Consider the following 68107-nt stretch of genomic DNA (forward strand, 5'->3'; position numbering starts at 1 on the left):
GTGGCCCCCATTGCCTGCACTGACTGCCTCTTCCATACTCCGCAGTGGCTTGATATAGTAAATGCCAGCAGGAGTTTGCAGGGGTGAGTGAAAGTTACGGAGTTACTCAGCTGCACTAATGAAGACTGCTGCCGCCTGCATTGACACATCACATCCCAGAACAGCCACGAGCCACAGAACATCAGGATAGGTACATAAGGGGTGTTGAGGGGAAGTGATTGGTATATGTAATATATGAGGCGTGGGGTAGGGATGGCCATCGTTGCTATTGCCATCGATGGTTGCCATCGATGGCAATTCTGCAACAGGCCATCGATAGTGCTAAACTATGCAATGGATGACCATCGATATTTTTACATATCGATGGTCATCCATTGTGTTTGATTGATCGGCCTGTGGGCCAATCAAAACACGGGGGCGGGGCTTCGCAGGTGTCAGGGGGCGGAGCTATGCTCAGTGTCCCGGCACTTTGAAAAAAAAAAAAGCAAAACATCGTTTTGCTGTTCCATCGATGGAGGGAAACCATCTGGTTCTCCCCCATCGATGGCAAAAGTATTCGACAACGGCCATGAACCATCAATGATTTCGAATCATCGATGGTCGATGGCCATCCCTAGCGTGGGGTGGTTATAGGTATAGAGTATATAAAGCACTATGGTGTGTTCCATAAAGTGTGATGGGTAACGCTTCTCTTTTCTGAGACCATGCCCATTTTTGCAGCACGACTTCGCCGCGCAAGGGTCGCGCCTCCTTCAGGTGGGTCTGTGGGCTCAAAATGCCAGGGCCAATTTCTGGTCCCAGTCCTGCCCTGGCAATGCGCGTTCTCATGCATTGATATCGCCAGCTCAGATCTTTTTTTGCATGCAGGTACAATCTAGTAGTTAATTGATGGTGTTTGCAAAGCGCTCAGAGAAGGGGAGGGGTGAACCCTTAGTGGCCTGCACCTGTAGGTGTGAGTCCTGATCCCCCTTTTTTTGTAGAATTCTGGTAAAGGTTTGGGGGGTGCTAGTGCTCTGGGGTTAGGGTGATGAGAATGTAATGTCCAAAAGTGTAATGTCCAAATGTCACTGGGAATGTAGTCTGTGGCTGGGAGGGTGTTGGGGAAGCTGTCCAAACTGCTTCACTGTAGTTGGTCGTGTAGAGCAGGGGTTCCCAAACTTTTTGGAATCATGGCACCCCGAAGCATCAGAATTATTTTGCGGCACCCCTAGGCTACAGGTTTCTCATTGAGAAAGTTAAAAACAAATATTAAGTTAAATATATTGTGTTTATATCTCATCCTTAGGATCAGTAATGTGGTAATAGACAGTATTCACTTCTGTTTGTGCACAATTTGACTATAATGTTAGACATAAATAACTTGAATTGATCCTGGACCACCAACCCAGGGCACCCCTGCAAGTCCTCCAAGGCACCCCAGGGTGCCACGGCACACAGTTTGGGAACCCCTGGTGTAGAGTGTGATGTCCCACGAGGAGGGGTGCTCGGCTCAGGGGGGCTTGCGGCTGGGAGTTCTGCAGTGTGGTTCCCTTGCTTCTCAGTTGGTGTGTCCGTACTTCAAGTGTAAGGGCATGTGTCAGAATAAGTCAAGGTGAGATGTAAAACGTTGTAGTAACTTACCCTTAGGTATTGCAGGTTCGGCGTGGCCTCCTTGCCTGGAATGATCCATGATTGGAAGTAAGGTGGCAGGAGGGGTGGGTAGGTCTTCAGTCAATTATTATCACCCACCCCTCCTGCCACCTTACTTCCAATCATGGATCATTCCAGACAAGGAGTGCAAGCTGAACGTGCAATACCTAAGTTACCACAACGTTTTACATCTCTCCCTGACTTATTCTGACACATGCCCTTACACTTGAGGTACGGACACCCCAACTCAAAAGCAAGGGAACCACACTGCAGAACACCTAGCCTACAGTTATTGCTCCCAGCCACAGACTGTGTAGTCTGGTAGTTAGATCGCTTAGCACAGATCACTTAGCACACATTGCTATGTGTGTGTGGGCAGTCTAAACACCTCAAGGGAAATTGCCTACCCTAAATCGCTTACCACACATAGTTAATCACAAATCTCAACCTGTGTATGAGCCTTAAGCTGGGTACACATCTATACAATCCCTATTTCTGGCAACCGTTCGGCCGACCGTACTCCCGTTGGACCGTCCACAAACAACAGCCGATACGCGCGTACACACCTGTACAATTTTACTTGCGATGTCTGATGTACTTCCGTCCAAACAGTCGCAAGAAAAAGATTGTACCACCGTACACACTGTCTCGATTTGGGCTATTGACACGTCACATGTGACCAAAATTATCATAATGGGCTGGGTTAGGGTATACCTATTAAAAAAAAAAATCGGCGTGGGGTCCCCCCCACAGCCGTAACCAGCACCAGGCTGAAAGAGCCGGGGCTGGTATTAAAAAATCAGGAAACCCGACATATAGACTTTAAGAAAGTCGGCTCCTGATTGGCCAGAAATCATTTTGAGCAGAGACACAGAGGAAGAAGGATCTCTGCGTCTCTAGTATACAGCGGAGCAGAGCGGGTACCAGCAGCCGGGAGCAGCGTGTCTTGAAGTGAAGATGCCGGGTTGGACGCCAGAGGACAGGTGAGTAGGATTTGCTTCCCCAGGTACCCCTTTGGATTACTATGGATCCAGGACCCCGGACTCTTCAGCCCCAGACCCGGTCCAGCCCCGGAAACAAGCCACCGGACCGGACCCTGGGACCTACCTACGGGATCAAGATAGGTAAGTATCAGTGTGTTTGTGTAATGTATGTATTAAACTTTTATTTTTCTAAAGTGTCAGTGTGTATTTATTTAACTATTTTTTTTTCTGTGGAACTACAAATGCCAGCGGGCCCTTTAATGCCCTGCATGCTGGGACTTGTGGTTCTCCAAGTCCCAGCATGCGGGGGAGGCTTGCTGGGACTCATAGTTCCACAGGAAAAAACAATAGTTTTTATTCTATTTTTTTTTACACAATGATCAGCCCGGTGGCCACCGCACAGGGCCACCGGGGACAGCACCAGGCTTCAGCCTGGTCAGGTAAGTCCTGGAGGGGGGGGACCCCCTTATTGGGGGGGGTCCCCACTCCCCCAGGACCCCTGACCAGGCTGACCGGTCAGAGGGCTGAATGCTTTGGCCGGGGGGACTTGTATAAAAAGTCTCCCCCCGGCTGTGGCATTACCCTGCTGGCTGGTTTGGCCTGGGGTTGGTTCTTAAAATACGGGGGAGCTCTGGTCATTTTGTCCCCTGTATTTTGGGAACCAGCCCCGGACCTGGAGCCTGGGGCTGGTTTTAAAAAATCAGCGAAGCCCTATTTGTCGGGTTTCCTGATTTTTTAATACCAGCCCCGGCTCTTTCAGCCTGGTGCTGGTTACGGCTGTGGGGGGGACCCCACGCCGTTTTTTTTTTTTTTAGTCAAAGCTGGAACGCTCACATGGGCGTTCCAGCTTTGGCAGTATAGTCGCAAGGACGGCAGCATATCGGTCGAACGTGCGTACACACTGCACTTTTGTACCGACATGAGGCCGTCCTGTCGGATGAAAATTAAACAGCAAAGAACCGTCGACCGACCGAGTACGGACAGTCAAGACAGTTTTTTGCCGTTTATCGCTCGTACGGGACAGCTTACACACATATACAATTGAACGGCTGTCCGACCCAGAACGAAAGAATGGCCCGACAATTGTATATATGTGTACTCAGCTTTAGAGCCAGATTCTCTAAGCTTCAAAAGTGATAAAATGAAGAGTGATAAGCAGCCAGCCAATCAGCTCCTACCTGCCATGTCACAGACTGTGTTTGAAAAATGTCAGGCAGGAGCTGATTGGCTGGCTGTTTATCACTCTCCATTTTATCACTTTTGAAGTTTAGAGAATCTGGCCCTTAATGCTTTAAATATCTACAATTGTCTACCCCTGTAAATGAATGACCTGCCACGTGCGAAAAAGGTGGGGATGGCCTCCCACTGCTACTACAGTAATCCTAACACCTGTTCATTAATTCTAGTGTATATATCACAATGGGATTATAAAAATCCTGTTTGTGTGCAATAGCATACCTTATCCATATTCTGCCACTCTCCCTTAGCCAGTCTATCTCATATCTAACAGGTCTTGTATTGCCTTATGCCGAATTCTTTCTCTTTATGGGCGAGATGTACTAAAGGGAAAATGCGGTAAAACCCCCGTTTTACTGCATTTTCCTATGTACTATTACCCGGCCGCACCGTTATCGCAGGGCAGGGTATCGCCACCTTTGGGTGGCGATACCCTATAGAAGCCTATGGGCTTCTTTTCGCCGCCCGCCGTGTCACTGCAACCCCGCCGCCTCGCTCACCCCCCCTTTCCCCCCTCCCTTGGGCTTACCTTCTTGCAGGTCCTCCTGGACCCCGGAAGGTAAGCCCTTCCTCCCCCTAGCAACGCAGCCGGACGTCCTTCCGGCTGCAGGGGGGAGGAGGAGGCGCCGGGGACAGCCTTCTTAGCTGTCCCCGGCGTGTAGGCAGCAGAAGCCGGCTGGGAGGTGACGGAGACCCCCTGCAGACCAGAGTACAGGTATCGCGGGGGGGCTCCGTTACCGCACCGCGATGCCAGCCGCATATGTTAGTACATATGCGCTGGCATCGCGGTGGGGGGGGCGCGAAGGGCGGTGATGTATTTTAATACATCCCGCCCTATGTCTTGTAATTTTGTCAGCAATTGCATCTGTGTTCTCTGTATTCTACACAAACTATCTCCCTCTCTCTCCTGCATTACAAGGTTGTATAATTAGTGTACACATTTAATTAAATTTCTTGCTGCTGATTATGGTAATGGGGAGGGGTGGAGGAACAACTGACAGCATTATCATGTTAGGCAAACTCAACATTTTCAGCAACAAATGTTAATATTTGGAAGAAGGTATGGAACTACAGTGTGTCATGATTCGTAACAATCCAGTTTGATTTTTCAGTATCATTATTCTTTATTTATTTGTAGAGATATTTATTACGCTTTAACCTTAACTTGATGTTTAATACATGGTCATACAAATCATTTGTATATTGCACTAAGTACTTATCACATGCTGATATACTGTATATACAGATATTTTTATAGTTGCATTCCTTGTGGCAAAAGAGTTCATAAGGCATAATATATTGCATGAGGAAAATATGCCACCCTCCTACTATTATCTTTATGCATACTACCAGGAGGTGCACAGATATAGAGGATATACAGTACAGAAGGGACACAGTAAGGGAAAAGCTACCTGCAGGAGGTCACAGATTGTTCTTTGATACTCAGCTAGTGTAGGTAAAAGGTTTGATCATCCACCACTGCCAGCTGGGAGTGGCAGGTTGTAAAAGGGGAAATTGAGTTGGAGGAGTTACTGTATCTCCCTGAATTATGGTGGCTGTGTCTCACTGTCCCAATCATAATGGGTGACGGTAGGGGTGTGTAGCCACACTCCAGCAAAGCATCCGTTTATCTTGTGTTGGCAATCGGGTCCCTACTCGACGGTACTATCTTCCCAGTGATATTCAGGAAAATAGAGCATGGGTGCAAAATCTCTGGCACAGTGAGATCTACCTGAAGATGACACTTGGAAGGTGGCGCCATAGAAGAGGAGGATCCCATGACCTGGCATAAAGTTAGTATTGTGTGCAGTGCAAATCCCCCTTGGACCCAAGGGCCTAGGTGTACCGCATCTTGAACCCAATATAAATGTCTATGGGTGGTACCCATTATGTACATCTGCCATTAATGCAAGAAGACATAAAAGGTTATTGGAGGGGAACATAGTGCAGCCTAGAGCATGAAGAGTTCTAAGCAAGCTCTTCTGTGGGGGGTGCACAACAGTCAGGATTCAGACGGTTAGATCCCGATAGCCGGACCACCATACCACACCCCTTGTGTTGTGACCACTTCCCCAGTAACACATGCTGTCCAAAATCACGGATCTGAAATATACCTCCTAATATTAGGTCAGTAGCTCACAGCTACCATAGGCTTTGTGGCAGTGAATGTTCATCTGCTCTTTTCAAATTCATCACAAATACATGTCAACAGCAACATAAACCATCCCTACAAATGGATTGCAGTACCAAAGTGCACATAACTGTCACAGAAGTTGGCAGATAGTAATAAATATATATATGAAAATATATAATACTCGTAAAGGAAAACAAAATATGAAGAAAAGGTGCAAATAACTAATATACCTCAATCACCTTCCTTTTTAAAAAGCTGCAGCAGTTATTGCAAAGCATTTATGTAATAAACTAAGATCCAATGTGACCTGCAGCTTGCGAATCTCATTTTAGTAAGACACATTGGTTATAACAAAACATTCTCAATGGGAAGACACACAAGATAGGTTATAAAATGAAACAAATCACTGCCAAATGGTAAGAGTACAGGTATGCAGTACAGACCATGTATTTAAATGTATAGGAAAATGGTATATAAAATAATAGAAGGAATTATAGAAGTAGTTATATGGTATAAAAGGAAAATACAGGTTATATGAAGTTTAGGAGCAGCCTTCAGGAGAGCACAGGCACTGAGATAGGTGATTAATCCTCAAAGTTGATGTGGATGGACAATCATGAACAACACTGGGAGCTGAAGTACTAAAGATTCATAACCAGACATGCTTGCACCCCACAAAGAATTGGGGCCTGGTATTTTTATTGGCGCCCATGCAAAATAATTTTTTTTTGCTAGTAATAGAAGCTAATTAAAGACAGAGGTTATATGGAGTAATAGAAGGAGATGGTTATACCCAGTACTGGAGATGATGTAATTGGAGATCATATGGAGTAAAAAAGAAAGAAGACAAATAGGAGGAATTAAATGCAGGGTTATAAGTAGTAATAGGAGATATTATTGGGAGAAGTTATATGGAGTAAAATAAGTTGTAGGGTAAAGTTATAGTGAAAAGAATTAGGCACAGGTTTATATTCAGTAATGGAGGTAATATAAGGACTGCATATATAGAGAGACTAGTAAGTTAGTCTGTGCTATATATATAATATACGGTAGAGACTTATAGGGAGAGGCTATGTGAGGTTATAGAAGTTTTAGGGAAGGTTATATATATAGGTTATATATATAATAGAGGAAATATAGGGAGATGTTCTATAAACTAAAAAAATAGCTATATAGAGTACTAAAAGAACATACAAAAAAGCAGCACTAGAGATGCATAAGTATATATATATATATATATATATATATATATATATATATATATATATGGATTGTCTTTACAATAAAAATAAATTATTATCATCAATTCGCATGTGCTGTATCATAAAATAATGACTTAAAATCACATCACACCCTATAATGATCTTATAAAACCTATGATAAAGCTGCTTGTGGGGATGCAGCGAAAGGCCTTGCACCTGTGCTCTTGGAATAGCATTATTGTAGCCTGAACCAGCCCCGGACCCCAATTCCATCCTTCACCTTTGGAGAACAAGAACTTCCATCTAAAGGCAAACAGCATTCATTCGGATTGGGAACACCATCCACCATCTCCAACTCCCTTTAGTGGTACATACTGGATCCAACTCTCTCTGAGGATCTAAAATGCTGGATTTGGACTCTATTGCCATTGATGGCAAAAATTCTCATCATTTGACTTGGCCTTCAGAACTGCCAATCGATCAGTTAAAGGGTCAATTTAGGAACAGACTGCACTGTTTTATAAGAGCATTATTGGGTGAAATGTGATTTTAAGTGGTTATTTTATGATAGAGCATGTACAATTGATGTTAATAACTTATATTTATTGTAAAGACAATCCACTTGATCATCTAAATATATTTTCCATGCCCCTCTAGCATTGTTTTTTTGTATATGTGCCTTTGGTTGTACAGGGTTGACTACCCTGATTTTCGAGCAGCTGCTTGGACAGGCAGCTCCAGTTCAGCTCTTCCCAAACCCCCCCCCCCCCCAAGAGGGACATTTTGATAGTGAAAGATTATATAAGAAGGGGTTTGCTCAGTCTCTCCAAATGGTGCATGCAGGGGTAGGCTAGTAAAAATAAATTGTTCTACTGTAAATTACTGCAGATCAGTTGGAGACCAATGCACTGGGGGAATTGGGAAGAAGGTGACCGGGATTGTGCATCCTGAGATATAGGGGGTTATTCTGGTTCACTCCTAATGGCAAAATCCTTCTCAAATGGACAAAAACATGTGCACTGCAGGTGGGGTAGATTTTACTTGTGCAGAGAGAGTTAGATTGAAACAAAATACTGTAACTCACCCAAATCTAATTCTAGGCACATTTTACATCTGACCCCCTGCAGTGCACATGGTTTTGTCCATTTGAGAAGGAATTTGCCAGAAGGAGTGAACCAGAATAACCCCCATAGTTTCTGACTTTCCTTATGAGCGGAATTGCTCTACCTTTAAGGAGAGGTATTATGGAGTAATATAAGGCATTACAAAGAGCTATTATATGGTGTTAAAGGTAGAGTTATTAAGAAACAATGCACACAAATAATAAGAAGAGCTTAAAGAATATGAACATTAATACTAGGTAACAGAACTACGAATACATACAAAAAATGTACCAATCAGAGGAACAACATTTGTATAAAAAATGTGTTAAAAATGTGCTGACTAAATATTTAAACAAACAAATCATATGTTTCCCATAGGCATCTTAGCTGGTTGGTTTCTTGAGGATACGTCATATTACACAAATAAACTTAAATACGGACAAAATAGATATTGTTAAAATTGATGCCTCATAATCATTATTCATTTCCTTAATTTAATTTCAATTACACCTGATATATTTATTACTAATAACCTAATTATACCCTGACTATAACATTTTGATGCATTTTTTGGCACCTAAAACATATATTATTAATTTGGTTGATCTCTATAGTGTGCCTTTGCCAAAAAGGCAATATTATCACAACTCCAAAAGCTGGATTCAAGTCTACATCATGGTTTGTGCTTGTTCTATCCCTATCACCATAAAACATAGGGCTTAATTCAGCAGGGATCGCTAAATAGAGAATGCGCAGTTGCCTACAATCAAAAAGACACTAAGACAAAAGAATGACCCCCCATGCAAAATTGTGAACGTATCTCCAAATAGCGATGCATTCCCAGATCCATTCACAACAACCAAAGAGTTTTTATTCCATCTGTGCTAAGGCTTCCACTGATCTGCTAAAGTAACAGGCTGGCAGTGTTCATTGCTGAAATCAGAGGCCAAACCTAAAAATACCTGGTCACACCTGCGTTGCCATAAACAAACCTAGAAAATGCCATGTTTCCACCTCTAGATGCTGGCTTCCTGTCAATCCAACTGCGACTGCTATGTGTGCGGATATTTATTTGCAATATGCATGCGTGCAATACAACTACTGCACATGCGCAGTCATTTCATAATCAACTGGACTACAAGTTCTCTAACTAGCGATCCATAGAGGCCCATAGTAATAATTTGCTCTGTGTGCTTGTATTACTTTAGTACTGTGGAATCAAGGTTATAACTAGGAGTGTGCTGTCCATGCCATTACTCAGTGCACAGTTCCCTTGGGGCAGAACCACTGTCTGGCTAGCAATTTGCTTGGAATGGCACTTTGCAGCAAGTATTGCTGCCCATAGCAACCAATCAGATTCTATAATCTTCTAGAAGGTGCTAAATAAATAAGTAGAATCTGATTGGTTACTATTGGCAACATTCCATCTTCAATAGCACTCCTAGCTTAGTAAATTGACCACACAGTGAGAGGGAGAGGCGGCACAGGGCGCACTGAAACTCTGTTATCGCATTGGGAGTAATGTTTTAATGCTTAATTGAACATTGTAATTGACAACTACAATCAGCATTGCAATAGTATACAACAATGAGGCAATCTAAAATAATAAAGGAAATCAGGAAGTCTACACAAAAATAATAATTAAAGAAAAATGAGGTATTATGCTGTATTTTATAATGTGCTATTTTGCCTATGTCTATAAAAACATTCTACAAAAAAATGAAATAAAGATCTGTTGTATTGATGAAGAATTTAAGGTCCATACATGGTGTATGGTGCATGATGAAGGGGAAAATAGCTGGGCTGAAAACCGCTCAGTACATACACACAGCATTTTCCCCCTGCCCAGCCATTTTCCCCGGGGGGAAGACGGCTTTCTATAGCAGGATGCTATGGAAAGCCATTCCCTCTATCGCTCATCGGCTGGCAATACCAGCTGATGAGCGTCCGCCAGCAGCAATGATGCGAGAGCGCACAGTAGCGCTCACCGCTCATGGCGGCCCCATACACACTGGGCGGCTTTCATGCTGAAAGTTGCTCAGTGTGTATGAGTCTTTATAGAAATATATAGATTTGATATTTGCCTCTCTGTAAATGTGTTATCACTGAACAATGTTAAGTATATACAATAGTGAGTTCTCTGTATCTCTCCTTACAACTCGCTACACCATGCCAGCATTTGTGGATGGTGTAGAACACTGCCATTGAGCAGCGACCATTACTGGTTTGGGTGCTTAGCATGTTAAATCACCTAATTAACATGCTAATCAGCTAAACCACCACGATTTAGATATTTTTTTTTCTTTCAAAATCACTTTTCCAGTGTGGGTCCCAAGCTTTTTAAATGTAACTGAAACTCTTTAAGTAGGCAAGATTTAGCAAACACAGCTATTTGTTTTCATTTTGTTACCTACTGTAAGATAATGGATTTTTAGACCCTTAGTGCAAAATGCAGATAAAACCCTAAACGTTTACAGTACAAACATTGGGGGTTATTCAGACCTGACTACAAAGCTGCTTTTTTGACAAATGGATAAAAGCATGTGCACTGCAGGTGGAGCAAATACAACAAGTGCAAAGATAGTAAAGACCCCCTACACTAGTCCGATTTGGCCAATTTTCACCCAATTCCAATGGATTGGGATGAGAATTTGGGTAAAAAGTGACCAAATCCAAAGTGTTTGATATCCAATCCGATGCACAGTCCAGTGCAAATTGGATCGGTCAGACCTGCTGCACGTCTAACCTCCGATATGGCCCCCTCCCAGCAGTGAGGAACAGCATCACATGCAATATGTAACATGTGATGTATTGCATGTGATCCTGTTCCTCGCTGCTGGTAGGGGGCCATATCGGAGGTTGGACGTGCAGCAGGTCTGACCGATCCAATTTGCACTGAACTGTGCATCGGATTGGATGTCAAATACTTTGGATTTGGTCACTTTTTACCCAAATTCTCGTCCCAATCTGTTGGAATTAGGTGAAAAAGTGGCCTTCCACCCGGGAAGGTATCGGGCGACTCAAGAGGGATCGGCTTGCCATCACTGCTACGACTTCCCACAGTAGTGTATGGCCATCTTTAGATTTGGGTTAGGTGTGTTGAAACAGCAGCCAGTATTAACCCTGCACAGATACAGTACAAAATAAGTCACCTATATCTAATAGGCCCTACACACAGAGCTATATTCAGGCATTTTCTGAGTGATTTTACATAATTTACTAAATTGCTCAGAAAATGTGTAGGATACACAGCGACCATACCGGCCTGTATCTGTTGCTGATTAATAACTTGCATGCTAGTTATAAATTGGTCGGGGCCAGTGTTGTCAACAGAGATCACTGGCCCTGACAGATCACTCAGCATACATTGGTCAACACCGTCAACATAGACACAAAAAAAGTGCACATCGTCCCCACGCATGGCTCACTATGCTTCAGGCACAGTGCCTTGCTACATTTGAGACACTATTTTATTCTCCCACCATGCCCTAGTGGATAGTAGGGCATGAAATACTGCCTGTCGGCTCAAAAAGAAAAAGCAAACCTTTGACTGTCAACCTTCCCCATGACAACCTAATGACCTTGTCGATCTAACTCCATGACAACCTTCAGTCATGTCGATCAAATGCTTGTTGACTTAGTTGTTGTAGACCTAGTGACCGTTTACCTGTAGGGTCCATATCTCTCTCTGCACGTTACCCCACTTGCTGTGCAGCATGTCCATTTGCTAAAAAGCAGCTTTGTGATCAGGACTGAATAAACCCCCCTTTGTATTAAACTGCAAATCAATGCATTGTTTTATTAAATGAGAAGTAAAATACAAAACTTGGTCTCATTTTCCCAATATGCCATATTAAATTCTTTCTAATTAGCACTTTGATCCTGATGAAATCCAGTTCCAACATGTTGCAGCAAATTGCCAGTAAAGACACACAGGGGGGGAATTCAATGTCTGTCAGAAATATCGGCACACACCTTGTCAATGCGGCCACGGATTGGCGAAAACAGATGTAAATCTAACAATTTAGTGGCCATTTTCACCTCTGCAGATTATTTTTTATAAGCCAAAACCGCACTGGCGAAAGCGGATGCTAAATTGCCAACTTCGTGGCCTTTTTCAATGAAATTTGCGATGGTCAGATTGACATAATGGGGGAAATTTACTAAGATTCTACTATACATGTGATGTTGCTATGGGCCTGTCTACAGTCTTCTAGAGGGTGCTAAATAAATAAGTAGATTCTGATTGCCCATAACAAAATCACATGTGAAGTAGAATACACATCTAAGTAAATTTCCCCCAATGGGTCAAATGTAAATTCAACCTAATATCGGCAACAAGTGACTGTCAGAGATATCAGCACTGATTCATTAATTGATGTTAATCTAACATGAGTCATGGTTGTACATTTACAAGTTTTCCTGAAAACTGTAAATTCGTTATAAATATATAATAAAATTATACTCTTATCTTCTATATATATTTTAGATAGTTTTCTTAAAGTTACGGTACTCCTCTTTTAGTAAATCTATGGACATTCTTTACAGACAAAGTATAAAATAGGAAATATGTAGTAACTCATAGCAACTAATCAGATCAAAGCTTTGATTGGTGCAAATCAGATTGTTTGTTACATGCCACTGCACAAATTCATATAGTAAATAACTATGTAATTTTAGCCATGATGTGCATCACGGCCATTATTTTACACCATAAGATTAATTATAATGTAAAATTGCTTAAATTTCGTACAGTGTTCCTCCTATTTATTAAGATGGCAGAACAATGCAAACAGACATCTGCAAGATTCTGTTGAACATAAGTGAATTATTTAATAGGAATTGTAACATCTGAGTTCAAGAATAATTTCTCACAGATATTGAATAGAAAGAAAAGACAGAGTAGTGCTATACCTAATTGTAGTACTAATGGAACAGAATATGTTTTAATCCATTTAGTCAACATAAAAACAGGAATTAAGCTAAGTGAAGTATATAACAGCTCATATAGTCAGCATGGTATCATCCTTCACAGATGAGCAATTATTATTATATTTATCTTTATTTATGTAGCCAAAATGTCCTTCCCCAATGTATATAGTGCATGTTTTGCAGGTCTCCTCACAGAGGGCCTTATTCTGATCGGTGCGGCCCGATCAGAATATGCGGCCGCAACCGTGCAGGCGAATCCCCGCCTTCCATACGGATCGCCACCTGCCGTCCGTAGAATCACAAGTAAAATAATTAGCTCAATCTGTGGATCTTTTAAAATGTGTCAGTGAGTAATGAGTACACCTGTCGGGTGACCTGCAAAACATGCACTGTGTGGGGTCCCGAGGATCAAGTTTGAGACTCCATGTCTTAGAAAAATAGACTGTGCAGGCAAAACTACAGTATATAGTCTAAATAGAATGCTATTCGATTGGGATAAAATCAGTATTGAATTGAAAGTAAATTTCACTGTGTGTACACCACTTAAAGCTGGGCACACACTAGATGACATGCGAACAATGCAATGTCATCAACGACTTCCCTTGAACTCCCGGAGAAATTATACAGTGTGTACACACTGTACAATCTTGTAAAAGATATCATTGACCACATCCAGGAGTATGCTGTTGTTACCAATATCCTCACATTGAGCTGCATGTACAGACAATGGAGGAGGACACTGATGATGTGCGGAGCGTGCATTCTCAGCGATATAGGGCCTGATTCAGATTTGGCTGAGAATTCCCAGCACAAGCAATTGTCGAATGGCCGCGCATGTGCATAGTACGCAGTGTGCTGGGTCCCCCTGCCAATGATGGCATGCCATCAGTGGCCGTTTGCAAGGTGATTGTTAGCCGTGGCCATTTGTGGGTGGCACATGCCAGAAACCACTGGCAACGCCCGGCTGTTGGGAGGGCTCCTGATGTCAGCAAAGGCCTCCATCTCCCCCCAGAGGTCTCCATCCCCCCATGGCAGCTCCGAGTAAGTCTAGACTTCCTCGGCTCTAGACTTACTCGGCTGTTGCAAACAGGGGGAAATCCATTTGATGGTGAGTGATTGCAAATGGATTTCCCCATGTGCATGGCTGCAAATGTATTCAGAGCCGTGCACAGGGGCTGGAGGGAACTCTGGCCTGGCAGCGTTTACCTGATCGCTGTGCTCCGAAGATTCTCCACCCAGCGATCAGGTCTGAATCTGGCCCATAGTGCATACACACTAGATGATTTGAACGATTTGTTGTTTGAACCATTGGAATTAGCCGAATCATTCAAAGTTCCCAGCTTAATATTTCTTACAACAACCAGTGAATGGTTCCGACTGTTGAAGGAAACAAGAGAACCCGATGAAAGAAATGGAACCTTCCAGACAGTGACCTGCTTGGAAGGGAACGCATATACTATACCTAGAGACAGCAAGCACTGTGTCACTATGCCGCTAGTAAATATTATTTTATATCTAAGTGATTTTACTATAGAGTTTACTTTTTATACTATTTATATAGTTCACTGGAGATATTTGTACCACCAGTCCTCAGTGGTGCAATGTGTTGCTCTTGTCCTTGGTGAACCATTTTTGCTCTGAAATGACTTGACAAAAATGTTATTGTGAATGTGAAGAAAGAGACCCAGCCCAATATAATGTTTAATGTCCTATGAGATAAATTAGCCCTGGCTTAATGGCAAACTACTTATATAGGTAGATGTTATGGTGACTATGACTATGATTATGGTTTTGCTATGATCTACTCCATTGGCAGACCTCCTCCTGTCTTTCCATTCTGTGCTGTTGCCGAAGATGTTGGGTACACAAACCCTTACAGCAGCAGGAAGATTGCTATTCAGAGGAGTGCCACCGTTGCTCCACAATTACTGTACATTTTACTTATTGATTGTGAACAGTGTCCAGAGCATTGTTTGTAGGTCACCCTGTAGGACTTTTGAAATCCCAGCTGTCAGGCTTCTTTTCCTTTTATAATTCACAACCCTACTCTCGTTATTTAGCTACACCCTGGAACACTCTGCATGTTCTGCAATATTGTCTTTCTTTGTATGTATTGCAAAGGCTTTTGTTCTATAGAAGTTTTTGAGGTATTAAGAAACTGCATCTTCATGCTTTAGCAATGGATTGAGCATGTTAAGTTAAACAGTAAATAACTTGTTTCTTCAAAAGTGAAGACAAATTCATATGCAATACTGGAATATATGGGTAAAGTTTAGGATAGAACAGTACGTCATACCCAACTGATAGGAAACAGCAGATTTGAACATTGGCATGTGAAGATAAGAGGTTGGAAGTTATAATAACTGCATAGTAGGATTGATCGTAAACACTGAGCCAGATTTACAAGGCTCACAGTCATTATTCTGATATAAAATGTTTTCATATTCTTCTCTCTTCCTAGGACTTGTTTAGAAGAGCCTGTAGATATTGTGCAACCACATCAGCAGAATCCCAAGGGACAACTCTAGCTTTGAAAGCTCCCTTCTGTTTCTCTTCCATCTTTCTGATCAGTTTGTGCATGGGATAATTTTTTCGTGGGAAAGCAACATCTGTGGAAGTAAATGCAGCAGTCGGGCAGAAATCATTGGCTCCATCTCCAACATATAACAGGTTTTCAAACTTCACTCCTTCTTTTGATCGTTCATTGAGATATTCAGACAGAATTTTTCTCTTGCACATGTTAGCTGGGCACTGTGAGCAACTATGTGTATGATAAGGACCTAGAGTTAAATATTCACTCTTTTCCACATTAGTAGGGTTGCTAATTATCCTGCGGAAAAGTGAATCATAACCATAGCTTCTCAAATTGCTCTCAATGCCAAACACATTAGCATCAGATACCAGGATGATCTCAAACTTATCTTGGTTCTTGGCCAAGAACCGAAAGAGAGTAGGCATTCCAGGTGAGAGTGGGATTTTTTCATAAACAGATTTGAGGTCAACCAATCTGACACCTTTATCCCCAAGATACTGAAATACCCTCTGCATGTATTGGTTGTAATAGCCATCTTTGAAGGTCTCCCGTAACCAATCAGGAAGCTCCTGGTCTGGTGCCACCTGAATCACTGAATCATCACTGTTCTCATTGACAATTGTCTCATCAAAGTCGAAAACCAGGAGGTATTTTTGAGGGGCTGCCATCTTTATCACCTACATAAGTAAATAAGATGGTCAGTTAGCTGTATGGGTTAACAATTTTGCATGCCATCCTGGCAGTTTGTTTATGAAATACACAAAAGGCACTTGTTTTTTACTTCAGGGAATAAAGCACAAGTATAAAAACAGAAAAAAATATTTTTTTGTCATACATATAATAGTTAAATAGTTAACTGTATATGGAATGTAAGCAAGGACTCAGTGAACCTTTGTTTTAGTCTTGTTTACATTATTCTTAAAAACCTTATGAGGTAATCCAATCTGGACAGAGCTATTCAATTGTTTTAGACACCCAATACTTATCGCCCCCAGATGCACCGAGCTTAGCTGTATAATTAGCTAAACCCATCTAAAGTACTGGGTACGCTTTAGAGACTGCAAATAGGGCACCCAAAAGCCTGACTTTCAGGATTTGTGCTTATCACGTCAGGAGCCCACGGCACTCACAACATTCACATCATTCAGCACAACAATTAAATAGCTCCATTGGGCGCAAAAAAAACAACTGCATTCCACCTATACACTACTACAATACCATGTTATGGTTTTTCAATTTAGCATAGTAGTCAATGTTACAAGGGGGACTGCCTAGCAGTGGCAGTAACTTCCCATTGGAAGCACTCCCTGTTAACCCTTTGAGTGCCAAGTGAATTTGTCAAAATTGGTGTGAAAATTGCCAAGCAAACATTTTTTATTCATCATAATGATCTATAATGTTTACCTTATATAGGAAATATAAACTTTTAATACACAACATTTTTTATTCAAGTGTATATAACAAATGTGAGCGACGCTGGAATTTTTAGCGGATATTTTGCACATGGCTTACAGATGTTGACACGCATTTTTTTTTGCACATCTCTCACAGATATGTTGACACTCAAAGGGTTAAGCACAGCCATACAGGAAATCCTAGGGGAGGTATTTTCTGGAAGTCCGGACCGTGATAGCAGGGTGAGTGTTTGCCATGGGAAGCCACCCCCCCTGCCATAATATCAGTAATTTCTGGCTTGTATGGGCTTCAGTCAATGGAGATCACAGAAGTCATCAGCTCTAAGCCCTGCCTCCTATTACCATTGGACTTGACCTCAACCTCCTAAGGACATCAGATTTCAATCACTGGGAGGGCGAGGCCAATGATTTGAATGGAGATCAGCCAACCCCATTGCTCAGAAAGGAAAGGAGCACCACTGATTATTATATAAGGGCATTATTATGTATTGAATATATTAGGGCTCCAAACTAAAGGTGCATACACATGGAAAGATTTGAAGCAAGATGTAGGTGTTTCCAATTGATCGTGTATCGTTCACAATGTGCGTACCCGCTGATCGTTAAGATAGGTCTATGATCCTTCCTGCATGCAGGAAGATCATAGACCAGTGATGGCTAACCTTGACACTCCAGCTGTTGTTCAACTAGACATCCCAGCATGCCCTGCATCAGTTTTAGCATGACCAAATAGTAAAACTAGCATGCTGGGACCTGTAGATCAACAAGGTTAGCCATCATAGACCAATCTTTTGTGAAGTCTTTCAAATTGTTTTGTGTGTACGCACGATGAACGTTTTGAAACCATCGGTAACAATGTTGGATCGTGTCCTGTGTGTGTGCACCTTTAGATTTAATTATATTTTATTATTGCATTAATATTTTTTATTAGTATACTTATTTCATACTGAAATGATTAATTGTTTTCAAATGGGAACAAACAATTTTTTTTTTTATGGGGGAAAAGTCTTCTGTTCTGATGTTGAAAACATTTATAGTAGCATAAAATAGTATTTGCCATAAATTACTTTTTTTGTCCTCATTAGCAAACATTCTATTAATACAATTAAACATTCATTTGTACTTCTAAAGTATTCATTAAATAATAATGCTCTCATAAAATAATCAGTAATTTTTTGTGTCCTCTTATTCAATAATGATTGCAATGATAGTCAATGCATTGGGATTCCTGATCTGTTGATTGTCCAGATAGCTCCTCCCAAACATTGATTTCACAAGGGCACTTCAAATCGCTAGTTAATATGGCAGTTTTCAGGACACAATTCAAAACACCGGCAATCAAGGTGCTATCCTATTAGCTGTGCTAAATTACCACAGCTAATGGATCCCCCTAGGGCAATCCAATAAGCAATGTGAACCAACACACATATCAGGGAATCTGCTTGAGGCATGAAAAGCAGCTCCAGGAGACCCATTTTGGGCCCAAAAACACATGGGTCTGGGAGCATATCCTGGATCCCATGTGTTGTTCAAGGATAACAAGTCAATTACCACTAGATAGTCCGATAATACTATCTATTCTATTCTAAAAAGCCTGTTATTACCACATGGTGAATTAACTCATGTAATAGGATACCGGTCTTATTAAATGTACCTCAGTGTTTGTTGAGATAATCTGTGTCTTCAAAACAGCTTTATATGGCAGTGATGTGTCACAATAAGGGGGTGTCCGATTAGTTGCAATCTTTTTTCTTGTGAAAAATAATGGCTTTTTTTCTGCATTTTTTGGCCAATGTTTTTTAATGGGCTATTTAGGTAAAGTCTGTTTTTATCATGAGAAAAATAGCCCATTTTTGTCCAATAGCGAATGGGATCCAGGATAAATTATCGGACCCATGTGTTATCATGGCTTTAACATAATTTGGCTTGATTTAAGTCAGGCATGTCCAAACTGTGGCCCTCCAGCTGTTGTGAAACTACACATTCCGGCAAGACTCTGGCAATGCATGATGGGACTTGTAGGTTCATAACAGCGGGAGGGCCATAGTTTGGACATGCCTGATTTAAGTGAACAGTGCAAGAGATACTTAGGCCATTACCCAATAATTACCACAGCTAGTGGATTCATGGGGCTATCCAATTACTCTTGATAGCTGCCAATTATCTGGGATTATGCTTTACCTGCCTCAGCCAAATACTGGCTGTATTTTTTGCGGTTTTTGGCTGATGGTCAGTATAGGGCTATCCAATCTAAGCCCTTTTTATAATGGGAAAAATGTCCCATTTAGGCCTATAACATGTGATCCAGGAGAAAGTGGATCTGTTGGCGTTGAACTTGTTGGTCTCCATATCAAGTAAAATCCTTGTGATATGGGGATGTATATAAAGAAAAAAATTGGAAATTGTGTAAGTTGTTTTTTTCCAATTTTTTTCTTTATATACATCCCCACATCACGAGGATTTTACTTGATATGGAGACCAACAAGTTCAGCGCCAACAGATCCACTTTCTGTTCTGGAATACCTTTGAGTGAGGATTACATAGTGGTCCTCCAATTGGATTTGTGGCTGCAGGGACTGGTTGCGCCTTGGGACATTTCTACACTTTTTCATTTGGAGATCCAGGAGAAGTTACTAGACCAGTGATGGCTAACCTTGACATTCCAGCTGTTGTTGAGCTACACATCCCAGCATGCCCTGTAACAGTTTTACTATTTGTACATGCTAACACTGATGCAGGGCATGCTGGGATGTCTAGTTCAACAACAGCTGGAGTGTCAAGGTTAGCCGTCACTGTACTAGACCCATGTGTTGTTGCAGTTCTAAAAGCCCTCATACACTAGTGGGACTTTTTAAAGGCTTGAAGTCGAATGCGATTTCCGTTGAACTCCCCAGCAGCTTCCCGGGTGTAAGGATCGCATATGATACAACGTAAGTAGACTTTTAGCATACAATGTATTGTATGTGATCCCATTCATGGCTGCAAGATCCGATAAATCTTTATGGCAGCCATGGCGATCTCCGGCTCCATTCCAATGTGTACAGGTCCATGCATCAGATTAAAATAGAAAGTTAAACACATACGATGTGACACTTTTCACCCGGTGTCTTGGCACGATGCATCAGAATCGCATAAAAAAGAACCCAAATTGCACTAATGTATGGGCATCTAAAGGGCTCTCTGTTAGGGATTATGCTTCAACTGCCTGAAGCATAAAAATATGTTGACAAAATGTGGTGGTCTAGTGATGACTTACCTGGTACGACAAGTTTGGCGGGTCCAGCGCTGTCTTTCAGGTCAAGCGTGATGTCAGCATGATTTCCAGTGGATCCTACATGGTTTATGGGGGTGAGTATTACAAGTTCTAATCTAATCCCCCTAGTGCCTACCCCATACCTTTGCCCCAGTGCCAAACCCTCTCTTCCAGTTTCCTATCACTAGCGCTCTCCTCCTGCATATATATTTTTTAAATCAGCTGTAAATATTCTATTGTCGACATTAGCAACTGGACTTTATATCATGTTGACATTCAGACCACATTGACACACAGAATGTCAACATAATGAATGCATACTATGCACACACTTATGCTGGAAACTAATATTCAATATGATATTCATAAAACTAACAACTCATATGTTCTAATTGTGTTTGCTATTAAAAAAAACCTGTGTTTTAGAACATCGGCAGTATACAATTCTGGCAATTGCGGTTAATAAACATTGCACAGTTTCTTGTTAATAATTGGAGTCCCAGCCAAGGCCAAATATATTACCATATTTCAAACAGTGCACCTACTGTATGGGTTTAATTTGCTAAGATGAGAGTTCTATGGAAGATGGAATATTGCCCATAGCAACAACCAATAGGATTCTGGGCCAGATGCACTAAGCTTCAAAAGTGATCTAATGGAGAGTGATAACAAACCAATCAGCACCTAGCTGACATTTTTCAAACACAGCCTGTGACATGGCAGGCAGGAGCCCTCTATATTTTATCTTCTAGAATGTGCTAAATAATTAAGAAAAATTGATTGGTTGCTAAGAAAAAAATCCCATCTTAATAGAACTCCAGTCTTAGTAAATGTACCCCTGAATATCTGTAGTATAAGGATGTATACTTTCCTGTGGTTATATACAGTATGCCCAATAAGCACAAATACATACAACAAGCAAGGTATAATAAACACTGCAAATGATGCATTTTCAACCTAAGCAGATACTTTAAATGCCAAAATGTAACAAACAGGTATCTTAACTATAAAAGGAGTTCTACATCTCCAGCATTGCAGTGCAGTCCCCTCCCCAGAAGACAGCTGTCAGCCTGGCTGGGACACACTGTGCCCATACTGCTGCCTGCAGTGCTATCTCTGTCACACTGGCTGACTATAGATGGATAGAAGAGGGTAGAGAGACTAGAGTGCTGCCCATATGATTATGAGTACAGAGAAGGAAAGAAAAGGGGTTCATAAAAGAGGAAGGTGAGAGTGTGGTTCGTACGAGATGCAGCCAGGAGCAGGGTGTGAGCAGGGATCGATGTGTCCTCTGCTTCTTTACCATCGCGCAGCCCGAGGAAGCTGAAAGCACTGGGCAGTCAGGGCAGTATTAAACATTATAGCGCCATGCTGGTCTATAGACCCAGCAGTCATTATAACATGAAAGCAAGCTCCCATCACTTACTCCATGAACATCCCATCTATAGCCACATTATCACTGGGATCAGATCCATCAATACCCTCGAAAAGCCCCCTGCTGCTGCTGCAAGTGCACGTCTGACCAATTCTCATTCATGCATCCAGCTCTTCTGCCATCACTGGCTGCTGCCCCTGTACCGTCAAATATTGGGCTATCCTCCCCAAGTATGCAGTGGTCGATCCTACACCATGTTTGCCCTCTAAACAGTTAACCCCCTGGCAACCCCAAGTGGTACCTCCCCGCTTGTGATAAGTGAAGGTCAGGACAGTGCAAGTCATATGAAGGAGAGGGGGGTCAGCACTATCTTACGCTCTTGTCTGTATGGCTCCTCACTCCTCCCGGGTTAGATGAAGACCTGTGTGCGAGTCGGTCACTCTCAGCTCGCCCGATATTTTATATGAAGATCAAGATGTGAACCGGCTGAATCGCTTCGCGTCACACGTAGATCAGCCAATAGGAGCTTGGCTGGTGATCAGAGGACGCCGCAACAGGGCGGGGCGACCAGCATCCAACAGCAACATGCCCCGCCCATTTCCATTCACAAGCTGTCATGTGGGCGGGATGTCGCTGTGACCGACGCCCACCGCACGGATATAGCCTACCCATCTTAGGTAACACGAGTCGGGCTGGGCGCTGCTCCTAGAGCTGCGGGCGGCTGCCGCTGGCGCTGATTCCGGTGTCGGTGTTGGTGGAGTTCTGTGCACAAACTGTGTATGTACTTGAGTCCTCTCTCCCTGGCTGGGCAATGGCATAACTAGTACAGTACTGACAACCATGTCACATTCTCCCTTGTGCGTAAGGGAAATACAAATAGCGGTGTGATAAGGTAGGTTACACCTATCCCGCACCAACTAACCCGTTTCAGTCTGCTATTATAATTCATTACTCTTGGACGTTTCATTATGTTTTACTATTACACAAATAATATCGCTGTAAATATTATTATTATTAGTGAAAAACTAATGTCCCTAGTGGCAGGTTCCTGAGGGATGATCAAGTTCTCTCTGCTTTTATCCGGTTTGTCAGTGCTCCTACCACTCACCCCCTCCTCTTCCTCTCAGCCCATCGCCTCCTTATCTACTATATATCATGGGACTAGAACCAGACAAGCTGCCTGCACAGTGCACACTGCATCTACTTCTCCAGCAGCTGGACAGTGACCGATAACCAAAGTGTCTTATCTTTGTTACTAGGGCTCAGCAAGGGCATCGCTCTATACATTATAGGGGTTACTTACCACCAGCGCTAAGCACTTGTAACAAGTATCTCTCAAGGCAGCAGTATATATATATAAAAAATGTATTCTTAGAATAATTTTATTCAATATTGGGTACAATATATTAGCTTAATTATCCAAATACAAAAACTAAAGTTTGTCAATACAGAAAACTATTTTCGGAATACACTTTACATATTGCGTCATTTGCAGCTGCACACTGTGAGCATTAAGAATACTGATAGCATAACTGCAATCAACATGGAGTACACATAAGGGGATGTTATTGGCATTCCGATGCTTGAGATGCCAGTGGTCAGAAGACTGACAGCGACATCCCAATGCACATAATTCTAGCACCTGCTAGGTACATATGTTAAGCACCCCCCACCCCCTAACCTCCCTATCTATCTGTGTCCAACCCTCTTTTCTCCGATTGGTTGAACTTCTCACCTATGGGGGCAGCATGCATCATCTGTATTGTACCAATCGGTGTCTAGCAGTCCCAGAGCGCTTATTGATCAATGGTTATCTTCTCACTTTTTTGGTGTGTGTACCCAAAAGAGAAAAGAAGCTAATAGTGTGATACTGTTAACATCCAACAGATTAAATATGAAGTACAAAGGAGTTTTGCTCGTACCAGAAGGTATTGTCTACTCAATTTGTAGACAATAACGCTTATTTGAGGGGAATCTGAGTTCCACATAAAGATCCAATTCTTCTCCAAAATCCCAAGTTGCAGATAAGTGCTCCAAAGGATGAGAGAAAAAAGAATTTGGTGCAATACGTTTTTAATCACAACAAATATAAAAACAGGGTGTCACAGGTGGGACTGTATCAGAGGACTCTCACCATAACAAAATGTCTACTGACAAATAAGTAGACAAAAAGCGCATGTAGATGTTACCCCAGGCGTCCCCGGAATGCTGCTCCTGTCAGGTGAGGTCCAATGGTGTCCACCTTGCGTCACAAGCCGACCGGTTTCGATTCCCAAAGAATCTTTCTCAAGGCGTGTGACTTATCATTGCTATAGTGCCGGTATAAATACCCCCTTTCAGGTAAACATAAGCATGGCCTATTTCCAGACACAGATCAACTAACCTCTAAAAACCCACCCGTTCCGTTAAAAACACATGGTAAATAAAAGAAGTCCATATCGTGATTTAAAATGTGCTTGCGCACCAGCTGAATGGAATTATAGCGTCTTTTTCAGCTCTGTATACTTCCGGTATTTCCGTCCGATACCGGAAGCGGATATGACGTTTGCGTTCCATTGACCGACTTCCGCCTTGGTTTCCGGAAGTATGTGCGTTCCACTCGACGCGTTCAATCTCTCCCTATTTGATAGGTAGTGGGAGGGCTGTTGCCTTGGGAACGCGTTCTTTCCAGTCAGTGGAATGTTGTACGATATGGTACACGTAAGTGTCCTCAGAAATAAGGGACAGATACAATGAATTAATAATTGCAATAAAAAACAGGATAAAAACAATTTGATAAAATGAGCTGATAAAAGACTAGAGACAATTAATAAAAAGAGGAATAAAAATCATAAAAACCATTTTGTCTCGAAGTCCTTATTAAGACCACTCGGTATAAGTGTCTTATAATTAAAAATTAAGGACATCTCACTCTTTGCCAATTTTTTAGTAAAATCGCCCCCTCTTACACTCGGTATGATTTTTTGCAGTACATAAAATTTTTTTATATATTTTGGATCACATTGATGGCAAACTTTGAAATGAGCTGATAAGGCATGAACTTCCAAGCCCTTACGTATATTTCTTAGATGTTCTCCAAGTCTGATTTTAAAGGGGCGAGTGGTCCTGCCAATATAAAATTTTGAACACGCACATTCAATCGCGTAAATTACGTTGGATGAATGGCATGTCACAAAATCTTTAATTCTATATGGTTTGCCATTAATAACAAGATTCTCAATCTTCATCCCAAATGAGTTAGGGATGTTTTTGCACCCCATACATTCCCCACACCTGTAGAAGCCCTTTGAAGATGTAATGGCTTTTTTGGGGGAGGCAGGGCATAGACTCTGATTGAAGATTGAGAGTCTATGCCCTGCCTCCCCCAAAAAAGCCATTACATCTTCAAAGGGCTTCTACAGGTGTGGGGAATGTATGGGGTGCAAAAACATCCCTAACTCATTTGGGATGAAGATTGAGAATCTTGTTATTAATGGCAAACCATATAGAATTAAAGATTTTGTGACATGCCATTCATCCAACGTAATTTACGCGATTGAATGTGCGTGTTCAAAATTTTATATTGGCAGGACCACTCGCCCCTTTAAAATCAGACTTGGAGAACATCTAAGAAATATACGTAAGGGCTTGGAAGTTCATGCCTTATCAGCTCATTTCAAAGTTTGCCATCAATGTGATCCAAAATATATCAAAAATTTTTATGTACTGCAAAAAATCATACCGAGTGTAAGAGGGGGCGATTTTACTAAAAAATTGGCAAAGAGTGAGATGTCCTTAATTTTTAATTATAAGACACTTATACCGAGTGGTCTTAATAAGGACTTCGAGACAAAATGGTTTTTATGATTTTTATTCCTCTTTTTATTAATTGTCTCTAGTCTTTTATCAGCTCATTTTATCAAATTGTTTTTATCCTGTTTTTTATTGCAATTATTAATTCATTGTATCTGTCCCTTATTTCTGAGGACACTTACGTGTACCATATCGTACAACATTCCACTGACTGGAAAGAACGCGTTCCCAAGGCAACAGCCCTCCCACTACCTATCAAATAGGGAGAGATTGAACGCGTCGAGTGGAACGCACATACTTCCGGAAACCAAGGCGGAAGTCGGTCAATGGAACGCAAACGTCATATCCGCTTCCGGTATCGGACGGAAATACCGGAAGTATACAGAGCTGAAAAAGACGCTATAATTCCATTCAGCTGGTGCGCAAGCACATTTTAAATCACGATATGGACTTCTTTTATTTACCATGTGTTTTTAACGGAACGGGTGGGTTTTTAGAGGTTAGTTGATCTGTGTCTGGAAATAGGCCATGCTTATGTTTACCTGAAAGGGGGTATTTATACCGGCACTATAGCAATGATAAGTCACACGCTTTGAGAAAGATTCTTTGGGAATCGAAACCGGTCGGCTTGTGACGCAAGGTGGACACCATTGGACCTCACCTGACAGGAGCAGCATTCCGGGGACGCCTGGGGTAACATCTACATGCGCTTTTTGTCTACTTATTTGTCAGTAGACATTTTGTTATGGTGAGAGTCCTCTGATACAGTCCCACCTGTGACACCCTGTTTTTATATTTGTTGTGATTAAAAACGTATTGCACCAAATTCTTTTTTCTCTCATCCTTTGGAGCACTTATCTGCAACTTGGGATTTTGGAGAAGAATTGGATCTTTATGTGGAACTCAGATTCCCCTCAAATAAGCGTTATTGTCTACAAATTGAGTAGACAATACCTTCTGGTACGAGCAAAACTCCTTTGTACTTCATATTTAATCTGTTGGATGTTAACAGTATCACACTATTAGCTTCTTTTCTCTTTTGGGTACACACACCAAAAAAGTGAGAAGATAACCATTGATCAATAAGCGCTCTGGGACTGCTAGACACCGATTGGTATTGTATGTATATGTGAAGTGGTTCTTCATTGTCTGTCAACCCTAAGCTGCTATTTGTTGGCGCACGATCTTATTGGTCTAAATTCTTATCATCTGTATTGTGCTGTAAGGACTCCAGAAAGGCCAAGGTTGAAAGTAGGATTTATGGCTCCACCTCACGCCCAAATTTGAAAGGTCGCTGGTCTAGCATTCAAAGTGCCCAACATTACTAGGCCTCAAAACCTCAGAATTCCTGCCCCTCTGAAATATGCAGATGTACGAAAGTATCTAATAATGAAACACACTCACATCAAAAAGGGGATTTTTGTAAGAACTTACCATTCGAACCCGTTTCTCTGAGTCCAGCTAACCTTGGGATGTAGGAGGGTCCGCAGGAGCCAAGGCACCTATAGCTGAAGCTTTTCCTCTGGCTGCAGGCTCCTCCCCTTCTGCATCCCCAGCATGCTCCAGTTCAGTCTTAAAAAAAGCACACTAGGATACACAACTCAGTACAATGCCCGACATCTTATATGCAGAATAATCTTACCATAACATGACACATATGCACGACATGACTTACTGAGTGTAGGGGAGGGATCGCTGTGTCACCGGACTGGGTTCAGAGAACGGGGTTTGAACGGTAAGTTCTTACAAAAATCCCCTTTTCTCTGAGTCCAGTCTGGTGACACAGCTAACCTTGGGATGTTCACGAGCCGGTATTATGGGAGGGTACCATCAGACTGCCCGTCCGAATGAAGCGTCCTCCGACGCCAACTCATCAAACCTGTAAAATTTGGTAAAGGTGTGAACAGAGGACCAAGTGGCAGCCCTGCACAACTGCTTCGCTTTAGCCCCATGACGCACAGCCCAAGAGGAAGCTACTGACCTAGTGGTATGTGCATTAATCCAAGAAGGAACAGGTCTACCCACCTTGGTATAAGCAAAGGCAATCACTGACCTAAGCCACCCGGCAATGGTCTGCTTAGAAGAAGGCCAACCTCTCTTATGCACATCATAAAGAACCAACAAAAGATCAGTTTTGCAGAAATCCTTTACCCTGTCCACGTAAATTCGCAAGGCACGAACTACGTCCAACTTTCTTAATTTGTCCCTATGTTTGGTCCCTTCAGTAGGGGAAAATACCGGGAGCACAATCTCCTGGTTCAAATGAAAGGAGGAAACCACTTTTGGCAAAAACCTATTGTTCGAAGCACAGCCCTATCCTCATGAAAAATTAAATGTGGAGATTTACAGGACAACGCTCCTAACTCCGAAACACGCCTTGCCGAAGCAATGGCTAACAAAAACGCCAGTTTCCAAGACACATACTAAAGGTCAGCTGACCTTAACGTCTCAAAAGGAGGACTCTGAAGTACAGACAGAACTAAAGATAAGTCCCATGGTGGCACCGGTTGCCTATACGGTGGTTTTAGCCTGGTAACACCCTGTAAAAATGTCTGAACCTCAAGCAGAAAAGCTATCCTTTTCTGGTAAAAGATAGATAAAGCGGACAGCTGTACTTTCAAAGACTGTAAAATCAGTCCAGATGAGAAACCATCCTGTAAGAACTCCAATAACCTGGGTACCTTGAATCTGGAGGGGTATACCCTCTGACGCTCACGCCACCTGATGTAAATCTTTCATACTCGGTGATAATTTGCATCTGAGACTGGCTTACGAGCCCTAAACATAGTCTGAATCACCGCATCAGAAAGACCTTTCTTTTTCAATAAGGTGGTCTCATAAGCCAAGCCGTCAAACTGAGACGAGCAAGGTCCTGGTGAAGAAAAGGCCCTTGTCTTAGCAGATCCTGACAAAGAGGAAGAGGCCAAGACTCCACTGATAATCTCAGAATGTCTGAGTACCACAACCTCTTGGGCCAGTTTGGTGCTATCAGAATGGTTTGCACCTGCTGAGACCTCACACTCTTCAACACCCTCGGTATCATTGGAAATGGAAGGAAAATATAAACCAGGTGAAACTGCCACTGAACCGTCATGGCATCCGCCACCCAAGCAGTTGGGTCCCTGGTCCTGGCACAGAACTTTGGAACCTGACAGTTGTTCCTGGATGCCATTAAGTCCACCTCTGGGAGCTCCCAGAGATTCACAAGTTCCTGGAATACCTCCGGATGTAAGCACCATTCCCCCTCCAGCAGATCCTTCCTGCTGAGGAAGTCTGCCTCTACATTCCGGATCCCCGGAACGAAGATAGCAGACAGAACCGGAATGTTGTTTTCTGCCCAGGTAAGGATCCGTGAGACTTCCTGCATTGCCATCCTGCTGCGAGTCCCGCCCTGATGATTCAGGTAAGCCACAGCCGTGGCATTGTCCGACTGCACTCGAACAGGAAGGCCTTTCAAACTCTCCTCGGCCTGTTGAAGAGTCTTCCAAGCTCACGAAGCTCCAATATATTTATCGGCAGTCTGGATTCTTGCTTGGACCAAAGACCCTGCAACCGATGGTGAAGAGCAACTGCCCCCCAACCCCTGAGACTGGCGTCGGTCGTTATCACCACCCAGTCCCAAGAGCGAAGGGACCGCCCCAGCTGTAACATCTCTATGTCTGTCCACCAAAGTAAAGACTCCTTTGTCTCCTGAGAGAGAATCAAACTTTCCTGTTTCATGGTCTTTGCGTTTCCTGACCAGCAAGATAGAATGTTCCATTGCAAAACTCTGGAATAAAACCTGGCATATCGAAGTGCCTCGAAAGTCGCCACCATCTTGCCCAGGAGTCTAACTCCCTGCCAAACTGTAGGCCTGTGAGCCTGCAGCAACAGTAGGACTAACTGACGGATGTCCTTTGCTTTGGATTCTGGTAGGAAAACTCTGTGTAAATGGGTGTCCAGTATTACCCCCAGAAATAATAATCTCTGAGATGGAATTAAATGGGATTTGGACATGTTTAGAACCCATCCCGTGTCCTGCAAAAACTGTGTTGCTATAGACAGGTTTTCCAACAACTTGGTCTCTGATTCTGCTTTGAACAGCAGGTCGTCTAAATAAGGGATGATCATAATCCCCTTCTGTAAGGAGCCGGTTCCGGAGCGCTCCCAGGGCCCAGGCAAGCCCCAGCAACGCTGGGGTTAAGCGATGTGCAGCGGGTGCAGTATAATGTGCACATGGGCCTGTGCAGCCAGCAACTTGCAGAGGTGCAGCATTAGTATAGAGTATAACTGGTGTGCAGTGTTGTTTACAAAATATTAAAAACATTGGTGGTCAGTGGTGTAGTTACCTTTTGCCCTGCAGCCTGAGAGCCCAGCAGCGTGCATCCAGCCTCCTCTCCAGTCATGTGCACAGGGTGGGTGGAAGACGAGGGGCCAGGAAGTGACCAGAACTCTTCAAGAATCGCACGTCGCCGTTTAGAAAAATCGCATTCAACCACACATACAATTTGAGAAATATTATGTGCAGCACATAAGACCGCAAGACGCAACATTCGAGCAGTGTGGCCGCGCATCGCGTTGAATTGTACACATTTTGTGCATACAATCATTCTATTTCTCGGCCAGATGAGGTCGAAATTGAAGGATTGTATACAATATCTCACAAGTGTATGGGCAGCATAAAAGGAGTCAGTTTGTAAATAAGTAGCAGTTGGTGAGACTATTTCTTCCTGGATCCTTTTGTATTTGCTTTTTTATCATTTGTTTTCACTACTGGGCCTTTATGAACTGATTTTCCAACTTGAAATTCAAGAATTTCAAAACATACTCATTTTCTTTGATGATATTGACCAGCCATAGATTGCTGTCTTACAATATATTGAGGTTATTATCATGGATCACAATTAGGCAATTATATTGGTGTGTGCTGCAAACCGCAGTGTATGTAACAAGCTGGGAGTTCACAAGTCTCTGACAAACATAACAAAAAAAGCGCCAAACAATAGCTATTGCACAAGCTGCATGTACATTGAGCTATCTGTACACACAATTCCTTGGGTGCATTTTAAATATCAAAATAAGAAAACAGCAAGCATAAATGAAAAATATTATATTGAGTATATATTAATAGGCAAATATTGTTAGTCATGTAATTACTGGGATAAGTATATTTTGGGCATACCCCAATAGAAAATGTAAGACATTGGCACACAAGAACAATTATACAAAGCAAACAAACAGCAAACTACTTTTTATTTACTATATTCTTACAATTTGTACACAACTACTGTTCATCATTGTTTTATAGTTTGCAAGTTGAATAAATGTATGTGTTTCAGACTACTTTTGTAAATAAATGTTATCTCTACATAGTATAAAAATAAAATCCCTTGTAGGCGTCTGTCTGTTTGCTCGCGGTAATCTCAAGAACCACTGGTCTGATATTGATACCTTTTATAGAGCATTGGTCTGATATTGAATTTTATAGAGCATTTGTTGTGAAAGGTTTAGGAGTATAAAATTTTAATCTACGACAAGAGAGCAAAGCAGTAACAATTTTAACAGAAAAGTAAAATAATAAATGGCCTCTTTCTTGGCTTAAGCTGCCTAAATCATTAAAGACATATCACAACCATGGACTTTGTTTTATACACTTTCTCCATAAACATATTATGTAAGCCCTATTTCTGATACAAAATTTCATTTTTTTTATTCATATTGTGAGAAATTATTCTTTGTCCTTAATGTGACATTAATTTAGAATATTTGATTTCTATATGTATTTTTTTTACATTCTGTTTTTCTTTACATTTCCACCCCATGGGGGGGTTACACCAGTTCTAGCTGGCATAACCCCATAGAAGCCTATGGGCTTCCCTTCACGTCCCCGGCCTCCCCGCGCGGTCTGCGCCGCCGCCACCGCCCCCCCCGACCTGTGTCTGGGCAGCCTAGTGCTGTGCATCTTGGACCAGTGACCTCCTCCCTGCACCTTTTCCGCATGCAGGGAGGAGGAGGCGGAGCCCTGGCCGAGCAGCAGCAGCTGGGTAAGGGTCTAGAGGAGGGAGGAGGGATCCGCCGCACATCGCCGGCCACAAAGCAAAGGACAGCTCTTAACACAAGAGCTGTCCTTTGCAATAATTGTCGCATATGTTAGTGCATATGAGATAATTGTTTCTGCAGTAGCCGGCGATGTGCCTGAGAGAGGGGTCACGGATGTTAGTGCATAGTATTTGCATCGGTTGCTGCACTGACATGTGTTTGAGGAGCACATTAACTAAAGTTTTAATATTGTATTACCATTATGTAAAAATATAGGTCATAGTATATTGTGTGCTAAAAAAAAAAATTACTGACCACGGAAGAAATTCATAATTGCTCCCATGCAAAGCTGGGGTGGGGCAGAATTGAACAGTAAGGCAGAGAGTGGTGGGCTGCCCTGCTGTATTCAGAGCAGGTCCGTGGCTATTTGAAATCAGAGAGTGAGAGTCAGTGAGGCCTGGGCCGAAGTTATGCCCTCTTCGTCTCAATTTCTGGATCCATACCTTCTCCATGGGGAGCCTCCCGGGCCGCTGAATTCACCCAGAGATGGGACATCCCATGGGGGCGGACAGGCTTCACAGTCCACATTAGGCCTTTCAGCCGGGGCCTGCATGCCGGGAGTATCCACTGCAGTGCAGTCCAGGACGGGATCCTCCGCTGTACCACAAGCTTCGAGAAAGGATAAAAGGTAAAGTATTGCATTAGGAGTGTAACCATATGGCAACAGTGATGGTTGGTTGTCAAATTAGTAACAGGCCCAAACTTTGTGTCTAGGCATCCTAGGATGCCGCAAGGCTCTTGCAGATGTACCTTGGGTTGGTGGTCCAGAATCAAATCAAACTATTTTTTGGCAAAGTGATAGACAGAACCAGTGCTGGTGGCTGCTGATTCTAAAATGTAGATACTTAGGAGCACAACTCCGTACACCAACACATAACTTACCCTACAGGTGACAGGGGATACGGTCATTGGGTCAACAGCATGATGGTCGACATGCAGGAAGGTTGACATGACTTAAGGTTGACAGGGTCATTAGGTCAACATTTTTTGTTTTTACTGTTTTTTTTACCCAAAATGTGCCAACAGGAGTTATTTCATGCCCTACCATCCGCTAGGGCGTGGTGGGAGAATAAAATAGTGTCCCGACCACAGTGAGGCACTGTGCACGCGAGCCATGCAAGGGGAGGTGGTGCTACGTTTCAGTGTCCATGTCGACATGACATGTGCTGACAGGCAGTATTTCATGCCCTACCATCCACTAGGGCATGGCGGGAGAATAAAATAGTTTGCTGAGCGAAGCGAGGCACCAAGCCCAAAGCATGACGAGCACAGCGAGCCATTCGAGTGGGCGCGGTGCTATATTTTAGCGTTTATGTTGAATGTGTTGACATACCGGTAAAAAAAAGTCGACTTTTTGATGTCGACTTTACCCATATCGACCTAATGACCCTGTTGACCTAAATTCATGTTGACCTTCCTGCATGTCGACCTAATGCTTGTCGACCATAATGCTGGTGACCTAATGATCCATACCCAGTGACAGGTAGGCAGAATTTAATGTTTTTCCAAATTTAGCAAAAAGGATATTTTGTCCTAGGGGCTCCATAAAAATGCAGTTACTCTAATGTGCCATGTTTCATGAAAGTTTGGGTACCACTAAGATAGGCAACAGACATTCATATATTTTATAGTATGGAAATATATATCAGGAAACCACATTCAGTTCCTCACTACAGCAACTGGTATTAAATACATGGGTTAATTACCTGTTTGTATACACAAAGGGATATCATCCTATACAGAAATTGTATCTTGCCTGAATATCAGTTGCTACAAAGTCAACCAGCTGTAGGTGTTTTCAATTAATTTTGTATGTGACACCTGAATATTTATGTCATAGTTTCAGGTACACATTTTAAAGTAGCACCAAGAATAAACCTGAACATTCATATTTTAGCAGGGTGTTTTTGTTGTATAACAGTAGATAGACAAGGGTAATATAGCATCTTATCATTTGCAGAAGTATTGAATAAGATGTGATAGATCCTTTATAACGTCAGCCCTTAGAGACAAATACCACTTTCAGACCACACTCTGGACCTGGGTTATTGCCGTGTACTTGTGTCTCCATCCTGGGTCGGGGTGCGGTGTGAAAGCGCCACTGTGAAAATTCCTGGGTCTTGCATTTCATCCCTGGTCTTGACCAGGATTGAACACGACTATAACCCGGGTTGGAGTGCAGTCTGAAATCTCCCTACCCAGGTTATTCAACACTGCATTCATCAAACGCAGCTATTGGATGATCCCTCTGTCTCCTTTTTGAGGTCAGCGGCCAGAGCCCGGAAAAACAAGCAGCACATGTCTGAGCAGAGATATAGCCTCAATTTGTTCAGATGAGGAGGTAAGGGGAATGGAAGAATTCCACAGACAAATAAAAGGAACAGTAAAAAAAAGCTTTGTATTTTGTGGTTTACAAATACATAGCGAAAAGAGAGGTTCTCCCCCTGTGCAAATATGGGTGTCTCTCAGCCCCTGCTGTTTACTTTGTGACATTATGTTTGTGAGCCTGAAAAAAGTCAATTTTTAATGACACCCATAGATTTTGCTGTAATGACCTGGGTACAGAGTGAAAGCGGCCAACCTGGGAATAAACCGGGTTAAAGTGCAGTGTAAAAGGTGTCTGACCCAAGTTGCAGCAGGGATGGACCCTTGTTCAAAATACAGGGTTGGACCCAGGTTTGCGGTCTGAAAGCAGTAAGCTAATACCAGATGTTTTGGGAGCCTTTAATTTCTGCTTTTGGCTGTTAAACCGACTGAATCAGCACAGCCAATGAGAGAATTATTTGGCTCATATTGTCTCAGGTAGGAAGAATAAAGGTAATGGGTTTTAATTAGGGTGTAACTATTTGGTAACATCGAATTCTGGATGTCAACTTGTACTAATTAGGCAATAAGACAGTGTGCCGGAGGACTCACCGGCAGGTGGGATTCTGACAGTCATTACCCTGACGTCGGAAAACCAACTGCTAAAAGCCCGACACACGGGCAGCGGCTATTCTCCCTTGTGGGGGCCCACGACCCCCATAGAGTCCCGGCAGACGTGATTCTGACATCAGGCTAATGACTATCGGAATCCCGACTGTCGGGGTGTTATACCACTCCCATAAGACATTCACATATGTTATAGTATGAAAAATACACATTGGTAAATCACTTTTAATTGCTCACTGTAGCAAATGATAATGCATAGGTACATGTGTTAATCACTTGTCTATAAGCACATAGTGGTACCATTTATACCCCTTTCAGACATTTGCAAACATTGAGTAAGTCCAGGACTATGTGCACACGCTGTAAGAATCATTTGATGTTTTTGCAAATGGATCTGCTGCTAATCACCGATCCAGCTAATTTTTAAAAGCTGTGCTAAGCACTTCATAGGCTTGCACGGTGCAGGATTTCTCTCTGGGTAGGACAAGTCGGACCCAATTCTCCTGTGAGCTGCCCGGCAGCTCCCCGGGAGGCTCACATACAATTTGGCACTTGATGAGCCAATTTTTATATGTGATAAATCGCTTGCGATTTATCACATGTACGGGGAGCTGCAGCTGGTGGTGATCCTCATCAGGGGGACGCCGGAGTGGGCAGTGGGTCCTTAGCGCTTTAACTAGCTGGCGGTGAGTGCTGACCTGGCCAGTCATTTCACAGGTATTTTAGAAATCTAATACTCGCAACTGCACTGCCCATCCCGCTGCTGATATCTGTGATCACACCGCCCGGCCAGGTCAGTTCTAGTGAAAGTGCTCAGGACCCGCTGCCCGCCCCACTGCTCCCCCGGTCAGTCAGCAAGCATATGCCTGTCAGGTGGGCAGGCATATGCATACAGGGAGGTCGGACGTGATCTTATGTGCTGACCGTCCGACCTCCCTGATCCGATCCGATGCGCACGGGACCGCGCATCGCATCAGATCAGATGTCACACACCTGCGATTTTGGGCTGATTTCACCCGGTTATCGCCCCAAAGTGCCGAAATCAGATGAAATCGTCCCAAAATCGCATAGTGTATGGGGGCCTTAACTCAGTGGGGTCGACCATAACATAGATACCAACATACTGAATCTGGGTGCTGGGGTTTGAGGAAGCAGGTACACCAAAAAAAAAAAAAAATAACTCCTTTAAGTATATTTTGCCAGTGTAGTCTTTCTCACAAGGAAGACAGCTCAAACAAGTAAAATTGAAAACACCTACTGTACATGCAATTTTTGTATAGGTTAAATTATATCCGTTTGATTAATGTATGTGATACTAGTTGCTGTAGTGAGGAACTGAGTGTAATTTTCTGATATATATTTCCATACTGTAACTTATCTGAATGTTCCCTAAGCTGGGTACAAACCTAAAGATTTATCTGTCCAATATATCTGCTGGTAATGTATGAGAGCATATGAATCCAACGTTTGCTCCCAAACACTGAGAAACAGACAATGGTCATTCAGACAATTTGGTTAAATCCATTTGATTTAACACATAATACCAATGGAAAGGTCTACAGTCAAAAAGTTGACAGTTTTTCACTTTTTTTTGTCCTGAAAGTCGACATAGACGTCGTATCAGTGTACCGCTGCGCTCGCCATGCTTCTGGCACGGAGCCTCACTGCGCTTGGCACACTATTATATTCTCCCTCCACAACACAGTGGGTGGTAGGGTATGAAATACCGCCTGTCGGCACCAGTCGCTCAAAAAAACATAACAAACAGATGATGACCTTTTGACTGTCAACCTTCCCATTGTCAACTTAATGCCTATGTCAACCTTCTGACCCTGTCGACCATATCCCAAAATAAAACATCTGGAAACTACAAAACTACTTTAATTTTGTAATTGCTCTGATCAGTTTGATTAGGGGCACATTACATTTGTACATGGCTTTTTCACACAACAAATTCCATCAATCTGCATCTGTGCAGTAATCTAGCAGCCCAGTGTCTGTAATACACTTTGGTGTTGAGACTGCATGTAAGAAGACAAGGGCTTAAAGTGGTCATGCAGAGACAGGGCCAGCGGTAGGGTTTTCTGCAAACTAGAATGCTTTTCTGTGAGCATTACTGTGGAGGTTAAAATGTTCCATCTCACTTATTCTGGTTCGTGCGGTACGGCCCGCGTGCGGCCGTACCGCCGATGTTTTCCGTCTGCACATGCGCAGAGGTCAATCTGCGCATGTGCAGGCGAATTCGCCGCACATAACGTTAGTACGCCGCAAAGGGGGCGTATAGGGGCGTGAGGGGCTTCATGCCCTCATTTCCCTATGTATACGCCCCGCGTTTCATGGGCGTTCCCATGCAAACGCGGGGCGTACGCATGGTAATGAGGCCATGACGCAACTCATGGGGGCGGAAAGCTGACGTCGCCGGATGTCAGCTTTCAGCCCCCATACAAGCTACCACACGGACGATTGTCCGTGTGGTCTCAGCTTGCGGGAGCTGCCGCGGCGTGCGGACCTGCCTTCGATGGTCGACGACCATCGAATGCAGGGGGCAGCTCCCACCATGGTGGAGGCGTACGCCTCCACCATTTTCATGCGGATCGGCAGCCGTCCGTGTACGGACGGCCGTGCCGATCCGTCTTGTAGGCGGGGATTCGTCTGGTGCGGTCGGAGCCGCATATGCGGTTTGACCGCACCAACCAGAGGTGGTGGAACTCAGTTCCACCCTGTTCCCCTTCACTTTAACCCCTGATGAAGACACACCTGTAGGTGTATCTAGGAAACAAAGAAGGTAAGGGTGCTATGACCAACCCCAGCACTTGTGTCTAGTTTAGAAGCTTTAGTAAAGTAGAGTTGCATTTTCCTCATACAGGTTATGGAAAAGTGCAGCATAAAGTATATGAGATTATTGCGGGTGTTGCTTGAGCCAGGTGCTATTTGTGTGTTTGTAGAGAAAGAGGGTGGTAGTAATTTATGACCTGGGATATATTTTAGAAAATGAGAAGCAGAAACTCTGCCACAAAGATCAAACAATGTTCTATAAAAAACATATTCTAGCCTACACAGTTCACAGAGAACCATTGATTTGAAAATGGCAGGGTGTCCTGTGGTTTGGAACAGTTTGGCAGTTAAATCCATTTAAAATTCACAGGGTTTAAATCAAAAGGAATTATTTTAGATAAATCACTAGTCTAACATTCTGCTCCTAATTATTATCCCTTTAATTATGATCCATTTGGAATAAGCGTTGTATCATATGGCACGCTTTTGTGGAAAGGAACAAAAATAGTATAGAATGTGGTTTTTATGTTGCTGTTAGTCAGAGATACAGATGGAGATCGTAGAGATGTCACTTTAAAGAATATTTCAGGGTTTGTTTGTTTTTTACATTATTTTCTTAGATAGACAAATAGAGAATAGGCTGTCAGCTTAAAAGATGTCACATCATGCAAATCTGCTTTTTGCAATAATAGAAGGAACATATGAAAAATTTCTCTGTAACCCTGTCACTTCATTCTTGTAACATGAATGTTTGTGTGCACTTGCAATTCTTTAGGTTGCTCTTGATTTTTTAACTGTCTACATCAGGCATGTCCAAAGTCCGGCCCGGGGGCCAATTGCGGCCCGTGATGTCACTTCAAGTGGCCCGCAGCCTCCAGCCAGAAGAGGGTGGCTGGAGGCTCACGTAGGACGCACAGCACAGGACTCTAGAGGTGGTACCCCGGAGAGAGTGCCTTTACCTTGCTGGCTTGCTGTCTGGATTGGTGAGGGGGTGACGGCTGCCACTGTGAGATGTTTGCCATCTTTCAGATGCTGCTGCAATTATATATCACCCTCCACCACGATCACAGTGACAGCAGTGTGTGAGGAGGGGGGAGCAGAAAAGGGGAAGCTTGCTCCCGTAATATGCGGAGCGGAGAAGGGCGGTGGCGGGAGCCCAAGCATCTGTCTCCTGCAGGGGAATATACAGTGAAGGGAGGCAGTATGTGATACATTCAGAGAAGGGTGGGCAGGCTGGGAGACATAGTGAATGGGGGCAGAGTGGGGGGCACACAGTGGATGCGTACATACAGCAAATGAGGGTCAGTTTATGGGAATATACAGTGAAAAGCGCAGGGGACATACATTGAAGGAGGGGCACGCTGGGGGACAAACAGTGAAGGAGGGGCACGATGGGGGACATACAGTGAATGGGGGCATGCTGGGGGACATACAGTGAATGGGGGCATGCTGGGGGACATACAGTGAATGGGAGCATGCTGGGGGACATACAGTGAATGGGGGCAGCCTGGGGGACACACAGAGAAAGGGGGTCAGGCAGGGGAATATACAGTAAAGGAGGGGCATGCTGGGGGATATAGAGTGAATGGGGACAGAGTGGGGGGCATACAGTAAATGGTGCAGAGTGGGGAAATACAGTGAATGGGGCAGAGTGGGGGGCATACAGTGAATGGGGCAGTGTGGGGGACATACAGTGAATTGGGCAGAGTGGGGGACATACAGTGAATGGGGCAGAGTAGGGGCATACAGTAAATGGGGAAGAGTGTGGGACATACAGTGAATGGGGGCAGGATGGGGTAAATACAGAGAAGGGGGGTCAGGCGGGGAATATACATTGAAGGGGCATGCTGGGGGACATACAGTGAGTGGGGGTACGCTGGGGGACATACAGTGAATGGGGGCACGCTGGGGGACATACAATGAATGGAGGCGGAGTGGGGGACCATTCTGATGTGATTAATGGTTCAAAGAATGTCAGGCTGAATGGTAAGCCCCCACATATTTTCACGTCACCATATCTGGCCCTCTTTGCAAAAAGTTTGGACACTCTTGGTCTACATTATGAGGTTTATTATACAGCTGTCATCCTATAAAGGTAATTTCATAGTTGCCACCCTTTCCACCTCCTCCGACTTGGGGCATGAAGGCGTGGCCAAGCAGGAGGATGTGTCATTGTTGCTCCGCCCTCTCTATACAGTGCCGTAAACCCTGGATTGTGTAGCAGGGGGTGGGACTAAGACGATGCAATTTAATGTAAATTGCATAATCAGGTCCACCCACATGTGCTTGTAAGTTGGTGGCCGGGGATGGGATGGGGGGGTATGGGTGGGTCTGATGGGATGTGGGACTTGCCCACCTTTCTGAGGAGCCAGTAGGACCACCTGTCTTTTGGTGGCCACTCAGCCATTCCTGGACGGTAGGCAATTATGGGACATGTAAAGATGGCTTTCACTATTATGCCCAATATGTACTACTGCTGCTGCTAGATGCCAATTGTACAGTTCTAGATTTGGGAGGGGGAAAACTAATAAGGCTTCTCAGCACCCTAAGCAAAACATCAACCTACTGACCCTCCCCAACCCCACACTGACACCAATCCCCACACTTTCCAGCCCCTCAAGTGAAATAGTATAGGTGGCATCTTATGGCCCATACACAGTGGCGGATTCAGGGGGGGGGGGGGAACAACCGGGCACGTGCCCCCCTGTCATTTATTTTGTAGCTGAGGACCAGGGCTTTCCAACGAGCCCAGCCCCGTGTCTCTAGCCCCCCGGGAACCGGAGATATCGCCTGGCAAACCTGTAATGCTTTTTCCCCATAGGATAATATGGGACCCGTCAATTCCGACCCCCACCCGGTTCCGACGGCTGTCCGTTCCCGCCCTGGCATCACAGAAACTTGTGGTTGATTTCATTCAATTCCAAATCGCTGGGCCTTCAATTTGATATCAGGCTGGTCGAAATCGGTCAATCCGTTCCAGAGATATTGCGTGTAAACCGATTTTTTTATTTTTTAAATGTAATTTCATGGCTATTCCTGTTCTTTGAGGGCAGATTACTCTGGAACCAAACGTTCCAGTTTCACTGGACCAAAATCATTCAAAGTCCACTCAAAAGTTCTTCAATATAATACTTGTCTCATGTAAATGGGTCAGTTGGTTCAATGAGATCTGGTTAAAGGGGGAGCGGTAGTTTTATCTCCCACTCACACCAGAAAATGCAGGGACTAGGCTGGTGTAAAAGGGGCCAACCTGGGAATGCATTTTCTGGTATGAAAAGGGTATTATTTCAAATAGCCGGGACCTGCAGTGCTCTGAATACAGCCAGGCTCTGCCACTGTCAGTGGCTATCACTTCTGCCTGGCGGCGGCTGCCCCCCATTTATCACGAGCATGTATTCCCCTTGGCAATGAGCATGTAATCCCACATGGCAACGAGCATGGAACCTCTGGCAATGAGCATGGAACCCTTGGCAATGAGCATGTAGAGAAGAAGCACTTATGTAGCATAATTTTTAATAGGCATTATGGTGTTTGGCGAAACACATAATGGACATAATGGCGTGTAACTTAACGCGTAATGGACATTATGGTGTAAATGTTTAATGCGAGCCTTTGGTGGACAATGTCCCTGTTTATGAAGTGTATTGTGAATTTTGGCTTAATCTGTGTGGCATTATGTGAATTTTGTCTCAATCCGTGTGGCATTATGTGAATTTTGGCTCAATCCATGTGGCATTATGGGAATTTTGGCTCAATCCGTGTGGCATTATGGGAATTTTTTCCCAATCCGTGTGGCATTATGTGAATTTTGACTCAATCCGTGTGGCATTATGTGAATTTTGGCTCAATCCATGTGGCATTATGTGAATTTTGGCTCAATCCGTATGGCATTTTATGCATTTGGCTCAATCCGTGTGGCATTATGTGAATTTTGACACAATCCATTTGGCATTATGTGAATTTTGGCTCAATCCGTGTGTGTTATTATGTAAATTTTGGCTCAATCCATGTGGCATTATGTGAATTTTGACACAATCCATGTGGCACTATTTGAATTTTGGCTCAATCCATGTGGCATTATGTCAATTTTGGCTCATTCCATTTGGCATCATGTGTAAGGGGCAAGTATAATGGGGTCTAGTATTTTGTTGCATAATGTGTAGAAGTTGTATATGGTGTTGACACGCCCCCTGTTGAGTGGCCACACACCCTTTTCCGGGACGCGCCTTTGGTACGCGCACAACTACATCCTTCACTTTTGTCGCCATGGTGGGCCTGTGTACTTTAAATGCCAGGGCCTATTTTTAATTCCATTCCCACCCTCTCCTGCCGCTCTCTTAGCATGTACACTGGCACCACTAACACCGCCCCTCCCCCACCCAAACCCTTTTTTATCATGGTGTCCCCCCTGTCATTTTATCCTGGATCCGCCCCTGCCCATACATACTAGGCAATTTGAGCTCAAAGGATCTCAGTTTTCGCATTTTGAGTGAGAGAGTATGGTCGGGCAGAGAGAGCTAATGCACACTCCTGCATCATCACCGGCCGCTGACATCTGTCGCTATCACTATGGCCCCTACACACAAAGAGATGTAGGGGCATTTTCTAAGCAATCTGGTGAGATTGCTTAGATAATGCCCTGAAATAGCCCCGTGTGTAGGCCCCATTAGTATTTGACCATAGACCAATTTTCCCATGGAAATAAGTTCACAAAACTGGGATCTATATGAGGCACAATCTCTCCCACTATCTGTTTGGATGGTGGAGAAGGAATGTTCGGTAAGCCTTACCGGTGCGCATTAGTTCAGAGGTTACTCAGAAGCAGCATCCCACATTAATTACCTTGGCACCCATGTCACACTGAAGAGACAGTACAGAGCACACTCCCCAGTAGCAATAAATATACAGTGCCCCATTCATTGTGTGCAGCTAAAATCCCCAAATAAAGTGGATGAAATCTTAGCCTCACCCCACAAGTACTGATTGTCCCACACAAGCTCTTGTATGGTCTCTGAATGTTGTGATGGTTAGCAATACTGCTTCACAGCAATGAGGGCATGAGTAAAATTACCACTACTGCCATAACTGTGTGGAGTTTGTATATTCTCCCTAGACTTCTGTGGTCTCCTCTCTCCATCCAAAAAATATACTGGTAGGTTTATTGACTTCACACAATAAATGAACCATGATGTGTATGTACATCTGTTTAGAGCAGACTAGATGGGCCAAGTGGTTGTTCTCTGCCATCAGATCCTATGCTTCCATCATCATGCATCAGCTGACATGGAAGAAAGGACTCTGAGACGTGTTCGTACTATTAATAATACTGTTACATATTTAATAGTGTACATCTCCTCAAGTTTCTTCCAATATTTAATAAGGACAGGGTGAACAAATAATACATCAACGTATTGTTCAACTAACCAAGAAAAGATGAGTCTTTTGGCGCACTCTAGAGGTGTTTTTTGGAAAGGCAAAATGTTAACTTCAATTTCAGTTCAACAATATACTGCACAATTATAAAATATAACCTATATTAATATTGGTAATAAAAGATTTACTTTCCTAGGTGAAATATTTAAAAGACAGAAAAAGATTGTGTAAAGTTGGAAAATAAAGTATATCATAGTTTAAAAAAATACAGTTCTCTGTTTTTGTGTTTGTACTGCTTTTAATTCTCTGCTGTATATTACGGTAGTCTTTATCTCATTTATTCACGGCTGTGATATCCTCCTCATTGTTTTGATACATTGAAAGAAATGGTAGTACTTCTTTCTATTGCAACAATTGTTGCCAGCATTAACAGTCTAAAGCAGGGGTCTTCAACCCATGGCCCGCGGGCCACGAGTGGCCCGCGGAGCTGATCTCAGTGGCCCCCTGCCCGCCATGCACAGGATTTTTTTTTTAAAGTAAAAGAAAATGCTGCCGAGGGAGGCAGTGTAATGGAGTCCCCTTGGGTGCCGCCTACCCGATTTTCCATTGGCTGCAGGCAGGGCAGAGGAGTGGATCCAGCGCGGCTGAGGGAGGAGGAGGCACGTCTAGTCACGAGCTGGGGAGTTGGGACCCGGGGGAAGCTGCGGGAGGAGGAGACGCAGCTGGCGGGAGCAGGGGACCCGGTACTGGAACTGCAGGAGGAGGTGGCACAGCTGGCGGAGGGGACCTGGCGAAACTGCAGTAGGAGGCATGGATGGTGGAAGCAGGTGAAAGCTGCAGGATGAGGAGGTACATCTGGCGGGAGCAGGGGACCTGGCAAAGCTGCAGGCATTAGTGGGGGCATTGTGTGTGGGGCATTACTGGGGGCATTGTGTGTGAGGGGCACTGCTGGGGTATTGTGTGTGAGGGGCACTGCTGGGGCATTGTGTGTGAGGGGCACTGCTGGGGCATTGTGTGAGGGGCACTGCTGGGGCATTGTGTGAGGGCCACTGCTGGGGCATTGTGTGAGGACCACTGCTGGGGCATTGTGTGAGGGCCACTGCTGGGGCATTGTGTGAGGGCCACTGCTGGAGCATTGTGTGAGGGGCACTGCTGGGGCATTGTGAGGGGCACTGCTGGGGCATTGTGTGTGAGGGGCACTGCTGGGGCATTGTGTGTGAGGGGCACTGCTGGGGCATTGTGTGTGAGGGGCACTGCTGGGGCATTGTGTGTGAGGGGCACTGCTGCGGCATTAGGTGAGGGGCACTGCTGGGGCACCATATGTATAAGCAGGAGAACTGCTGGCATTATGGTCTGTGGCATAATGGGCATCAGTGTGGGGCATAATGTGTAATGGGCATAATTTTGTGTGGATTAATGTGTAATGGGCATCACGGTGCGGCATAATGTGTAATGGGCATTATGGTGTATGACAATGTACAACAGGTATTACGGTGTGGCATAATGTCTAATGGACACTATGGTGTGATGCACAATGTGTAATGGGCATTACGGATAAACAGTGTAACAGTGTATATTGATTTAAGTAGCCTTTCATTGTTTGGGTTTGATCTGTGAGGCATACTATTTCACTGTGTGGGCCTTCATGTTTATATGACATTGTGCAGCTTTCAGTCAACTTAAGCGTGTGAGGACAAAGACCATTCCTGTGGTAACCAATGCAAAAGAGGTGTCAGGTAATTGTTTTCCTGCTAGTTCACACTCTTTATAATTAGACCACGCCCCTTATAATTAGGTCACACCTGTTTTTGGGAGCGCGCCTACGGCGCGTGCAATTTATTCAATATCAAATTATATATGGGGGGGGGGGGGGGGCACATATTTTACTGTTTGCATTGGAACCAAAATTGGCTGCTGATAACTATTAGGGTGTGTGTGTGTGGGGGGTTATGTGCTGAGTATGGGCGGCTGTGCCAACTATCTATGAAGGACTGTGCTGACGTTATAGGGGAGCTGTGATTCTATGGGGCTGTCCAAAATTCCGTAGGCGATTTTAGTGGCCCTCGGGCTTCACTGGATTTTTTTAGGTGGCCCACGCTGTCTTAAAGGTTGAAGACCCCTGGTCTAAAGCCAGGGGTTCCCAATCTTTTTTGAATCACGGCACCCTAGAGTATCAGAATTTTTTCACGGAACCCTAGGCCAAAAAAAATGTAATTAGATAGGGTTTATATGCAATTCTTAGAATCAGTTATGTGGTAAAGGGCATGATTTGCTTCTGTTTGTACACATTTTATGATTGGCAGCCACCAGCACTGGTTTTGCTCATAAATAATTAACCAATAATAATTTGAGTTGGTCCTGGACCACCAATTCAGGGCACCCCTGCAAGTGTCCCAAGGCACCCCAGGGAGCCACAGCACACAGTTTGGTAACCACTGGTCTAAAGCGAAACCCTAAAGTTGCTACTATTGTAAGAGGATCTTGTGAAGTGTATCAATCTACACGCATATTATACCCCTTTCACATCGCACTTTTAAAATGGTATATTGCCGTTTTTTTCCATTTTAAAACGTTTAAGGCTGCAGTGTGAAGGTGCCAGAGTTGATATACCGGTTAAAGTTAACCGGTATTTCAACACGGTTAAAAAGCAGAGTCCTACACGTTTTAAAGCCGTTTTTTTGGCAGTTTGAACAGCTCTATTTCAATGGCTTGAAACGTGTCCCTTGGGGGTTAAACAGGTTGAATGTTTGAATGGTATTAAATGATTTTTAAAACGGTTTTCACCTGCAATGTGAAAGGTCTCAAGGCTCAGACCCGTTTTAAAGTCCCATTTAAGAATACCGTGTCATTACCCATTTCTGCAATGTGAAAGCAGTATTAGTATACAGGAGATTCTTAGCTCACTGATATTGTACTTGTCACATTTATAATGCAATGTAAAGTTAAGTATTACACCATCTTATTTGTGCTGCTGGTAATGTTTTTATATACTATCTACAATTATAAACAAATGTCCACCAGGCAGCACTTAAACTGCTGTAGATAAATTTTTCATGTTTCCTCTATAATTTTATAAATCCTGATATTTTTTTACAAGATTATATTGTATTGCTGTACATTTCTTGATGGAATACACATGAGTCAAGCAGGAGTGTTATAGGGAACCCTGGCATTGAGAATGCCTTCAGACAGAATTCTGACATCCAAAGAGTGAGAATCCCGACAGTTTTTCCAAAAGACTGTAAACACAACCCATACCCTTCATTCCTGCAGTCTAATAACTCTTACTTTCTGCAGTCTGAAGCCATGTACACACATGGGATTATTCTGGTTGATTGGCAAGGCTGTGAATTTGCAGCCTTGCCAATCAACCAGAATTTGCAGACCTGATGGGAACACCCACATCATTCGATGGTCACTGACCATCGAATGATGTGCAAGGCACATACATATCTAAGATTGCTCAGAGCAACCTTAGATGTGCGTGTGCATTCTGAAGGACGTGGGCAGGCAGCTGACATCTCGTGATGTCAGCTGCCTTCCCCCTGCACCCATGTCATCGGCCCATTAGCATGGGAATGCCCATGAAGCTCTGGGCGTTCCCATATGCAATTGGGACAGCCTGCCGCCCCTCTCCACCCCCCGTCGGTAACACTTGGGTGCGTGCACCTGGTAAACACTGTTCGCCGTGGCCACACGGACTGGCATATGCACATGCACATAAATGACCCTGCACACCATGGATGCCCTTGCAAAGATTCTGGTCCATGCGAACAGACCAGAATAAGGGCCACAGTGTGATTTGGCCAGGCGATTTTGACTAGATAGTAAAAATTGGCTAGAAGTCAATTTTGACTAAAGGGGTGTAAACACGGACCGAATATTGCTAGTGAGCGACTTTGACTAAGCGATTTGACTAGATGCATCAGTGATTTTGGCTAATTGATTTTGACCAGTGACGTACCTATAAATTCGATTTTGGGTGGGGTTTTACTTCAAAGTGAGATCTATATTGCAGTGTAAAAATAAAGCAGTCAGTATTTACCCTGCACAGAAACAAAATAACACCCAAATCTAATTCTCTCTGCACAAGTAACATCTGTCCCACCTGCAGTGCACATGGTTTTGTCCATCTATGAAGGATTTTGTCAGAAAGAGTGAACTAGAATAAGGCCCTTAATGCCATTTACACTATAAGACACACACAGCTATCCATTCCATCCCTATCCAGTAGGGAATGGATAGAGAGAAACATGGTGATAGGGAATGTATAGAGAAAAGCACGGCAGTAGGGAGCAGAGAGAGGGAGAGAGAGATGTAGGGCGGTAGTGGTGTGGTGAGACTCAGGGCAGTGGGTAGGAGATTGTGAGATGCAGGATGGCATGGAGGGGGTAGAGAGACATAGGGTGGTAGGGAGAAGACACATAGACGTAGGGAGGGGGTAAAGAGATGCAGGGCAGGGGTAGAGAGACGCAGTGCAGCACGGCGTGGGTAGAGAGAGGTGGAATGGCACTGAGGGGGTAGAGAGATGGGTACTTGTGTATTATCACGGCGCCCATTGCATCGCATACCACTAAATACCGCGTCAAAACGGAAAACTGCATACCAAAATATCGCATCGCATGCCAGCAAATGGCATGCGATGTGATCGCATGCGATTATTAATTGTACAAGCACCCTGATGGCTGCATACAATGTTAAATGCCCCCAGAATGTTAAATGCCCCCTCATTGTCAACGCGACCCTTACTATGAATGCCAACCTGCAGCGTGGCGAGCGCAGTGAGCCCGCGAGGGGCGGCGGTACGCGTCCTCCAACCTTTTCATACCCCCACTATGCACGTCGGCGTGGAGTTGATTTTAGATAGTGTGGCAAGCGCAGCGAGCCCGAAGCGTGGCGAGCGGACACGGAATACGAGCCTGAAGCGCGGCGAGCGCACGCGGAATACATGTGAACTCATCCGGGTCCGTTCGCCATGCTTCGGGCTCGGTGGCTTGCCACACTATCTAAAATTAACTCCACGTCAATGTGGATAGTAGGGGTATGAAAAGGTCGTAGGACGCGTACCGCTGCGCTCGCCACACTTCGGGTTGGCGTTGATAGTGGGGGTGGCGTTGACAATGGGGGTGCATTTAACATTTAAAGCACCCATGAGGGTGCTTGTACAATTAAAAATCGGATGCGATGTACTAAGATGAACATCGTGGGCGCCGTGATAATACACAAGTACCAAGAGATGCAGGGTGGTAGGGAGAGGACACAGTCTTAGGGAGGGGGTAGAGATGCAAACACAGGGTCTGACAAATTACCCCCTCATGGGATGGAGCAATCTGCACTGCACTGTCACTTTATCTGTGCTGCAGAGGAGACATCACCCTCTGCAGCCAATACTCCCACCAAAATAATAAACACCAAAGGAGAGCTCACCAGTGGCCCACTTTGCGCACCTGCTCCCTCCTGGGTCAAGCTGCTGCTGGCCTGAAGGCTGTGCATGTGAGCCAAGGGCACCGGTGGCAGAACAGACTGCAGTTGGGACATAATAAACAACAGGCAGTTCATGGGTTTACCGGGTGGCTCACGGCGGGCGCCAGGAGACTGTCTGCAGCGTCAGTGCACATTGCGCCCTGTGACCCTTCGGCTCCTGGAATTTCATGCTGCTCCACCAGAGCCACTCTGCCGCCTGATGGGCACCTCACTGCCTGTCACTGCAGAAGCGCAGAGAGAGCAGCGCCTACAAGGTGCTCCACGCAGACCCCGATGACGCTTGCTCCCCCAAGCTGCCACGGGGTCTGCGACCGTATTGTTACACCACTGATTTTGACTACACTAAAATTAACATACTGGGTTTGTATTTAATTGCAGATGGCCTAGTGAATATCTCCCTCAGCAATGAATACTAGACCGCCAGCGATCTAGTCAAAATATTCTTGCCTGGCAACTCTTTTTTAATAAATGATATTATAGGGCGATTTGTCTAACCTTGACAGCCATCTTAACTAAGCAATTTTGAATATGTAGTTAAAACTGCTGAGAAGGATCACTCAGCGTGTACACCCCTTAAGCCACAGGTCTGTGTCTATTTGGCCTTTGGCCAAATCACACGTAGTCAATATCGCTTATTGCACTAAGCCAAAATTGCTTAGTCAAAATCACCAGTAGACTGCCTGTGTGTACACATCTTACAGGCATGTACACATGGTGCGATATTTGCTAGTGGACGATTTTGACCCAAGTTATATTGACTAGATGCACTGGCAATTTTGACTATGTTCACTATGATAGTCAAAATTGCCTTGCCTGCACGGTCTACTCTAGGTGAGTCTGACTTAGCAGGGCCATGCATCAGGATCGGCTGAATGTTTAAAACCATGCAATTTTGGGTAACCTTCTAGGTGATTTTAGCTATCTAATCAAAATCGCCTGCCAAAAACGCACCGTGTGTATACCTCTTAACAACTAAAGGTCCCCATATGCTATGTGATATGAGCACGATTTCACCATATTCCGGTGGATTGGGCTGTGAAATCAGCCCAAATCTCATGTGAATGACATCTGATCCATTGCACAGTTCAGTGTGCATCAGATCGTACATGCTGCGCATAAGATAAACCTGCACATAAGATAAACCTTGTGTGCAGCCATCAGTGGCACATTGTGGGTGCTTTTTAGCACCCACGATGTATTGCATCCAATACAAGGGGACGCCAAGCAGGGGTACGCAGAGAGCTGGACAAATTTGAAAAAAATAAATAAAATAAACCTATGCAAATGGGAGGCCACTAATTGGTTGAGAACGCTCTCTTAGCCAATCAGTGGCTTCCCATTCATTTGCATGTTTTTTTTTTATTCTCCTGCAGCTAAATAGGGATATTCAAAACTATGTATAAGAGGTGCATGAATCAGTCTCACCAGAACCTACTGTTACCTCGGTACAAAGTGAAAAACAACAAACAGTTAATGTTGGATAATTTTATTATATACACTTTTTCTTCTCTTTTTCACTATCCTTTATTTTATATTTCACCTTTTTAAAAAGTCTACTTAAGAGATATATTAATGCATACCAAAAAGCATGTACAGTGGCCTATTAGACCAGTCCTTCCCAAACTCGGTCCTACAGTTCAGGATTTAAGGCTATTTACACTGGAGCACAGATGGTAAAATGACTGATACTGATAACACTGTTTGACCAACAAGCATACCTGCAACAAAAATAGCATAAACTACTTACCATAGCTAAGTTTCCATATGTTAAGAAAATCCATTTTGGTGATTACACTCAATGTAAAACATTACAAACTGATGTCAAACACGTGATTTTCTGGTTACATGTTCAGGTTGAATATCCTGGAGAGGTCTTTCAGCGTATTATTTTTAGTTTAGAAGAATCTAATTAGGGTCAAAGCATCAACTGTCATTAGTCTTCAAAACTTTCTTCACAACACTTAACAGATGGCCAGCAGTAGATATATAATGCTGGGCACACACTGGAGCAATGTTAGGCCATGGGCCAAATGTAATAGGGTGAGAGTTTCAGAAAGGGAGAGATTTTGGGAGAGTTTTCCCCGGTTTTTTAAAGCAGAAATCAATTACACTGCAATACCAGGTTGATTTTGCCATGTAATTGATTGCTGCTTTAAAACACAGGGGAAAACTCTCCCCAAATCTCTCACCCTATTACATTTGGCCCCATTTGTATAATGACAAATCAGCTACATTGCTCAGTGTGAACAGGTAATTTGCACATAAGCAACGTAAGTTCATCCATCCTGCTGCACTGACAACCATACGTACGTTTCTAGCGACCTATCTTATGCAAATGAAGGACAGACCATTGCTCATTCATTCCTTCAATACATATGTATAGTGTCTATAGGCAATCAGGTAAGTCTTCCTTTAAATTGATCTCTCTCCCTCTATCCTCACTCATATCTCCAACTGTCTCTCTGCTGTCTACTCTTGGATGACACAGCGCTTTTTTAGACTTAAAATATCAAAGACTAAGCTGTCATCTTCCCACCCTCCTGCATAAAACCCGACCATCGCTTATCCTTACCTACTGTTTATGCCCACTTCTTTCCCTTCTGTGTCACCCCTGTCTGTCTATCCCTCCCCTTTAGAATGTAAGCTCTCACGAGCAGGGCCCTCTCTCCTCATGTGCCTTTCTTAGAATATATAAACCTCTGCCACCCTGATGATTGCTTCAGTGTCCTGTCCCCTGGTGCAACTATCCATATTAACCATGTACTTGTCCTAAATTGTCTTGTAATGTAATTTATTATGTGTTTTTGATTATAACTATGCTCTGTAAAGCGCTGCGTAATTTGTGAGCGCTTTATAATAAACTGTTTATAAATAAATAAATAAATTGTTCTGATTGGCCATAGCTACAGGGTATTAATAATAATTCTAATAATATTTATATAGCACTCTTTCTCTAATAGGACTCAATGCACTAAACAGAATGAACTTAGGGTGTTATTCAGAGCATTTCCCTGTTGTGCGGATTCGCAATTGGATCGATTATCGATTGACTGTGCATGCATACAGATAGTAGCATGCACGCACAAGGCCAAACAGCAACAAAAATCAGAAATTACTTTTTTCACAATCCCCTCACAATTTCATTGATGGGAAGCTGTGTGACTGGTGTCAGGAAAAACGCATAAGTGTCCAGGCGTTTTCAGAGAGGGTCTTTGACGTCCGCTCTGGCCTCGATCAGTCTTAAACGCTGGGCGCACCGCCAACCAGAGGCGTAACTAGAACTCTTTGGGTCCCATAGCAAACTTTTGCTATGGGGCCCCCCACCCCCTCATGCCGCTGGGAGACAAAAGTTATGCTGGTGGGAGATGGGTGGTCAGGAAAAGAGAAGGGATGTGAGAATAGAAGGAGAGGAGCAAGAGAGAAAGGGAGGGGAATGAGCAGGAGTGAGAGATAATGTTGGAGGGAGGGAGAGATTCTGGGAGAGACAGTGCCAGGTAGAGAGACAGTATGGGGAGAGAAAGAGGGGGGGGAATGGCGGAGAGAGGGGGGAAGGAAGGAGAGGGAGGGGAAAGGATGGAAAGAGATAGATGGGGAAAAAGAATGGAAGGAGAAAGAATAGGGGCAGAGCAATGGAGGGTAAGAATGATGTATAGGGGGAGAGAGATAGAGCTTGTTACCTCCACATCAGCGACGAGACCTCAGCGGATCTCTTCAGTGGCGTCCCCTCAGCAGCGCGGATATCTAGCTTCCAGCACTATGCCAGCAGTATTTATTTTGCGCGCCGGGGCTGGTCACCAGATAGTGACATTGAGCCCCGGCAGCGTTGGAGAGACAGGGGGGAGTCTGGGAGAGCAGAGGCTGGATTAGCCAGCTCCTCCCCTTCATTGACCAAAGGTGCTGCCAGCGAAGGGGGGAAGTGGAGGCACGGGGAAGAAAGACGGACGGGGTCACGGGACGGCGCTGTGGCTGCGGCTGCTGAGGCACAACGTGAACGTAATAAAAAAAAAGGTCTAATGGGTGCAGGGGGTGCCTGCTTAGCCCCCGGGCCCTTGGAAGGCCTGGGCCCCATAGCAGTTGCACCCCCTGCACCCTCCATAGTTACACCACTGCCGCCAACCAATTAACTACCAGAATTATCAAGTATTGTAGTTTATCAAGTTGGTACTAAAATTATTACACAGATTGTAAGTCTGTGCGGATCTTCAACCCTTTTCTTACCCACTCGATCAGTCTGTCTCAGTTAAGTTGTGGAAGGGTCAGAATTACTCACACTTGCACACACTGGGAAAATCATTTGATGGTGAGTATGAGAATGGATTTGCAGCTGGCCGGGGATCAGCAAATGTTTGCATGTCATTCGCAGGTTTGCACAGCAGTGATCAGATGTCTGAATCAGGACCATAATGTAGTACAGAAACAATACAGTACAGAAAAGCTTTTCATAATATACAGAGAGCATAGAGATACAATTAAGGAAATGCTTGAGTAAACAGGAAAGTGTTGAGTCTGTTTTTGAAGGATTCTATAGTGGAGGCCTCTTGAACTGTGCAGGGAAGCGAGCTCCATACATTCGGAGCTGCTCGACCCTGAGAGATTCTAGGTACTGTTAATAGTCCTTCATTTACAGATTACAGTAATCGATTGGGACAGCATAGAATTAAAAGCTGCTTCAGGCACCTTGGGCCCTGGTCATGGAGGGCTTTGAAAGCAGGGACGTGCAGTCAGTGCTTCCTCTGGAATTTTCTTTAAATTAATACAAAGAATATACCTATGACATATATTGTGTCATAACTATTTTCTTTATATTATTTTAGAAATTTGTGACATTTAAAATAGTTTGGGAGGCACCGATAAGTAACTAACAAAGCAGGGGTTATTGCATAACCTCTATCATTCTAGACAACTTGACGTGGGATAGTTTTGGTCCACATGTAGCAATTATGAGCATCTCTAAGTTAACAAGTGCAGACTATTGATGTGACGCTGCTCTCAAACTGATGCAGAAAGATCTATATAAAAGGAGGTTCATACTCTACATTTAACTTCAAGTAGTCTATGCCTAATTATAACACTTACTATTCTAAACTAAACAGTTTAAAAATATCTAAAAATGCCTTTTATTTCCAGACCTGTAATTTATGCATACGTGCTGTAATACAGACAGAACAAGGCCACACAAATGTTCATACAAGCAGGAAAAGTACTGAGCATGTGTTCAGGGTCTATTTTTGCTCAGTGACACCAGCAATTTAAAAAAAAAAAAAAAAAAAACAGATGATTATGTGTTTCAGTAATTCTGGGCTTGTGTTACCCAGCCATGAATTACATTTGGTTCTCATCATATGCCCTTCAAGTAAAATGTTGGAGTGAAGTTGAACAGATTATGGACATTAAAAACATGAAAATAAAAAGAAGATACCATTGTGAACATTGTGTACATTAGCCGACCTTACATTGAAATTGGAGTGTTTGGTCAAATAAGTCATAAGTCAACAGGAGTCTAGATCGACAGTCAAAAGTTTTTTGACCCGAATGTCGACACAGTCAACATGGACACAATTTTAAGTGTGCCGCATCCACTCGCATTGCTCGCTGCACTCCCAATGCTTCGGGCGCGGTGCCTCGCTATGCTTGGCACACTATTTATTCTCCCACCACACGCTAGTGGATGGTAGGGCATGAAATACCGCATGTCGGCTTAAAAAACAGTAAAAATACCCAGGTCAATCTATTGACTGTCCTAACGCATGTGTCGTCCTAGACCCATGTCAACCTAATGACTGTCGACCATTCAACCATATCCCCTTACATCAGAGTGCTAGAAATTCTTATACATATATCTTTATACAAATATGATAAGGTTCCTTTTCTAACAGGAACAATTCTAACATTAAATTATAGATTTGAGGATTCGTAATCATCTATAGCATATACCTGATGTAGAATACAGATGTGTCCTTTACAGGTGTTCCTGTGATGCACACTCATCACACTACACTGGTCGCAGCATAGCAGTGTCTGAACTAAGCGTACACTCCTCTATGCATTCACTTCAATGAGAGCTAATACCCACATGTGCCTGCCACCTATTGAAGTCTAAGCGAGCGGCTGTGAGGCGTATGCATTCAGCTATCTGTGCTATGTTCACATTGTGATCCAACTGTACTCAGCAAAATGGTACATCTGTACTTCTAGCATTGAGGTGGGGAGAACAAGATGGTTTCTGGGGTAGGGCTATGAATCCTAGCTCTGACCCCTTAAGAACCTAGAAAGCCCCACCCCAGGGTCTGGCTGGCCTGAACCCTATTGAATGGTAAAATGACCATCAATGGGTGAAACCATCGATAATTCCTTTGCAGATGGTTTCACACCATCAAGATTAACCATTGATAGTACCATTGCTGGATAATCCACCAATCACCAGCCCTTCATCAAATTAGGGGATTGAGAGGCGTATGCAGTTGCATGCACAGCTGACATTTTGTTGGCAGGGTGTTTGAAAAAAATTGCCATTGGCTCAATTGCTGTCTTGTACGCAGAAAGGGCTATGGCACACACACATGGGAACATCACAGTATTAAAGCCAGGGCTTCTAGATCTGCAAAATGATTTTAATTGGCTGACTAAACCATGACCAAAAAAGTAAATATACATCTATTATCTTCAGAAAGAAATATATTGTTGGTATAATAAAATGCGCCAATCCGATATTAGATCTTTAGACATACAAGGTCTGTCCGGAAAGTAATGAGATTTTTTGGTACTTGTTTCCTAGCACGGCCACAATCGCGGGCATCGGGTGTAATTTTTAGTGGTCTGCGACGCGACCGACGCGATGCCCCCGATTTTCCGATTGAAATGCATTGAAAAAGGTCAAAATCGCGTCGGTCGCGTCGTAGGCGGCTAAAAAAGGCTTAAATGGTCCAGACGGATGCCCCCGATTTCCCATAGGAAACAATGTTAAATGCCTCAATTTACCCGCGATGCCCCCGATTTCCCATAGGAAACAATGTTAAATGCCTCAATTTCACCAAATCATCATAGGGAACAATGGTAAATGGGCCAGAAACCCCCCCCCCAAAACACCCCTGAACAGTGAAATGTCCCCCCCAAAAGTAGTTTACGCCACCCCACGATCAACGTGAACCTGAAGTGTGGCGAGCGCAGCGAGCCCGCGAGGAGTGGTGGTACGCGTCCTCCGACCTTTTCATACGCCCACTATCCACGTCGGCGTGGAGTTGAGAATAGAAGTGTGGCGAGCGCAGCAAGCCCCGCGGATACCTTCACAGGTAAACGCGTCCCTTCGCGGGCTTCACAGGTATCCGCGTCCGTTCGCCACGCTTCGGGCTCGCCACACTATTCTATTCTCAACTCCACGCCGACGTGGATAGTGGGGGTATAAAAAGGTCGGAGGACGCGTACCGATGCGCCACGCTTCGGGTTCGCGTTGATCGTGGGGTGGCGTAAACTACTTTTGGGGGGATATTTCACTGTTCAGGGGTGTTTCTGGCCCATTTACCATTGTTCCCTATGATGATTTGGGTAAATTGAGCCATTTAACATTGTTTCCTATGGGAAATCGCGGGCACCCGATTTTTTAGTGCATGCGATGGCCGCAATGCCCCCGATTTTTACTAACGATGCCCACGATCATGATCGTTGTGGCCGTGCTAGGAAACAAGTACCGATTTTTTCACACCACGCAGAATGATTAACTCTAGCGTGAATTTGTGTATGTGTACATGCCGTAAGATGATCTAGATTGTAAGCTCCCCTGGGGCACTGATGTGAATGGTAAATTATTGTCTGTAAATAAATGCAAACTATGTGGGCACTATATAAATAATTGTAAATAATATTAGAAAAATGTTTCTATAAAACCAATTTATGCATGTTTTTATGAGTAATGTAATACATGCAATGCCAATGGTGATGCAGATAAGGATCACATGGGTCTGGTCACATGGGATCACAAAGTTGACATAAGTTGATATGCACCAGGACATTCTCAAACTGTTGACCGGTTAATGTTATCACCTGAAATGTCTGAATGTGAAATGGATTATGATGTTAAGAGTTAGGTGACACTGGGATGGTTTGAGTTAGACCAATTACAATCAGGGAGGTTAGCATGCATGTTGTTTCCAGGAAGAGCCAGGATCTACATCTGGGCACCCTCTCCTGGAGGACACGGTTCTGTTTACACCATCGCTGCACAGTGCTCTCCTTGCCCACATGCGGATTCTACATCCTGCTCTCTGCAATGATCTACTCACTCAGTTTCTCCAGCGTACTGGTCTGCTTCCTCCATGCGAGAGCTCCCTCCAATACTCAGACATGAGTGCAGTCATATTAAAAGCAATAACCTGACTGTCGCCAACCACTCTGGTTACTATCTCCAGTCAGCTGTCCAGGAACCAATTAGAGGGCATTGTTACCTATAAAGGGAGGCACCAGGCCACTCCTAATTTGCAAGTACAACATCGCTATTTAGGTGAATGCAACTCTGTGATAAACTGCAGTAGTCGCTGTTCCTCATACAGTTCAGCTATCTACCAATCAGTTGTCTACCCTCAGCCCGTATCCAATCAACGGATTGATTAGGTCTAGATCAAAAATCACATGGTCAACCTCTAACTAGATCGACACTAACAGAAGATCAATGCAAGCAAAAGGTCAACAGGAACATTTGATCCCCTTAAATTGTCACACCCTGTAAAAAAATTAATGGGGGTCTCTGGTGCTTAATCTGATGGAGCCAGATGCATCGAGTGTGCTGCTGTGAACATGGGAAATATGAAGTAAACCTCCCTCTGAGTTTTTTCATGTTCTCAATCAGTATTTCTTCTTAATCACTGGCATAAAATTAAATGTGCTGCATAATGTGAAATGTAAAACATGACCAAAACATAACTATTATAACGCAATCGTCTATCCCCTGTAAATGCTTGCATCTTTTTTCACACCAGTGTTTAACGGCTTTTCTGCAACAACAACCTACGGGGCTAATTCAGGTTGGATTTTTATAAGCCCGATGTCACAGCTCAGAACAGCGGACACCTGTGCTTGATTGACAGACAGAAGCATTGGCAGGGAGGGACCGGGGCAGATAGGGGCATGCTGTCCACATCTTCAGGAGGGGCCAGACCAAGGACTGTACTGCGAGGTGCCGCATCCTTGCTCTCACAAGTGCAAACCAGAGTAAGGTTAGATCCGGGATGGGGAACCTTTGACCCATCAGCTGTTGTTGAACTACACATCCAAGCATGCTCTGCAACAGATTTAGTATGGCCAAATAGCAAAACTATATCTGCTAAAAATGCCAGCACTCGGGGGCGTGGCCACGGCGGCAATGGAGTAACACGCTAGACGCTGTGCTCCTCCAAAGAAATCCTGTACTTAACCCTCCTGCTCTCCCCCCGGGGGTTGGGACCTACCCCTGCTGCCTGGCGATCACCCGCTGGAGCTGCTGGGCTGTCTCCTCCGGTGCCGGCTGCCTTCATCCTCTCCGGGCGCCGCTATCCCCCACCGCGTGCTGTGACCCCGGGACCTCACAGCGCAACACGCTGTTCTGCCTGCCTGAGACGAAGGGAGACGGAGACGCTGCCGGCGCTTGCCTCTGCTCCCCGTGATAGTGCTGGACGGGCACGCTGAACTGCCGCACACACCAGGTACCCTGAGCTTGCTCTCTCCCCTCCTGTTGAGACCCTGGTGCGCGGGACGGGGGACACCCCCCTCCTTCATTGCTCCTGAAGCCGCCATCTTCCCGCTCTGAGCTGCCAGCCTCCCACTGCACAGACCTCATAAGTGACACTCTCTCTCAGCCCACGATCGAAGTAAAAGGTGTGGGGTGGGCTTCACCTCCTCACCAGCAACATAGCAGGACTATTAAGGCATATACCCCATCATACAGGGCTGTGTCCATTCTGCCCTGAGCTGCATATCCAGGTCTGCTGGCTTATCTCCTTGCTATCACTTCATCCTGCGGCGGAGAGGACCTTCTATAACCTTATAAAACAGACATAGCTGATTACTGGGGCTACAGCTTACACCCTACGTTCACCTGCACCAGGCTGAGCTACCTGTGCCCCCACTTACCTCACGCTCCTTTTTACTAATCGAATGAACATGGGGAAATCCAATGCCGCTGCCAAACTGGAGAAATATACCAGGAACCCTCCTACCCCTCGCTCGGCCGAGTCGGCCGCACCGGTCCCTGACCCCTCTCTCCCGCCCCCCACGACTTTTGATACAGCTGACCCGCCATTGGACCCTATGCAAAAGGTGCTAGATGCTCTATTAGCCAGTGAAACCAGACTCACTGACAAGATTGCTCAAGTTCAATTTGACCTTTCCACATTCCGTCAAGACCTACAGCGGGTGCGCGAGAGGGTTGGAGAGGTTGAGACCCGCGTCTCCACAATTGAGGACAATCTTACTCCTATTGAACGCCGCACGACCACTCTGGAATCGCAGATGGATGAGGTCCAAAAGAAACTCACCGACATGGAGGGGCGTCTGCGACGCAATAACGTCCGCCTTGTTGGCCTCCCCGAGAGGGAGGAGGGCTCCTCCCCTGAAAGGTTTCTCGAAAAATGGCTTGTGGAGTCATTTGGCCTAGAGGAGTTCTCCTCTCACTTTGCTGTGGAGCGTGCTCACCGGGTCCCCATGCGCCCACTACCTCCTGGTGCCCCACCTCGCACCCTCATAGCACGGTTTCTCCACTACCAAGATAGAGATGCAGTTCTACGCCTGGCACGCACAAAGGGGCCACTTACATGGAAAGGCTCCAACATCTCTGTATTTCCCGATTTCGCAATGGGAGTCCAGAAAGACAGGGCCCAGTTTATCCCAATCAAACGGCGCCTGCGGGAGCTACAAATCCCATATGCTATGTTATTCCCTTCAAAACTGAGAGTTGTGGCGGATGGTGTGACAAAGTTTTTTCAGACCCCCAAGGAGGCGGCTGTCTGGCTGGACCGCCAGAGACCTGCTAGGCATGCTTTGGACAATGACTGATCCCCGTCGGCCCTCTGAGGTTGAGTATACCTCTATCCTCCTCGCCATGTTTCTTTTACTCTTACTGAATCACCAAATGTTATGCTGTTTCTAGCTAATGCGGATTATGCTTACTGTATGTCATCCAGCATGTGATTTGTGGGATAGATGTTATTGATCCTTACGATCATTTGTCGGGCTTCAGGCAACACCTCCGCGTTGCCCCTAAATACATATATCTGTTATTTGCTGATTATATATACTAATATGCAGGGGCTCTACACTGGGCTGGTTCCCTCCCCCCGGGTGGAGATCGATATAATTTAAACCACCTTGGAGGGGCTCCAATTGCTGAGTTGTCATTACATTTCTGGCCCCCATATGGGTTTTTTGTGATGTTTTCCTTTTTTTTTCTTTTTCTTTTTTTTTTTCTTCTCTTTTTCTATGGATAGTAACTAGCAGCTAGTCCTATACTGGCTGATCTTTGTTCCCAATTCTGGGATGTTTAGCTTTCGTTCGGGAATTAGGCATATCTCGGGTTGGGTGGGGTATGCGGGGTGGGTTTGGGTGGTTACGGGTTTTGATGTTTTTTTGTTTTCTTTAATGATATATGATGCTCTTGATGTATTTGTTTCATCGCTAATCCCTCCCTGGTATTGTGTTTGGGTGAGATGGTCGGTGATGGGCCTTGTGTTCACAAATTCCCTACTCCCCACGGATTATGGCTAGACTTAGTTTTCTCAGTTGGAACGTTCGTGGACTGAATGACAAGCTTAAGCGCTCCCTAGTGCTTGGCCAAATTAAGAAATATTCTCCTGACATAGTCTGTCTGAGTGAAACACACTTAACGGGTACAAAAGTCCTAGCACTCAAAAAAACTTGGGTGGGATGGGCTTACCACTCCACGTATACCTCCGCCTCCAGAGGGGTGTCCATTGTGATTCGTCGGACTGTGCCATTTTCCATGGAAAAGGTGCAAACAGATCCAAATGGGCGCTATGTGTTCCTAAAATGTACACTCAACTCCGTTTCAGTTATTCTAGCAGCAATGTATATTCCCCCGCCCTACTCCCATGACCTTCTCAAAAAATTAGCTAGTTTTATGGCTCTATACCCCTCCACCCCAATAATATGTCTCGGTGACTTTAATAATGTCCTTAATCCACAACTTGATAGGCTAACCTCCTCTGTCCCCTCATCTCACATACACTCCACATCGTTCGCAAAGTTACTCCTTGAGATGGGTTTGGTTGATGCCTGGCGTGAAAAGCACCCAAATTTGAAGCAATACTCCTGCTTCTCCCTCTCCCATTCCTCCTTTTCGAGGATCGACCTTGCCCTTCTCACAAGAGATCTCTTGCCACGCACTAGTCATGTTAAATACGAAAGTAGAGGTGTATCTGACCACTCCCCCATTACTTTATCCCTTGATTTCAGCTGCCAGGCTGGACAGAGGATCTGGAAGCTTAATCCCTTCTGGCTTGAACGCATGGGTCCTGTGACGGAGCTTGAGGCTGCATGGGAAGAGTTCTTTCTGTACAATTCTTCCGATGTCTCCCCTATGACTCTGTGGGATACTTTCAAGGCATTTGCTAGGGGCACCCTCATTCGTACTATTTCTAATTTAAAGGCCTCATATAGACAACAGGAGGGGGACTTAGAATTAGCTTGCACTACTGCGGAACTCGCATATCTAGCAGACCGCTCAGATGCCTTAAAATTAGTGTGGCTACAGAACCAAAGGGAATGGATATCATATCTGGAGGATAAGGCCAAATATAAACTTCTATTCTCGTCCCACTCGGCCTACGCTACTGCGGACAGGCCAGGTAGCTTCTTGGCCCACTTAGCTAAAGGGGATCGTGCGAATAGCACCGTGGTGGAAATACGTCACCCTGACGGATCCAGAGCTATACATACTCCTGACATAGCAGATGCCTTTGTCGCCTTCTACAGTAGGCTATATAAGACCAGGCTGGTTTGTGGTTCTGATGAACTAAAATCTTATGTGGGTAGTATCCCTCTCCCTTCTCTTACTGTTGAGGCCTCTAGACTATTAGACTCCCCTCTTACCCTTGAAGAGGTAGTAACTGCTGTAAAATCCTTCCCTTCTAAAAAAGCTCCGGGTACCGATGGAATCCCAGTGGATTTCTATAAAAAACACTTAGATTTCTTTGCTCCACGACTACTTACCCTTTTCCGCCAGCTGTTAGAGGAGGATGCTCTTCCACCCTCTATGTCGGAGGCCCTGATTGTTCTTATACCTAAACCGGGTAAAGATCCCACTCTACCTGAATCATACCGCCCTATCTCCCTCCTCCCCACGGATATTAAGATCCTTGCTAAGATCCTTGCCATAAGACTGAACCGGGTCATTGAACATATTATACACCCGGACCAGACTGGGTTCATGCCTCATAAATCCACTTCTGTCAACTTACGACGGCTCTACACCCACCTTCAGTCTCCTCGGGGGGATTCCCACTCCTCGGTCATAGTCTCTCTTGATGCTGCCAAGGCATTTGACTCCGTGGAGTGGGATCTCCTCTGGGAGGTGATGAAATCCATGGGTATTGGTCCAATCTTTATAAGATATGTTAAACTTATGTACTCGGGGCCTGTGGCACGGATCTCTGTCAATGGTTTTGTTTCCTCCTCTTTTCCCTTGTCTCGAGGTACTAGACAGGGATGTCCCCTCTCCCCTACACTATTCGCGATTGCAATAGAGCCCCTAGCTTGTCTAATCAGACAATCCCCTGTTATACGTGGCTTGTCTGTAGGAAATAGAGAGGATAAAATTGCTTTGTATGCAGATGACGTCCTGCTGTTCCTACAGAATTATGCAGAATCTATGCCTACGCTCCTCGAACTTATTAACCAGTTTGGGAAATATTCTGGACTGTTGATCAACTGGGATAAATCCTGCATAATGCCACTGGCTGGGAAGTGTCCGTCCGTCCCGGAGGTTTCATTACCCTTGCGGTGGTCTGACTCCTTCAAATACCTAGGTATCTTCATCTCTAACGATCACCGTTTATTTATACCATTGAACCTAGACCCACTGATTACGCTACTCCGCTCTAAGGTTAGCTCATGGACTAAATTACCTCTTACCCTGACAGGCAGGGTAAATTTAATTAAAATGGTTTACCAGCCAAAACTACTATATGTACTCCAACAATCCCCTGTATATATTCCTCAGAAATTCTTCCATGCAATTAACGGCCTACTGTCCTCGCTAGTCTGGGCTCATAAACGTCCGCGTATAAAACTTACTGTCCTGACGCGTTCTAGGGAACGGGGTGGCTTGGGACTCCCAGCATTTAGGATGTATTACTTTGCTTCCCAACTGTTGTTTATTTGGCAGTGGCTGAATGACTGTGATCCCTCTGCCCTCCACTCCCAACTTCTCTCGCAGATTCACCCCCCTCTCTCCCCTCTACAGCTTCTACTTAGCAGCAACACCAACTTCACTACGGTCCCCTTAATTAGACAGGCAATCTTAATCTGGAAGCAGGTCCATCTCCTCCTGGGTGGGCAGGGATGGGACCCCCAAACTTCATTACACAATCCCCTACGTCTCCGCGAAATAGCACATCTACAAGTCCACACCGTCTGGGCCAAATGGGGTATCTCTACATTAGGTGATCTATACGTGGACAATGTACTTAAGACCTTCCAAACCCTTCACTCTGAATTCTCTGTACCAAATTCTTACTTTTTTAGGTATCTTCAACTACGCCATGCCCTCTCTGCTCAATTTCAGAGCTCCCCCCTGACCCTATTAGATTCCCCTGTAAAGGCCATGGTTATGAACACCACCAATGCTCACTTAGTTTCTCACTTTTATGCAAGACTTCAGCTGCATATACACTCAGACACCATACCACGGCTCCGAGCTACCTGGGAAACTGATTTGGGTCCCTTAGACGATGAGACCTGGGAATTGGCACTCTCTAGTCCTCGTATCTCAACTTTAACGGTTAGGTTCCAACAGATCCAGTTTTTTATCTTGCACAGGATATACTATACCCCGGACAGACTGTGCCATCTTGGTAGCATCCCGGCTCCGGTGTGCCCTAAGTGTGGTGCACTGGATGGCTCCTTTTGGCATCTGATCTGGTCATGTCCCCATGTAGCGGCCTTCTGGTCGGGAGTCATCGAGGCTATCCGCATCACAGGCATCCCGAGAGATGTCCTCACACCAGCAGTATGTATACTGGGCACTCTGGAAGAGGAGTCCTTGGACTACCCGACCAGGCGATACGTGATAAATCTATGTACCCTGGCCAAGGTGTGCATTGCCAGAACCTGGCTCGCTAAGAATTTCCCTACTACACAAACTTGGCTTAAGCTAGTTAATGAAACCATTTCCCACGAGAAATTTACATATCTAGCCAGGAAAGCCGGACATAAGTTTCAAACTGTTTGGTCTAGGTGGCTGGACTCACAATACGCCATCCGTGAGGTCTAAGCCTTCGTTGCCCGGTCACCCCCTGAGGCTCATCGCCGACCACTACTAGCAATGCCCTATTCTCTTACGCACTCTTGTAACTAATAATTATGCGATCTACCACTCTTTTTGCTACACCCTTTCAATACCCTTATTCAGCAATCTGAATATATACATGTTAATAGTCATCATCCACTATTGATTGTGATGTTATTCCAAGATTGATATGATCTGTAATTGAATGCATCTGAGCATCTGTTTGCTTTTTTATTTTACTTTATTGTTATGTTTGTTTTTTTGTTGTCTTTATCTCAACTCACAAAATTGACAATAAAAATTATTGCATTTAAAAAAAAAAAAAAAAATGCCAGCACTCACATCAACTTTTTTTGGGTGCAATATTTAAATAAACTTAATTTAAATTGTTTGGCTGTATTTAATTATACAAAAAGAACAGTCGCTGTGAGCCTTAAAGATTGACATAGGGAACACTCCGGCCTTAGTGGCGTATTTAGAGTTGGGTGAAAATGTTGCCACCACTGCATATTTGTTCACAGTGGGTGTGCAAAACATATTCAACAGCCTCAGCTGTCATGTGTAAAAAGCCATCCACTACAGCTTTCTGTGACCGGTTGGCTGCATTCTGAAGCATAGGATAAATGGCTGCCGCACCTGGTACCTTATTAGGGTGGAGTACACAACCCATGGAAGTTATTATCCAAAACGCTGCACCACTACAGCATTATGCTTACGATGTGCTCAAGGGTTTCTTTTCTCTGTGACTTATCGGTTACTGTACCACCAACATCCTCTGTATTATGTGCATCGTTATAAAGTCTGTAAAGCGCCTTGAGTCATGTTGGAGAAAGTGCGCTATATAAATTAAACCATAGCCCTGTACACACGCACACATCGATTTGCTTTTAATTCGATGTTCGATTCGATTTTCTATTAGATCTTTCCATTTGATTTGGCATTAGATCTGTACTTTTGCATTAGATATCGAATTCAATATACATTCATGGTACATTGTACACATTCGATTTACTAGATCAAATTCGATATTTCCTTGGCTGCACAGTAGATTTTTGTTCGATTTTGTGAAAAAACGGGAGTGCGCATCAAATCGAATGTAGATTAAAAGGGACACAAAAACCATTTGATTTCGTTTAGGATTCGATTTTGCTTCTATAAGAAAAATCGAATAAAAAAAAAAAAAAAAAAAATCATCGATGCATGTGTACAGGGCTTGACTTACTTACTAAACATTGTGGCCATCAGACATTTTATTTCTAGTTTCTTATATACTGTAGTGCGGCAAATTCTGTTGCGCTTTAACCCTCAAGTTACTCACAATGTCCATCAAACTACACTGCTGGCACCAGTGACATTGTATAAAGACACAGCCAATGGTTTGAACATATAATCAGCATTAACTCCAACGCCTGCACGTCAATCAGGCTGCACCATCTGGGGCACTATGACCAGGGTTGCATTAACATTGCAGCACATACACACAAATTGCAGAATGCACACTCCTGGACATCACTCATTTGCAATTGGATCAAGCCCTTAGTCAGGAAGAAGTCTACAAATGAAAACATTAAAATTACTTCACTGATCATATTTTCCGGGATGCGGTCATTAGGTCGACACAAACAGTAAGTCGACATGGAAAATGTTGAAATGAAAAAGCTTTTTTTTTCTTCATACTTTACTATTCAAGTGGGCATAGACTAGAGTGAGAATATGATACTGTGCCATGCAAGGGGACACTTATACGATGTTCATGTTGACTTAAGTCGACAGACACCCCCCCAAAAAAAATTCTAACTGTCCATGTGGACCCTATGACCCATACCCCACTCTTCTGCATACATATGGGGGGAAAAAAGACAATGGAGAAGTGACACTGTGTCCCCCAGGAGTGTCACCTTTTCTTTATGATTAAGAATGATTCATTAGTATTGCCCTTGTGCTATACACCTTTGTCTTATACATGCGATGCAGAGAGGGATATTAAATTTAAATTTGCATGTGTAAAAGCGAGGGTTTTGTTCATGATCATTTACCTGTACCGTTGTCATTAAGGGGTGCAGTCACATGAAACCATGGGTACATCATACAGCCCAACTATTTTCTGCTGGTAAGCGGGACCCATCGCAGCTTCTCCTGAAAAAGTAGTGTGGCTCATGCGGAGAGGGGGGGGGGGGGGGGGGGGGATACGGGGACAGACATGTGACTGTTGAGGGCCACCACCTTTGTTTTCGCTACTTTGGCGGCATGTTCGGCTCTACACGAACAGCCTCTAGCTCCACTACCTGCACTGAATAAAGAGTAAAGGTAATCGCTAGTTCCAACTGGGATATGGGTATATGCAGGGCTATTTTTCAGCAGGCTCCAGCAGGAACTGAGGCCCTTATTCTAGTTCACTCTGACAAAATATTACTTAGATGGACAAAACCATGTGCACTGCAGGTGAGGCAGGTGTAAAACCCCACCCAAATCTAATTCTCTCTGCACAAGTAACACCTGCCTCACCTGCAGTGCACATGGTTTTGTCCATCTAAGAAATATTTTGTCAGAAAGAGTGAACTAGAATAAGGGCCTCAGTTCCTGCAGGAGCCTGCTGAAAAATAGCCCTGGGTATATGGCCAGGGTAGTTTTACTAACCCATGCTCACTAAAGTACCCCATGATGATTATAGCTGAGGGCAGTTGGTCACATGGTAGGTAGGGAGGACATGTACAGTACCAACTCTGCCCTGAAACAAATCTGTCTGCCCAGGACAAGGAATTAACTGTTCTTATATGAAAAGATGGGCCTGTGTTGGCAGAGTTTGGAGTGAAATGCTTATTGTGCTCTCTAGGTTTAGCGTTTTTTAATTATTTCTGTATATTTTACAGTTTGGTGTTTGTTCTTATGCCTATGTACCATGTTTATGATGTATGTAAAACAATGAGAGAACTTTGCTATATATAAACCATTATTATATCACTCATTTAATGTGCATATACAGTTTAAGTGTCAGTGAATGGTGATCTCTCCTCCACAACTCTCCCTTGCATTGCCAGTAAAATTGATTCTGCAACACTACATTAATCCAGGCCTTAAATGTAATATAATCCTATCTAATCCTACGTGGGAGGACTTCAATGCTTCCCCTTCTCTATGCTAATCTTGCAATCTAAACAATCTGATAATACTGCATAACCTTAGCTTCCACTGTAGGTCTTCTGTGCTTCCTTTATACCCAAGATGTCCATGCTGTCTTCTACCTCCAATGTTCTCGGCAGCCATCTTGTGATGCCCATTTTTCCACATATCAAAAAAATGTTACACTTGCATATGTTTTTTTTCTGTCTTTCTACATGCATTCACATAAACAAGATAAAATCAACATGGAGTTAAAATAGTACTTTGTAACAATGCTATTGTAATATTAACTTCTACAACTCCACATTCCCCCTTTTCTGACCATACCTTTTCTCTTATAGCTTAACCTTCCCTGCTTCTTCACCTCTGACACCTAAGGATACCACAAAGCATAACATTAAAGGAATTCCCTGTTTCCTTATACTCCCTGCTGGACTCCCTTCTCCCTCCTACTCAAGCTCTCTCCTGAATAAGTCACTTACTTATACAATGTATCCCTACTCTTGACTCCCCCAGGAAGACAGACTAGAACTAGGCAGGCCAAGGTGGTGATGTAGGACCAGGGAGTGAAGATAAGAGCAACATGGATGCAGTTGCAGCAGTGGATATAGAGAATTGGAGGTGGTGGATAGAATGAAGTAACCCAAGAGATTTATATACACACCCATAGGTCATAGCATTAAAATCTTAGATCAATGAAGTGAACATCACTACTGTGGCACCACTCAAGGGGCGGGATATATTAGGCAACAAATGAACAATAAGTTCTTGAAATTGATGTGTTGGAAGCAAGAACAAAAAAGGCAAACACCGCTGGCACCCACCTAAATGCAGAGAAAGAAAGCACTGGGCAGGAGAGATGCTCCCCCCAATCTGACACATCAAGTGCCAAATCGTATGTGAGACCTCCCAGGGTAGGTGATGGGGTAGCAGAGAAATTGGGTCTGACTTGTCCTTAGAACAAGTCGGACTAGTGTCTTAACATTAAGAAATACAAATAATATGTTTAGGAATTTGGCACACCATTATATATGCAAGACAAAGTTGGAAATGTTGGAATGTGGACTTCCTATCAGCAATCGTAGAACACTGCAGTGTATTTTAAGCTGGCAAACAAAGAGGATGACAGAAAAGCTTGTTTTTAGCTGTAGGAATAAAGTTATGTTTCATAAAATGGAAAATATACATACAATTTGAAAACTTATTTGCAGCTCTTTTATATAAAAACAATGTATGTTTTTTCGATTTAAAAGTTAGAGTAACATTTACAAA

At 44.0% G+C, this 68107-nt stretch overlaps 1 protein-coding gene across 2 annotated transcripts; it reads right to left on the reverse strand.

The window, feature by feature from the left end:
• Positions 1–11240: 11240 nt before the first annotated feature.
• On the reverse strand, positions 11241–22315 carry PHOSPHO1 (phosphoethanolamine/phosphocholine phosphatase 1). 2 transcript variants are annotated; one of them, XM_083147325.1, is made up of 3 exons: positions 22171–22315; positions 20424–20498; positions 11241–16429 (listed from the first exon to the last, which is right to left on the reverse strand). In XM_083147325.1, the coding sequence occupies exon 3, from the start codon at positions 16418–16420 to the stop codon at positions 15677–15679; it is 744 nt and encodes a 247-aa protein (XP_083003451.1). In that variant the 5' UTR covers positions 16421–16429; positions 20424–20498; positions 22171–22315; the 3' UTR covers positions 11241–15676. The 2 variants fall into 2 exon arrangements, with proteins under 2 accessions (XP_083003451.1, XP_083003450.1); XM_083147324.1 differs by lacking the exon at positions 20424–20498.
• Positions 22316–68107: the final 45792 nt, after the last annotated feature.

Source organism: Crinia signifera, chromosome 6 (genome assembly GCF_055691185.1).
Source record: "Crinia signifera chromosome 6, ASM5569118v1, whole genome shotgun sequence".
NCBI classification, from domain to species: Eukaryota; Metazoa; Chordata; class Amphibia; order Anura; family Myobatrachidae; genus Crinia; species Crinia signifera.

What these genes read in the sequence shown, in the direction of transcription:
- PHOSPHO1 (XM_083147324.1), bottom strand. Translation starts at nt 16,420, where the DNA reads ATGGCAGCCCCTCAAAAATACCTCCTGGTTTTCGACTTTGATGAGACA.